Source organism: Cibotium barometz, chromosome 50 (genome assembly GCF_041138505.1).
Source record: "Cibotium barometz isolate CiBa-2024 chromosome 50, ASM4113850v1, whole genome shotgun sequence".
In the NCBI taxonomy this organism is placed as follows: domain Eukaryota; kingdom Viridiplantae; phylum Streptophyta; class Polypodiopsida; order Cyatheales; family Cibotiaceae; genus Cibotium; species Cibotium barometz.
In genome coordinates, this window is record NC_141095.1 from 7388650 (window position 1) to 7460738 (window position 72089).

The window sequence follows — 72089 nt, forward strand, 5'->3', positions numbered from 1 at the left end:
CTATTCCCGAGTATCCCTAGCTCGGTGAGTCCAACTGCCTCCCTCCTTGAAGAAGATGAAACACCGGTGTCCATAGTCTCCAAGTGGATAAAAGCTGGAGTCTTCAGAGTTATATTGCTGAGGAATCTCCACCTCTCTCAGTGTTGTGCTTAAGGACATTTCCTCCAATAGTGGCCTTTCTTGCCACAATGGTTACAAGTCCAATCTTCCTTCAAGGCATCACGATCCGACTTGGGCTTCTGCTTGAAAGACTTCACCTATGAAGACTTCACCTATGAAGACTTCCCTTTGCCCTTACTACGGACTTTTGACCATTTGGTGGCCACTCAAGGCCACCAAAACCTATGGCCTGTGGAGGGTTTGTAAAAAGTTCTTCCTAGTCCAATGTTGAACTACAGATAGAATACCTAATAGTTACCTAATAGTTGCTTAGTCGGATATATGTATCTTTGCTCAGTCGGAATTCTACTCAGTCGGATTGTTGATCAGTCGGAGTTTGTTATGATCTGGTTAGTCGGATATCATCTGTTAGTGTCTTGTGACATTCTAGTTACAACTGTCTAAACTGTCTGAAGTCGCCTATTTATAGGGGCTTTGTAGTCGTCTTTTACAAGGAGAAAGCAATGTATGATTCATCTTGATCAATCAAACATGGTATTTCAGTTCTGTTCTGTTATTCTCTATCTTGTTTAACAAATCTCTGTTCAATCCGTGTTCTCTATGCTCTGTTTGTGTTTAGCCTGATGTGGGAATTGAAGTTAGTGTTACCTAATGGGGGTGTCTTTGCTGTGTCAGAAGTAGTTAGTTGTGTTGTGTTTGAGAACCCTAAACATCCAAGACCATAGGCACAAGCTCCTCCCATGTGATGGTGCTGAGCCTCCCACTGGTGATCAAAGAAGAGAAGAAATATGAGAGGTCATATGAGACATCAAAGTGATGGCCTCTGAACTTCCCAGCCTGAAGAACCTCTTATTGAAGAGCTTGGAGCTTGGAGCTTGTTGATGTGCTCCCGCATTGTCAAAGACTTTGTAAGATCCATCACTCGCATCTGCATTTCTAAGGAAATTCGTTTCATGGTTGATACCTTGTTATTGTAAGATTCCTCTCCCAACCCCTTTTTGATGTCTAGTATCTTCCCCTGTAATCAATCCCTCTTCAGAAATATAAAGACCTTGTTTCTAACTGTTTTAGCTTAGAGAGAGAAAAATATTCTAGAGAGAGAATATTCAGATTTTGAATATTTTTGGATAGAAAAATATCTCTTATAATTCAGATGAGTTTCCCTGAAACAGAAATTTAAAAAGAATTTTCCAATGTGCAATTGGAATTAATTGGAAATAGGTATAAAGAACCTTAGCCTAAGGGTCTAGATTTTCAGAAATCTTTAGACTATGGTCCAATTAAGGTTTCTATGGGCCAATAGCATCAATCCATGTGTAGGGAGGAGATAAATCCAAATTGTAAAAAGAAAATACCCAAAAATGAGTAAATGCTCACATGAGGTGAAGAGTTGAAAATGTACAAGGTTTATTAGTAAAAAACTATGAGCAATATTAAAAATATGAGATATTTTGGGAATAATGATTTTATTATGACACATATGTAAGGAAGGGGAGTCCCTTAAATGCTCACATAAGATGAAGAGTTGAAAATGTACAAGGTTTATTAGTAAAAAACTATGAGCAATATTAAAATGATTCCATTATGACACATATGTAAGGAAGGAGAGTTCTTTAAAGGAGGTGCATATTTCACATAAGATGAAGAGTTGAAAATGTACAAGGGTTATTAATAAAAAACTATGAGCAATATTAAAAATATGAGATATTTTGGGAATAATGATTTTATTATGACACATATGTAAGGAAGGGGAGTCCCTTAAATGCTCACATAAGATGAAGAGTTGAAAATGTACAAGGCTTATTAGTAAAAAACTATGAGCAATATTAAAATGATTCCATTATGACACATATGTAAGGAAGGGGAATTCTTTAAAGGAGGTGCATATTTCACATGCTTGAATGAGTTTTAAACTCATTAAAAATTAAGATATTTCATCTCTCCTCTCTCCTCATTCAAGTCTAGTTCCAAAAAGTTAGCTTAATTGACCTAAAAATGGTCAAAAAGTGACCAAACTGACTTGGAAAATTCTAGAATCAGTTTGTTTGGTTAGGAGCTCAAATTTTCCTATAAATAGAAGCCTCCCCTTGTTGAAAAAAATATAGTGTCTTATGCTTTGTTACTCTACTCCACCTAAGCCAAAGCATATAGTGTCTTATGCTTTGTTACTCTACTCCACCTAAGCCAAAGCATATAGAGTCTTATGCCTTGTTACTCTACTCCACCTAAGCCAAAGCATATAGTGTCTTATGCTTTGTTACTCTACTCCACCTAAGCCAAAGCATATAGTGTCTTATGCTTTGTTACTCTACTCCACCTAAACCAAAGCATATAGTGTCTTATGCTTTGTTACTCTACTCCACCTAAGCCAAAGCATATAGAGTCTTATGCCTTGTTACTCTACTCCACCTAAGCTAAGAACTGTGAATTCTTTAATAATTCACTAGTTTTTGACACTTCTCTCTTTCTTCAATCCCCATTGGTGGCTCCATCAACATACTAAACCAATTGATTGGTTGGGGGCCTCTACCGTGAATAAAGAATCAAGCAAATCATAAGGTAAGTATATTGAATTTTGATCTTTTCTATAATTTCTCAATGATTCTCTCTTCTCAACCTCTCAAGCTTGAGAAGTTTAATTGGTATGGTTTTTTTAAATGCTATTGAAGTTAATTGGTGAATAGTAGTGAAGAGTTACATAATTTAATAAATGCTATAGAAGTTAATTTCCATTTATGTTTAAATTCTAATGGTTTTTATGTAATTTCTCTCTCTCACTCAAGAAATGGTCATACTCATGACCCATTCTCAATCCAAATGAAGCTTTTCATAAAGCCTTTCCCTAATCCAAAATTAAGCTATGCTTGAGGCCAAATTAATGGCTTTTTGCTATGCTTTTAGTTTATGCACATTGATGATTCAATCCATTATGGATTGATGACCCAATTAGAGACCATTCTAATTGTTTTCTTAATGATCCAATTAGAGACCATTATGGATTGATGATCCAATTCGAGACCATTCTAATTATTTCTTTAATATGGTTGGGCGGTTGGCTAACCCATGGGATTGGATGGGGTTAGGCTGGACTGATGGATCCGTAAATCGAGACTCAAACTTTTATTTTTACGATAGAAAAAAAATAAATCCCGGACAGTAACTGTTCTATGGATAGGAATCAACGGCTGTGCCTCTTGAATGGGGAAAAAAGCGTTGATCCCAATGATCCAAGTGCAAGTTTCTTCCTTGAACTGACTAAGTATCTTATAGATGTAATTGGATCATCTCGATCAGAAATGATCTTGGCTACGTTAGAGTAAAAAGTTATCCTGGTGGAATCGCCCGTGCTTTGCGGTAAAGGAAGTTTTTCCGGGTTCGGTTTTGGAACAACCGACGGATTAGTCGCTTATCCGGATATCCGTGGGCGAGGCCCCGAGTGTGGGACCCCTGTCCCGCGCGAGAAGCGCTACTTCCGCTGCCAGTACCCCGAATCCGTTGCTCGGTGTGGGAACAGGGATCTTACAGTTGGTATCAGAGCCTTTGGTTAATAAAGATCAAATGAGAAGACAAATATGTCAAAAATTTATCAAGAAACACAAAAAGGTTATAATTGTGTGATATAACTCATACAATTTGATATTCAAACTGAAATTCATAATTTGGTAATTGGTTCTTCAGATGGAAATACCGCAATTATATAGAAACCCTGACTTGCTTGAGGCCTAGACATGATAGTATTTACCTTATAATTCCAAGGGCCGTGACTACCCGTATATACCGAGAGTATACTGCAGCTCTTTACTGACAGTATATACGAGTAAATCTAAGACTTGAAATTATAAGCGTTAATGCTATCTAGATGATGATTTCGAATGTGATTGATATGATTTTTAATTCTGTTTGAGAATGAATGAATTGAATTGGATTCTGATTGAAAATGCTGATTGAAAAATGTTGATTTTTAAAAATTAGTTGAAATAAAATGAAACCACAATGAGGGGGAATGGGACGAGTCCCTGTGATGATATTCATAACTAGAAATGATGATAATGAATTCAGCAAATCACTATGAGATTAGTGGGTTGTGCTGTCAGATTGCTGCTATTAATACTTGACCGGTAGATCAAGTTAAAGGGATGTCAAATTGAGAACTTTTGCTTGACTGAAGTTTCCGTGGAGGAATGTTCCGAAGGAAATTTTTCGGTCTAATGGACCATTATCATGTTAAATGAATTGTTATTTAATGATGAGTTCTATATAAGGGATATTTATCCCAGTGTTTTGTTGGGTTGACCAGAATATAAGCAACCCCAGAATAAAAATTGGATCTTAAGAAAAAGAGTTATCCTCTACCTTGCGAGATGAGGACATCTCGCACTTTTTAAGTGGGGTAGAATGTAAAATTTCTCCCCAGTTATTGAAGTATTCAAAAATAAGAATCTCCCTTCTGATCTTATAACTATTCTCTCTCTAATATATAAATTTTGACAGAATCATGAGACGAGGAAACCGTAGCCGTCTATCCTTGAAGATAACGAACTTGACCCTGATGTTCGCAAGGCTCTTCATAGGACTCAGCCAGGACCCTTCAAAGGAGAAGGGGAGAACCTGGGTGAGACTGTGGAGAAATGGGTGGAAGCCATGGAAGAGTATTTTGACGTCACAGGTTATAATGAGCTGAGCAAAATGGCTCTTGGCCGGCTGAAAATAGTGGAAACAGCCAGGGTAGCATGGAGGAACCACTGTGACACCAACCGTCTGAATAGAAATACTCAATCTTGGAATGACCTAAAAACCTATTTGAGAAAGAGATTTTATCCCCCTGGATTTTTGGAAACCAAAATGAACGAATTTTTAGAACTAAAGCAGGAGAACAAAACCATTGAAGAATATCACCAGGCCTTTGCTCTTCTACTCAAATACTCACCACCTCTAGACGAAGAACAGCTCATGGGCCAAGTTCATTCGGGGAATGAACGAACCCTTAGACACATTGGTCAAAAATGCCAAACCAGTGTCCATGGCTGAAGCAGTAAAAATGGCAAAGGATTTTGCCAAGGCCTTTGTAGTAAAGGTCCCGCCAAAGCCTGCACCCTCTAACTTTAAAAGATTCCAAGCCCAGGAAGGTACTTCAAACTTTCCACCCCCAAAGAGGCAGCAAGGACCAATTCAGAATCAAGATGCAGGAAGATTCCAAAGTGAAGGAAGATCCTTCCCCCAGAATACTTTCTCAGGAGGACCATCTATTTTAAGGATGCAGAACAATGAGACCAGAAGTGAGAACCGGTGTTTTGGATGCCAAGGTTTTGGTCATCAGTTAAAAGACTGCCCAACTCCTGCCATGTCAAGGGGACAGGGAAGTCTAGGACCCCGAATTCAGAGACCAATTCCTTCATACCAGGGTCCGTCTCGCCCAAGCCAGGATAACCCCAGAAGAACTCCAAATCAACCATCTGGCTTGTAATGTCCCTCCCAAGCCATGTATGTTTGTGTCTCTTTTAATATAGATTTCAATAAGAAAAGAGAGTGTAATTAGAAAGAGTGAGACAATAAGACTAGAAACATTAGAAAAGTGTTAGAATAAAAATATTAGCTCCAAAAATCCTAAAAGAAATAAGAACATAAGAATAGTTCTATTAAGAGATAAGTATCCCCAAAAATAGAATTTCGATTTTAGGTGATAAGAGGTCATATTTAGAGGACTTTTACACATTTAGAGTCCATGCATACTAAAAATGTGGAAAAACAACGCGTTTCTAAAGATGGTGTGTTTGCGGCTATATACAGACGTTTTTGCCTATTCTGTCTGCGCTGGCTTGTAGACCAGATGCCTTCCCGTTCTTTTGACTGGTTATATGACCATATTCTGAGTTTTTATCAGAGAGTTATGGCCGAAACAGTTTGCTGTTTCTGTCAGGGTCTCTACATAGAGAAAATTGTGAGAAGACAGCAAGTAGCCTCAAGGTAATCCTAGAGTTTGAGATGCATATATCCCTTCATTCTTATCTAATATCTCAGAAAATAAGCTTAGATTTCTATGGTCTTTTGGAGGAAGAGACTGAAACTCCATAGCTTTTCTTTTAGAGAAAGAATACTATGTTGTAGACCTGTAGGAGAAGGCTATTTTGCCATAGATCTTAGAAAGAGAGAAGAATCATAGTATGAGTAAGAGGAGATAAAGCTTGGAGATTATTGGATGATTTCAATCAAAGGACAAGGTATTAGAAGACTCTATTCTCATATGTCAAGTTCTAAAGCTCTTGTTGACAAGCAAGGACAACGAGATAAACGACAAATTTCTATAAGCCGGACGGCGAAGACGTTAGTAAGGCCCGGAGTTGGCCCATGGTATCCCTCATACCATTGGGAGAATGAGGTTTGCCGATTGAGGCAAGTGATTGTGATGATGCTGCCTAGTTCTGAGGGCCCAGGCTAGTGCGGTGAATTAGCCCACCCTAGTGCGCAGACATCCCTCTGAGGGGCGGGAGGATCGAGCGATGGAGCCTGAGAGGGCGACAGGCCGGCTTGAGTCCTCGCCAGCGGCCGACGATGAGGTGTATGGTCCCGTAGGGTTTTGCCCAGCATGTGGAGGCTGGAAGGCCGAATTCTAGATCATCGGCGGTATAAAGGAAAAGAATAAGAGAGCCAGTTTGGCTTGTATGAAATTGATTCATGTTTAAACTTTGTTTTTATAAATCTTATCTTTGGCATTATTGTATTGTGGAAAAAGGCAAAGGCTGTTTTAATAAACCTTGTGAAAGGGACTTAATTAAGGAACATGTTTGTTTATGTCAAACAGTGTGGTAGGATTAATTAGAAAACAAATTGACGCGTGAGTAGGGTGGAAAGTGGGAGGATGGAATGCCCCGACGGCACCATCCTACGGACGGGTGGACCCGATTAGTCGGGTAGCTTTCCAACATATTAAGTGAAAGCCCTACGTTAGATAAATAGGTTCTCGAACAATTCTATTCTAGAAGACTAGGCCAACGGCTGTGCCTTGCATGGATGAGGAAAAAAGCGTTGTCTCTAGGAATCAACACTAGTAGTTGCCCAATTTATGATCGATTACCCTATGGGTGATTTGATGTTTACAAGACCATGCTCCCCCTGCGGGATAGAACTAGGTCTTACCTATGAATCGTATCCTTGAATCTCTGTATGGTCAAGGTGTCGATGAGTAGGAAATTTTCTCCAAGTTAAGACTTAGTGGACTATCTTAAGCGTTTCCCCTATTTGTGGAAGGGGGGAACCTTACAAGTGGTATCAGAGCCGATCTTAGTTCCTAGGATTTGTTTTTCAAAGGTTAACTATCAAGGGATTAAAACAAGTGATTGTTTATCATATGAGGACGAATCAATCATCTCTACTGGCCATAGAAGTGATTTGAATATCCTCACATGTTGAGACAATCATCTTATGAAATTGTGCTTGTATCTTGGGGGTGCACACGCAAGATATTTGTACAATAAATTTGAGAAATGAGATTGGGGAGAAAACCTTTTGTGAGGAAAACATAGGGTGATCAAATTAAGAAACTAGTGAGAGACTGAATAGAAGGATAGACCGAAACTTTGTTTAGAGAAATTTTTAGGATATCTCATTAACTTGCATATTATAAATTATTAAGATTATAACTCCATTAAGATTTGAATAGTTGACATGTGAATGCCATCCATTGGATGCTTTACACTAGTACGATCATCCAAGATCTAGAACCCATCTGAGACAACATGAATCTCGGATGTGTAATTCCCAAAGGATCACGCTCTTAGATGTGTTAATCCCTAGATACTAGGTGTGTAATTTTCAGAAAACTAATCATCTCAGATATGTCAATCCTGATAATCTTTGGATGTGTTAATCCCAAGATACCAGATGTGTAATTCTCAAAAAAAAATGAAGATCTCGGATGTATTAATCCTGACTGCCTTCAAATGTGGTGCTATGATAAGTATTTGATAGTTTTGAACTTTTAATAGATACAATGAAAGAAGCAAGCTCACCCTTGCTCGTGTCTAAAAATCGTAAGAAACGCTAAATTAGTTGGAAGCATTGTTGTCAATCTAACCATTGGAGCTAGAAAGTTAGAAGCATTGTTGTCAATCTAACCACTAGAGCTAGAATCAGTTATGAGATGCCATGAAAGTACACCTTCGTGAAAGGTTTTGTCCTCTAGGATTTCGAGAGGATAAAATGAACGAATTTTTAGAGCTAACCCAAGAAAGGAAGACCCTAAAAGAATACCACCTAAACTTCTCCGATTTGCCCGAGAGATGGATGAGGTAACTCTTCTCCATTGATTCATTTGGAAGCTTAATCTACCTTCGAATAACCTCATCAAGAATGTAAAACCATCCTCTATTTCAGAAGCCATAATTATAGCCAGAGACTGTGATAAAGTTTTATATATATATATATAGAAAGTGTCGAGAAGAACATGAGTCCTTCCATGTTAATAAAGAAGAGGTCCCCTAATTCAAGAGGAACGTCAAGCCCACCCTTGGCTACAAGGAATCATGAGCTAGAGCAAAAATTAGGTCAAGAAATAGGGATAGTAGGGTTAAAGTTAACCGAATTCAACAAGTATTTCTGTGAGTAAATAGAAGAGGATTGGTGTAAGATTTATGTGAAGTAATGTGCATGATGAATAGAGGTATTCTACAAGATGATACTAAGATTATGAAATTGCTATCATAGGTTAGATTGCGTAAAGGATTGATTCCCTTACATTTTTCCATGATAATTTGTTAAGTACCATATTACATGGGGGGTATAGAATAAGGAATTCGAAGGTTCATAGCATTTGAGAGGTATATGGATGCATGAATTTAGAATAATAAGGCCAATTAACTTTAGAATAATAAAGACCTTTTGGAGGCACAACAAAATGAGCCAAGCACATGAAATAAATGAATCTTTAAGAACAATGTTTAGATAAAAGAAGATTTTTACCTAGTGGTGGAGATACCAATTTGAAAGAGACAGGAAGATTTACTTAGATACTACCCCAGCTCGCGAGATGAGGACATCTCGAATCTTTTAAGTGGGGGAGATTGTAATGTCCCTCCCAAGCCATGTATGTTTGTGTCTCTTTTAATATAGATTTCAATAAGAAAAGAGAGTGTAATTAGAAAGAGTGAGACAATAAGACTAGAAACATTAGAAAAGTGTTAGAATAAAAATATTAGCTCCAAAAATCCTAAAAGAAATAAGAACATAAGAATAGTTCTATTAAGAGATAAGTATCCCCAAAAATAGAATTTCGATTTTAGGTGATAAGAGGTCATATTTAGAGTACTTTTACACATTTAGAGTCCATGCATACTAAAAATGTGAAAAAACAACGCGTTTCTAAAGATGGTGTGTTTGCGGCTATATACAGACGTTTTTGCCTATTCTGCCCGCGTTGGCTTGTAGACCAGATGCCTTCCCGTTCTTTTGACTGGTTATATGACCATATTCTGAGTTTTTATCAGAGAGTTATGGCCGAAACAGTTTGCTGTTTCTGTCAGGGTCTCTACATAGAGAAAATTGTGAGAAGACAGCAAGTAGCCTCAAGGTAATCCTAGAGTTTGAGATGCATATATCCCTTCATTCTTATCTAATATCTCAGAAAATAAGCTTAGATTTCTATGGTCTTTTGGAGGAAGAGACTGAAACTCCATAGCTTTTCTTTTAGAGAAAGAATACTATGTTGTAGACCTGTAGGAGAAGGCTATTTTGCCATAGATCTTAGAAAGAGAGAAGAATCATAGTATGAGTAAGAGGAGATAAAGCTTGGAGATTATTGGATGATTTCAATCAAAGGACAAGGTATTAGAAGACTCTATTCTCATATGTCAAGTTCTAAAGCTCTTGTTGACAAGCAAGGACAACGAGATAAACGACAAATTTCTATAAGCCGGACGGCGAAGACGTTAGTAAGGCCCGGAGTTGGCCCATGGTATCCCTCATACCATTGGGAGAATGAGGTTTGCCGATTGAGGCAAGTGATTGTGATGATGCTGCCTAGTTCTGAGGGCCCAGGCTAGTGCGGTGAATTAGCCCACCCTAGTGCGCAGACATCCCTCTAAGGGGCGGGAGGATCGAGCGATGGAGCCTGAGAGGGCGACAGGCCGGCTTGAGTCCTCGCCAGCGGCCGACGATGAGGTGTATGGTCCCGTAGGGTTTTGCCCAGCATGTGGAGGCTGGAAGGCCGAATTCTAGATCATCGGCGGTATAAAGGAAAAGAATAAGAGAGCCAGTTTGGCTTGTATGAAATTGATTCATGTTTAAACTTTGTTTTTATAAATCTTATCTTTGGCATTATTGTATTGTGGAAAAAGGCAAAGGCTGTTTTAATAAACCTTGTGAAAGGGCCTTAATTAAGGAACATGTTTGTTTATGTCAAACAGTGTGGTAGGATTAATTAGAAAACAAATTGACGCGTGAGTAGGGTGGAAAGTGGGAGGATGGAATGCCCCGACGGCACCATCCTACGGACGGGTGGACCCGATTAGTCGGGTAGCTTTCCAACATATTAAGTGAAAGCCCTACGTTAGATAAATAGGTTCTCGAACAATTCTATTCTAGAAGACTAGGCCAACGGCTGTGCCTTGCATGGATGAGGAAAAAAGCGTTGTCTCTAGGAATCAACACTAGTAGTTGCCCAATTTATGATCGATTACCCTATGGGTGATTTGATGTTTACAAGACCACGCTCCCCCTGCGGGATAGAACTAGGTCTTACCTATGAATCGTATCCTTGAATCTCTGTATGGTCAAGGTGTCGATGAGTAGGAAATTTTCTCCAAGTTAAGACTTAGTGGACTATCTTAAGCGTTTCCCCTATTTGTGGAAGGGGGGAACCTTACATGGCTCTACCCAGAGTAACCTCAGAACTCCTTTCCAGAATAGGGGCAACCAAAGAGAAAGAATTCCACCTCAGACTGCAGCAGCCAGAGCAGTCACGATTGCAGAAGAAGTAGAAGAGGAAAGAAGGGCAGATCCTTACTGTAATTGAAAAAAAAAAAACGTTGAATGTGATTGAAGAAGAAAAAGATGATGAAAGAGAGCATACTCCACCTGCGAGATGAGGACGTCTCGCGTTTTTTAAGTGGGGTAGAATGTAAGATTCCTCTCCCAACCCCTTTTTGATGTCTAGTATCTTCCCCTATAATCAATCCCTCTTCAGAAATATAAAGACCTTGTTTCTAACTGTTTTAGCTTAGAGAGAGAAAAATATTCTAGAGAGAGAATATTCAGATTTTGAATATTTTTGGATAGAAAAATATCTCTTATAATTCAGATGAGTTTCCCTGAAACAGAAATTTAAAAAGAATTTTCCAATGTGCAATTGGAATTAATTGGAAATAGGTATAAAGAACCTTAGCCTAAGGGTCTAGATTTTCAGAAATCTTTAGACTATGGTCCAATTAAGGTTTCTATGGGCCAATAGCATCAATCCATGTGTAGGGAGGAGATAAATCCAAATTGTAAAAAGAAAATACCCAAAAATGAGTAAATGCTCACATGAGGTGAAGAGTTGAAAATGTACAAGGTTTATTAGTAAAAAACTATGAGCAATATTAAAAATATGAGATATTTTGGGAATAATGATTTTATTATGACACATATGTAAGGAAGGGGAGTCCCTTAAATGCTCACATAAGATGAAGAGTTGAAAATGTACAAGGTTTATTAGTAAAAAACTATGAGCAATATTAAAATGATTCCATTATGACACATATGTAAGGAAGGAGAGTTCTTTAAAGGAGGTGCATATTTCACATAAGATGAAGAGTTGAAAATGTACAAGGGTTATTAATAAAAAACTATGAGCAATATTAAAAATATGAGATATTTTGGGAATAATGATTTTATTATGACACATATGTAAGGAAGGGGAGTCCCTTAAATGCTCACATAAGATGAAGAGTTGAAAATGTACAAGGCTTATTAGTAAAAAACTATGAGCAATATTAAAATGATTCCATTATGACACATATGTAAGGAAGGGGAATTCTTTAAAGGAGGTGCATATTTCACATGCTTGAATGAGTTTTAAACTCATTAAAAATTAAGATATTTCATCTCTCCTCTCTCCTCATTCAAGTCTAGTTCCAAAAAGTTAGCTTAATTGACCTAAAAATGGTCAAAAAGTGACCAAACTGACTTGGAAAATTCTAGAATCATTTTGTTTGGTTAGGAGCTCAAATTTTCCTATAAATAGAAGCCTCCCCTTGTTGAAAAAAATATAGTGTCTTATGCTTTGTTACTCTACTCCACCTAAGCCAAAGCATATAGTGTCTTATGCTTTGTTACTCTACTCCACCTAAGCCAAAGCATATAGAGTCTTATGCCTTGTTACTCTACTCCACCTAAGCCAAAGCATATAGAGTCTTATGCCTTGTTACTCTACTCCACCTAAGCCAAAGCATATAGAGTCTTATGCCTTGTTACTCTACTCCACCTAAGCTAAGAACTGTGAATTCTTTAATAATTCACTAGTTTTTGACACTTCTCTCTTTCTTCAATCCCCATTGGTGGCTCCATCAACATACTAAACCAATTGATTGGTTGGGGGCCTCTACCGTGAATAAAGAATCAAGCAAATCATAAGGTAAGTATATTGAATTTTGATCTTTTCTATAATTTCTCAATGATTCTCTCTTCTCAACCTCTCAAGCTTGAGAAGTTTAATTGGTATGGTTTTTTTAAATGCTATTGAAGTTAATTGGTGAATAGTAGTGAAGAGTTACATAATTTAATAAATGCTATAGAAGTTAATTTCCATTTATGTTTAAATTCTAATGGTTTTTATGTAATTTCTCTCTCTCACTCAAGAAATGGTCATACTCATGACCCATTCTCAATCCAAATGAAGCTTTTCATAAAGTCTTTCCCTAATCCAAAATTAAGCTATACTTGAGGCCAAATTAATGGCTTTTTGCTATGCTTTTAGTTTATGCACATTGATGATTCAATCCATTATGGATTGATGACCCAATTAGAGACCATTCTAATTGTTTTCTTAATGATCCAATTAGAGGCCATTATGGATTGATGATCCAATTAGAGACCATTCTAATTATTTCTTTAATAATGAGCTTTATCCCTTAGAAAAAAATTGAGATTTATCAGTCATAGTAGCGGAGCTATGGCAAAATTTTTATAGAAATTACGCATAAAATAAATTCATTCAAAGCATAAAAAGAGGACTTCATACCATATTCTAGGAACTATCATCCTAGATTAATTAAAAGAATTTTATTATGCATGGAGATGTGGATGTTGCATGTAGATGTAGATGTATGGATGTGAGTGTGAATGTGGAGGTGGATGTATGCATGGGATGTGGATGTATGCATGTAGAAATAGATGTGTAGATGAGGATGTAAATGGAGATGTGGATGGATGCATGTAGATGTAGATGTATAGATGTAGATGTGAATGGAGATATGGATGTATACATGTAGATGTAGATGTATAGATGTAGATGTGGATGTGGAGGTGGATGGATGCATGTAGATGTAGATGCATAGATGTAGATGGGAATGGAGATATGGATGTATGCATGTAGATGTAGTTGTGAATGGAGATGTATATGTATACATGTAGATGTAGATGTATAGATGTAGATGTGGATGTGGATGTGGATGTATGCATGTAGATGTAGATGTATAGATGTGGATGTGAATGTGGAGGTGGATGTATGCATGTAGATGTAGATGTATGAGGAGAATGTGAATGTGGATGTGGATGTGGATGTATGCATAGAGATGTGGAAGTATGCATGTAGATGAGAATGTACGCATATAGATGTGGATGTATGGATGTGAATGTGCATGTAGATGTGGATGTATGGATGTGGATGCATGAATGTGCATGTAGATATGGATGTGAAATTAGATGTATGGATGTAGATGTGGATGTGTGGATGTGAATGTGGATGTGGATGTGGATGTGGACATATGTATGGATGTGAATATACGATATGTGATGTGAAGGAACATGAAGTGTTGAGATGGAAAATGATGTGATGGGATAAGTATACATATAAATGGAATATGGAATAAGTAATGTGGATTGATGAGGGATAATGTGGAAAAATGAAAGTAAAAATAGAAACTGTATTGTAAACTGTATTGTAAACTGTTTGTAAATGCTGTTTGTAAATGACTGTTTTATGTCAAGATTGCTGGGGGAGCATTGTGACTATCTTGTGATTAAGGTCATGAGACCTAACTAATAATGTTGCAACTGCTGACGGAGAGTCAATGAAGGACGTCTCGCGTAGCAAGGTCGGCCGAGGTCTTGACCAGCCTCGGTGCGATTAAAATGGTGAGCTTCCAGTACGGTGGATGAGGGGCCAAGGAAGCGGCCTATGCGTGAAGTGCTAGGTTACCTGCGAAGGATCCTAGAGGGTGCTGACCATACGGTGCTCGGGCTCTGGGTCACCTAGGATACCCACGCGTGCGTCGAGGAAGATATTGGAAGAGAGTTGGAGTTGTTTTCTGAAATCGAGCATGGATCTGGTTGATTGACCTTGCTGGTCTTCAATGGATGAGTCCATGGCTCCTTATATGGATCCGTTGGTTGATCTTGCTGATCTTCAACGAGAGTCCATCTTGATAAGTGATTATATTGCCGAGTATTAAGGGCTAGGAACTAAGAAATGGCCCCTGTGTGGACAGGTGGTGAGCGTCCTAGTTGCCAATGATGCCATGGATACTCTGATGAAGGAATGATGGGAAAATTAAGAATCAACTGGATATTGGAAGACGGTGATCAGTGATACTATGGTTTTATTAAAGGATTGTTTTAAACTGGTTGAATCTGTGAAAAGGCAATTTCATATTGGGTGTGTGAGTGGTGTGACTAGTTTTATTTTGCATGAACATCCAGCTAGGGGGCCTTGGAACTCTTTTCTGTTGGAATTAGGGTTGCAGGAATGCACACACAACTTCAAGAAGATGAGGAAGCTTGAGCACAACACAGTAGTGTATTATGAGTGCCAAAAATGAAAGATGACAAGCCCTAGAAGATAATGGGCGTATATACAATGCAAAGGGGAAAAAACCTCCTAGTGAGGGAAAAAGTGCCCCGGCGGTCCTAAGTGTGTTCACACACATCACTACTATAATATGGTAACAAATCCCCCCTGGAGTGATGCGGTGAACAAGAGCTAGCACTCATGTATAGGGAAGTGTCTAGCTATGTGGACGAATCCACAAAAGGGAGTAAGCCCAAAGCTTTGCGAAAAGCTTCGAACTTCTCACGAGGCAGAGCCTTTGTGAAAAGGTCTGCAAGGTTATCCTGTGTTGGCACATAAGCCAAACTGATCTCTCCTGCAGAGAGTCTCTCCCTGACATAATGGTAGTGCACCTCAATGTGCTTCGTACGAGCATGGAACACTGGGTTCCGCGCAACTGCCAATGCGCTCTGACTGTCAGTGAAGATGGTGGTGGCAGATGGCTGCCCAACACCCAAATCAGCCATAAGGCGTCTGAGCCACACACACTCAACCGTAGCTGTGAAAGCTGCCCTGTACTCAGCTTCACAACTAGAAGTGGCCACAGTAGGCTGCTTCTTGCTCAACCATGATATGCATGAGCTTCCAAGCATGAAGCAAAAACCACTCGTGGACACGCGTGTGTCATAACAACCAGCCCAGTCAGAATCTGAAAAAGCATGTAAATCTGGCGGCAATGATCCCCCCTTGGGATAAAACAACCCAAGATGCCGAGTACCACTCAAATAGCGAAAGATACGCTTCACTGCCTGCCAATGCTTAATGCCTGGGCTATGCATAAATCTGCTCACCTGTGAGACTGCAAACTGAATGTCTGGCCTCGTAATGCATACATAAATGAGGCAACCAACAGCTGTCTGATAGAGTGTGACATCAAAGTGATCTCCAGCATCATGAAGACTCAACTTCAAACCTGTCTCCATTGGAGTAGCAATAGGCTTGCAGTCTTCAAGGCCAAATCTCCGCAGCAATGTTTCAATATACTTTGTCTGACACAAAGCAATACCTCCATCACACTGCTTAAATTGTATCCCCAAATAATGATGCAAATGCCCCAAATCTGACATCTCAAAAGAGGCATTCAAATCAGCCTTAAAATCAGCAATATGACTCTCATTTGGTCCTGTGAGCAGCATGTCATCGACATAGAGAGCAATGATTAGATGTACACCATCCACACGTTTAGCATACAAAGTGCTTTCTGTTGGACTATTCTGAAACCCATGTGCAGTCAAATATGCATGTATTTTTTCATACCAAGCTCGTGGAGCTTGCTTTAAACCATATAAAGCCTTTTTTAACCTGCACACTTTGTTTTCCTGCCCTCTTTGAACAAAACCACGAGGCTGCGATACATACACCTCCTCATGCAAATCTCCATTTAAGAACGCAGTCTTTATGTCCAGCTGATGTACATTCCAACCATTATGAGCTGCTAATGCACAGATGCTACGAACAGTGGTCATACGACATGTGGGAGCAAAAGTCTCATCAAAATCAATGCCCTTCTCTTGAGCATAACCTTTTGCAACAAGTCTAGCCTTATGGCGATCCACTGTGCCATCAGGCTTACGCTTCAATTTGTATACCCACTTAGTGCCAATGGCCTTCTTGCCAGGGGGCAAGTCACATAAAGACCATGTACCATTCTTCATAATAGCATCATATTCTGCTTGCATAGCAGCCATCCAATTTTCTGAACTTTGTGCCTCATCAAATGAAACAGGCTCACTTTCATCGCACATACTAGGAACAGCCAATGCATAACAATCTGACGCATAAGAGGCACCATGAGAGCCAGAACGAGTGCGACTAGACAAAGGGGCATCCAACTTGCTGTCACGCAAAGTCTGCACCAGCCATCTAGGCATATTCCTAGAGCCCTCAATCTCTTGTCTCTCATCCTCAAGTGCATCATGCACATCTGCATCAGATATAGGCTGATCTGTGCCATCATTTAAAACCTGCATAGGCTGAAAAACTGCCTCATGAGGTATTGCACTTGACTGTGCACCACTGAAAAGAGGCAACAATGTATCATAGACATCACGTGAGCTGATATCTGTCTCCTTAGTACATGAAACCAAGGGCTGAACTGCATCTTCCACAAATACAACATCACGGCTAACCAAAATGCGCTTTGTCTGTGGATGATACAAACGATAGCCTTTGCTCTCAGCACTATATCCAACAAAAATACATTTGACAGCTTTGTCATCCAATTTTCTGCGATGTTGCACAGGCACTAATGCATATGCCAGGCAACCAAAAACACGTAAATGGCCAACAGATGGCTTGCGGCCATGCCAAGCCTCATATGGAGTGACAACCTGTAATGCTTTGGTGGGACACCTGTTTAGTACATAAGTGGCACACATGACAGCCTCAAGCCAAAAACCATGTGGTAGACTTTGACTCTTAACCATACATCTTGCCATTTCCATGAGAGACCTGTTTTTTCTCTCAGCCACACCATTTTGCTGTGGTGTATACGGCACTGTACATTGGTGTTTTATCCCACGCTCAGCCAGAAATGCATTAAATTCTGAAGACATATACTCCCCCCCTCGATCTGAACGGAGGGTGCCCATCTTACTTTGTGACACATTTTCAGCCATAACCAAAAACTGTTTGAAGCACAAAAACACTTCGGACTTTGCCTTCAAAGGATATACCCATGCATGCCTGGTAAAATCATCAATGAAAGTCACGAAGTAAAGGTAGTTTCCAAATGATGGAGTTTGCATGGGACCACAAACATCACTGTGAACAAGCTGCAATCTGCGTTCAGCTCTCACTGATCCATCTTTGGGAAAGGAAGCACGCTGCATTTTACCCAATATGCAGCCCTCACAAACATGCTTGACAGGTGCCTCAAGTTTAGGCAAAGAAGACACCATTTCAGATTTCTGCAGGCGCAGCAAACTTGCAAAATTCAGATGACCAAAACGTGCATGCCACAGTTTTGCATTTGAAATAGCCTGCGTATCCATAATAGCACATGCTGAATCCTCTACACATTTGCCATCCATATTGAGCTTATACAGCCCTCGACATAGTGAACCAGATGCTACAATGATGTCACCACAAGAGAGATCATGAACAGTACATCTGTCATCCACAAATTTTACAACCAAACCTGTTTTGGCAAATGCGGAGACTGACAGCAGATTCTTTTTGATCCCTGGCACATACAATGCATCAAAAAGTGTAAAGGTGTTGCCATTTGCAACATTCAGCACAATCTGTCCAACTCCTTTAACGGGATAAGAGGAGTTATTGGCACAAGTGACAGTATTCCCTGTGGGAGCAGACTCAAGGAAAGTGAATAAACTGCGCTGCGAGGTGATATGCTTAGTGGCACCACTGTCAAAGTACCATACATCTGAATCTACTGCAGACATACATGTGTCATGCAAAGATGGGTCATAACTGCACTGCGCATTGAATGCCCATTCTGTATCTAGCACAACATTAGCAGATTCATTGTTAGAAGGAGAGGCATCTGCAACAGCCATACCAGCCTCTTTCTTCTTAGCCTCTTTCGCAGCCAGCTTAGGACACGCTTTGATGACATGATCATTTCCCTTACAGTACTTGCAAAATGTCTTCTGTTTGTCACCCTTCTTCTCATCTTTGTCTTCCTTCTTTGGTTGCGCAGAATTTGCAGATTTCTGCTTACTAGAAGAAAAGCCAGCTTTACCTTTCCCGCTTCTCTGACTAGCAACAAAAGCTTGATCTGCAACACGCATAATATTCCTGTTTTGCCTTGACTGGTCTTCTTGCAGCAAAACAGAAACTAACTCCTCAAATGATAAGGCATTGGGATTGCCTTTCATCATCAAGCGAAGAGTGGAAGCAAAACCCTGATAAGAATCTGGTAGACCATTCAAAACAGTTTGCACAAGTGAACTGTCTGACAGGATTTCATCTGCAGAAATGAGCTGCTCTTTGAAATCCTTGATCTTTGTCAAAAAGCTATCCATAGAATCACCTTCATTCATATGCTCACTCTCCAACTGTTTTCGGAGATAAGCAACACGAGCCTCATTTCTTGCCTGATACAATGTGGCAAGTACATCCCAAGCATCCTTAGAAGTCCTGCAAGAGCGAATATGTGGGATAATGGTACGTTTGACAGACAGCGCAATCAAGGCATGAGCCTGCGCATCTCTACCATCCCAACGAATCTGCTCTGCTGAAAGTGGTGGTTCTCGAACAGCTGCTACAGCACTTGTGCCTGCACCATCATCAACAGTACCTGTTTCTGATGTGTTTGCAGCATTCCCAGCCACAATAGGACGTGCATCAATACCCTGCACAATGTTCCATAACCCCTTTGCTACCAATACATGTCGCATCATATATGCCCACAATGGATAGTTGGTGCCATCCAACTTATCCTCAGCAGCCAACATGCGGAATACATCATTGTTGTCAGCCATGGCCAATGACTGTACTATTAGATGTAAATGCTGTCTGTAAGAGGTAAACCTGTATAAAAATGACCTGTGCTATGTAGCACAGCCCAAAACAGACGAATGGGCACCTGTCCTGCAGATTTTAATCTTGACAGAAAATCTGCACAGTAGGACGATTTTGCTTGCGCAGTACTTGGAATGCAAAAACGTAGGGCGAAACGACCTCAGATCAAAATTCTGAAATGACCGAGCCCTACGGGCTCACCCACGGCATATACTAACCTGCAGACGCTCGTGAAATCTCGTCGCAATCGGAGGAGATGAAGCGGCAGGTGCCGGTGATGCTGCCCGGGAGGAGGAAGCCTGCTCTGATACCAATTGTTGGAATTAGGGTTGCAGGAATGCACACACAACTTCAAGAAGATGAGGAAGCTTGAGCACAACACAGTAGTGTATTATGAGTGCCAAAAATGAAAGATGACAAGCCCTAGAAGATAATGGGCGTATATACAATGCAAAGGGGAAAAAACCTCCTAGTGAGGGAAAAAGTGCCCCGGCGGTCCTAAGTGTGTTCACACACATCACTACTATAATATGGTAACATTTTCCTTGGTACCCGGGACAAAACCTAACCAAATTTTTAATTGGATCCCATCACTACAGTGGTTGGGCGGTTGGCTAACCCATGGGATTGGATGGGGTTAGGCTGGACTGATGGATCCGTAAATCGAGACTCAAACTTTTGTTTTTACGATAGAAAAAAAATAAATCCCGGACAGTAACTATTCTATGGATAGGAATCAACGGCTGTGCCTCTTGAATGGGGAAAAAAGTGTTGATCCCAATGATCCAAGTGCAAGTTTCTTCCTTGAACTGACTAAGTATCTTATAGATGTAATTGGATCATCTCGATCAGAAATGATCTTGGCTACGTTAGAGTAAAAAGTTATCCTAGTGGAATCGCCCGTGCTTTCCGGTAAAGGAAGTTTTTCCGGGTTCGATTTTGGAACAACCGACGGATTAGTCGCTTATCCGGATATCCGTGGGCAAGGCCCCGAGTGTGGGACCCCTGTCCCGCGCGAGAAGCACTACTTCCGCTGCCAGCACCCCGAATCCGTTGCTCGGTGGGAACAGGGATCTTACAGTTATACAGAGAAGCCAAGTTCTGCCAAATCCCTTTGGTCAGCGTCATGTTTTTGATATAATTAATTACCAGGGGTGTGCAATTAAGGAAGATGAAAGAATGCACACGGGCATTGACACGATCCCATAATTGTGCCTGAGCCTCCCATTCTTTCCTTGTGGAGGGTAGTGTTGAAAGAACGGTAGAGGGGGAGGAGACACACACACAGGATCAAACCCTAATGTATATTGCAAACCCTAACCATAGAGGGAAGCCATCTCCACACTCACACAAAGCATAATGCCATAATCCATAATACACACAACACACTATGAGTTGTGTCCACACACATCTAACCCTAGCTAATGTCCACACACTATGACCAGCTGGACACGCGGCCATTTATGTCTCACACATGTTCCTACCTAACATGCCAGCACATAGTATAGCTGGCTCACACTGACATCGAGCTTGAATCTCAATAGCCCCTCTCAAGCTCATGATGTATTGCCGATGAAGATGTAGATGAGCTTGGGATATCAAGACTCTCAACACTCCCCCTCAAGCTCATCCCATGTACTCCCAACATAGTATGGAAGTACTCAAACTTCTCCCTCTGCTAAGTGGCTTTGTAAAGATGTCTTCCACCTGCTCATCATCAGTCTTTACACTGTAGATCAACTGTACCATCCAGCACCTTTTCTCTGACAAAGTGATAATGGACCTCTATGTGTTTGGTCCTCGCATGAAATACTAGATTCTTGGCCAACTGTATACTGCTCATGTCGTCACAATGAGTGACAACTTTGCCATCAATAGGCTCACCCAAATCTGCCAAGAGACTCTTTAACCATACTGCCTCACAAGTAGCAATGGCTGCACCTCTATATTCAGCCTCTGTACTACTGGATAAAGCAAATTTAGGTTGCTTCTTGCTACTCCAACTCACCACACGGCACTTCCAAGTTTAAAAGCATATCCACTAGTAGACCTCCTGTCATATGCGCTACCTGCCCAATCAGCATCTGTGTAGCCATGTATATCCAAGCTTTTACCACTCTCATAAAGTAGACCATAATGTGCAGTGGTCTTAACATATCTCATAATGCGTCTCACTGCATCCAAATGTGGTTTTCTGGGGCTCTGCATAAATTGGCTTACTAGCCCCATAGCATAACTCAAATCCGGGCGTGTGATAGTCATGTAAATGAGACTACCAACCATCTTTCTGTACATAGATGTATCATCAAGCTCATCACCATAATCAGCCCGCAACTTCACATTTTGCTCCAAAGGTGTACTCATAGGCTTACACCCTGTCATGCCATACTTTGCCAACATATCCAATGCATATTGGCACTGTACTAACCATGTACCTGCATGATCTTTGACCACTTCAATTCCAAGAAAGTATCTCAACTCACCAAGGTCTTTCATGTCAAATTGCCCACTCAAAGCTTTCTTGACATGCATCACATCTGCACTATGATCACCTGTGATAATCAAGTCATCCACATAGATGACGAGTAAAACAATCCCATGCTCTGTCTTCTTCACATAAAGTGAAGAATCTGCTGTAGAAATCTGAAAACCAAGTGAGATAAGATATCTGCTCATCTTATCACTCCAAGCACGAGGTGCTTGCTTCAAACCATATAATGCCTTTTTCAATTTGCATACATGAGTGGGATATCTTGGGTGTACATACCCTTCTGGCTGTGCCATATACACTTCCTCTTGTAGATCTCCATTTAGAAATGCATTCTTGACATCCATTTGATGCATTTCCCAGCCATTAGAGCTGCAACCATAGCAACGACTGCTGTGTCACTGTGCCCATCTTAGCCACTGGACTAAAGGTTTCATCATAGTCCAAACCTTGGGTCTGTGCATAACCCTTTGCTACCAATCTTGCTTTATGTCTCTCAATAGAACCATCAGATTTGCACTTCACTTTGTAAACGCATTTATAACCAATAACATTCTTGTCCTTTGGTAATGCAACCAAATCCCATGTATCATTATGGACCAATGCGTCCATCTCAACATCCATTGCTTTCTCCCATACATGCTCTCCAATAGCCTCTGTATAGCATGTAGGTTTCACATGCTTCACCATATATGTCATATATGCATAGTGCATAGCAAAATCTCGATATGTCAACCTGTCAACGGGATATTCTCTGGGATCTCCGCAATGCATGCGGGTCACTCTATACACCTGTAACTCTAGCATGTGGTGGCACATATCTATCTTGCCTAGCACCAGATGAAAACAGGTATGCCAAGCTCCTCATCCAAACTCTCTGAACTAGATGACTCATAACCTGTGATTCCAATTCCTTCGACCTTCTTCTTTCCTTTATCCATAGCACTACTCCTAGTGCTCACACTCTCATGCCTCAAACATCCTGACCATGGACGTACAGTACTACTCTCAGCCTCTGCTGGCCCAGACATAGAAGTAGAACTAGAACTTGCTTGTGGCAAGTTCACAGGCACATCAGCCTCAAGTGACTCAATGACACCCTCATCTTTTGCTTTGTACCAACTAGCAAGCTCATCGAACACCACATCTCGTGAGATGACCACTTGTCTAGTTTGTGGATTATAACATTTGTATGCCTTTCGATCCTGTGCATATCCAACAAATACACATTTCTCTACCTTAGGATCCAACTTCCTTCTTCTTTCATCAGGCACATGTACATAAGCTATGCATCCAAAAACTTTGAGGTGTCCAATGTCTGGCCTATAACCTATAAGCCGCATCTCTGGCGTGCTTCCATGAATGGCTGCTGTAGGTGTTTTGTTCAAAATATACACTACAGTAGCACATGCTTCTGCCCAATAGTAATCTGGCATGCTCTTTTCATTGAGCATCGCCCTAGCCACTTCACATATGACTCTATTCTTTCTTTTAGCCACACCATTCTGCTGAGGTGTATACCTGCAAGTCAATTGTCTTCTTATTCCATGTTTCCTCAAGAAATGCTCAAAAGCTTTTGAGGTGTATTCACCACCTCCATCTGTTCTCAAACATTTAATCCAAAAGCCATATTGCTTTTCTGCAAAAGCTTTGAAATCCATGAACTTTTCCAATACTTCACTCTTCTCTCTGAGAAAGTATATCCATGTCATCCTGCTGAAATCATCTATGAATGTCACATAGTATAAACTACCTTTGATAGATGGGTTTTGTGCAGGACCCCATACATCACTGTGTACTATCTCAAGTGGCCTGCTACTCATATTTCCTTCTCTAGGAAACCTCAACCTTGCCTGCTTTCCAAACTGACAGGCTTCACAAACATGCATATTCCCATCATATTTAAATCTAGGCAATCCACTGACAATGCCGCTTGTCTGCATGTTCTTCAATCTTTGTATATTGACATGTCCAATCCTCTTATGCCACATATCAATGTCCTGTACCACATTCCTGCTTTTGGAGAACATGGCTGATTTTAACTCAGGAATTCCAGCATCTAGCTTAAACAATCTGCCTTCTTTCTTGCCTTTAGCAATGACTCTACATCCATGTTTGAAGTCCTCAACGAAGCAACCATGCTCGTTGAAACGAACCTGTAATCCCTGTTCCACCATTTGACCAACTGAGGCCAAGCTTTTTGTGATAGAAGGCACGTACAATACATCTGACATAGATTTTGTTTAACCATTGTGCATAACCAATGGTACACTTCCAACATGTGTAATGACATGCTGGGTATCATCACCTGTCTCCACATAGCCTTTCACATCCATAGGCTTCATATGCTCAAACCATTCACCATGACATGTCATATGGTTTGATGCTCCAGAGTCCATATACCATGTGTCATCATTCTCAACATTTGTCATCATAGAACCCACACGTTTCATGGCAAACAAATGATTTGCAGTGCCATCATTACTGCTTGATGCATAATTTCCACCACCATGTTGTGCATAATTTCTACCATAATGACCACCATGTTGTGCTCTACCCCCTCTCAAATCATTTTGTTTGCGGAAACAATCTCTCGCCATATGTCCAAATTTGCCACAATAATGGCATTCCACATCTTGCATAGAATTTTGTTGGCCTTGCCAACATCCTCTACCACCACGGGGGTTACCTCTGCCTCTCTGAGGTGTATATCCACGACCACCTCGAGCACCATATGAAGGCTGAAAATTCTGCTGTGTGGTGACCTGTCCTGCCATCCATGACCATTACCACCACGACCACATGATGTGAATCTCCCCCTGCCTCTAAAGCCTCTCTGAGAATAGAAAGCCTGATTTCTGCCATTATCATCATGGCTAGTAGATGCATCCAGAAATGAATCACTGAGTTTGATTTCCTCAACAAGCAAGAGTGAAACCAACTCATCAAAGTCTGGTAAACCTATACTCCGAACTGAGATGGATGTATCAAAAGATTTATATTCCTTGCCAAGACCACGCAAGGTAATATCCACCAAATCATCATCAGGCATGGGGGCATTTATTGTGGCCAATGCATCTGCAAACTTCTTGATTTCTTGCACATAATCATGTATGCTCCTTTTATTCCTTTTCACATTATGTATCTACTATCGCAACTGAGACTTGTGAGCACTCGTATCTGTATCAAACATCTTTACCAAAGTATCCCATGCATCTTTGGGATTCTCAGCATCCTGTATGTGTATGAGCATAGCATCAGAAATACATATAGACAGATAATGCAGCACTTTGAATGCTCTTTCTGACCATTGCTTGTGAGCTGTAATCTGCTAACTGTGTAGGTTGTCAGGGTAGCTTAGGCTCTGGCTCAACACCTGTAATGAGATTCTAAAATCCTTTTCCTTTCAAGAAACTTTTTATCCTGTACTTCCATGCCTGGAAGTTCTTCCTATCCAGCTTTTCACCAACAATCTGTACTGGATTATCCAACATGTTTGCTCAATGTGCACCTTCCGCACTCGTCCAAATCTGTAACGAAGCCTTCCTCAGCTCAACCACACTCCAATGAGTGTTCTAGATACTCCAAAGTAACCACAAATCTTCAAATTTGATGTAGAAAATCAACCTGTATGCATCCAAGATGAACTGACTCACTCAGTCCGAGATACCCTGTTTTGATGCGCTTCCATGGCTCGAAATCACAATGTAGTGGTGCAATCAAGTATGGACAACTTGTATTGACACCTAAACAACCTCAATGTAGAGTATCAACACCATCTGACATGTGTACATATCAATTTTTGAAAACCCCTTTCTCTGTTTTGGTAACGTAACCATCTTCACTAATAAAGAAATGTCCATGTAATTATGAGTTTTTATGGTATAAATATCAATGATTTTATTATTTGAGTCATTTCTACTTAGAATCTTCAAATTCTGAGCCCAAATTAGGAATTTGCGTGCGATTTTACCCTAATATAGGATTCTACAGCATCCAAAACGAACACCGGATCAAGCCTATATACTAATTTCAATCATTTTAGTTAAAAAACGGTGACCTTTAAACCTTAATAAATGCACAACCGCACATCCGATTGACGAACGGTCTGAACCCCTGTGACCAGGAGAACCTCCCGGACAAAAAAAATTTTCGCTTCTGGCACGTAAATCGAGTCGGTCGCCCCAAATGTGGGTATCCCGCTCCAAAATTTGGTCCGTACACACTTACTAGGGCGCCCGTACAATGGCCGCCCAAGAACCAAAGGACGGCGGCCGCCCACTGTATGGTCCACGCGTACCCTTAGGTGGACACCCAGACCAGATAAGGTACATGCGTACCACTCCTTTCCCAGACAACCGACACCGTACCTTTCCCCTAGACCCATGCAGGCCACTGATCCATAGCCTTTGAAGGTACACCGTCCTTTCGTCCTTGCTTTGCGCAACGCCCGTACCCTCACCCCTCAGCTATATAAACCCCCAGGGTGCTTCTCAGTCGGCACGCATTTCTGTGTAGCGTATGCCTTGTTGTGCCGCCGTCCGTACCGCCGTCCGTACCTGTGTAGCGTACTTGCTGCAAGTACAGCCGCCCTTGCAGCCACCCCTCTCACACCCCCTCATTTGGCTCTTTTCAGATAAGCCAATTTTCCTCCATCCTCCTCTTGCTAAGGGCCAGTGTCCTTAACTCTTCTCCCCCCCGTGTGAATAGACTTACAGAGAGGCTTGCAGCAACCCCTCCCAGCCCTCTCCATGTTTTTGCCTTTGCCCTTAAGGACATCTCACAATCCCCCCCCCATTTGCGTAGACTTTAGTAAGGGTTTTTTTACTCAAGCGAGGGTTCGTGCGCCATATTCTTTTGCTCATACGGTGAGCAAACGAGCTCGAAATTCAGATCCGACTGAAGCATTTCGATCGCAGCAGCGAGCTCTACAAGGCGACGCCTAAGATGGCCTCATCTCGGAGACGACAAAATATTGCCTCAAGAGGAGCACGTAACAACGAGATGGGGGAAGATGCGCCCAATGCGGCTCCAGTCCTCCCTTTTTAAGCCCCTCGAGGAAACGGTGGCCAGGTTAGCTTGGTTAATTTTCAAAAGAAGAGATTTTTTCTTAAATTAGTATTAATGAATGGTGTCTTTTTCTTTTAAAATGAGGACATAAAAATTATATGAAGTTACGAATTATGTGATGTTGTATTCGATAAATTGCGTTGAAATTGTTATCTTCATGAATTGTGAATGCTATATTTAGTAAATTGCATTGAAATTGTTATCTTTAGAATTCAAGATTTTTTTTTGGCTTCAACGCTAACTCCGTTCCGTGCTTGTGTAGCCGGGCGGCGTCGTTAGCAAAGCCCGGGAATGGCCCAAGGTATCCCTCATACCTTTGGGAGAATAAGGATCGTCGATTGAGGCGAGAGATTATGAGGCTGCCTAGTTCTGGGGCCCAGGCTAGTGCGGTAAATAAGCCCACCCTAGTGTGCAGACATCCCTCTGAGGGGCGGGAGGATCGAGCGATGGAGCCTGAGAGGGCGACAGGTCGGCTTGAGTCCTCGCCAGCGGCCGACGATGAGGTGTATGGTCCCGTAGGGTTTTGCCCAGCATGTAGAGGCTGGAAGGCCGAATTCTAGATCATCGGTAGAATAAGAATACTCATCGAATTTCGAGTTCCGTGACACCATGGTGCAGATATTAGAGAAGATATCCCTCCCTCATTTCTCTCGTATTCAAAGAGGATGGGGTAGAGATTTTTGGAGTCATGGGCCGAGATACTTCTTCATCCGAGCAGATCAGATTGGGAACCTCACCACCGACCTTAAGCGGATTTGTTGGATTGAGAAGCTGAAGATGATCCGCTTATTTTGGTTCGTCGGTACCCCCAGGGCCGACACCTCGGTGACTATAGATGGGGTTCGCATACCTCAGGATCGTTGGGTGTATGATAAAGTGATGCAGGTCTTACCTGCTGATAGAGTAGCGGTGTTGGGATCTACCCCAATACAGAGTTTACCACCCTTACCACCATCAATTTTTAGAGTCTTAGAAACTACAGTGGAACCCCCATATTTCACCTATGTGGACCGCTCTACCCTTATGTCATAGTCAAGCCTAGGAATTCCCCTTGATGTCAAATAAGACTAATTATATTAGTCTCAGATCTTTGTAATAAAACTTGTCCTTGTAAATATTTGGAAATAAAATAATTTCAATGTTTTACTTTCCAAATTAAGCGTTGTGCAAATATGAATCTTGTAATCTTAAAATTGTTTTTACAATGGTGGCCAGGACGACCACCCTCCACTTCCCAATGCGCTTTACACCGATACCCAGGAGAAGAAGCTCCTACTCAAGCAAATGCAACCTCCCTCCTTTAAAGGAGAAGGTTCAAAGGTTGAGAAGGATGCTGAAGTCTGGATTGAGGCGATGGATGATTATTTCTCTGCTGCCGGTACTGGAGTAGCAAATCAGTCTATGCTCGCACGGTTTCCCCTCATTGGAGATGCTAAACTCTGGTGGAAACAGTGGTGCCGTGACAAGGAAGTCACCGAACATTCTCAAACGTGGGAAGACATCAAGCAGGCAGTGAAGGAAAGATATCTTCCTCCATCCCATGAATCCATAAAGATGAATGAGTTTTTTAGTCTTAGACAGTGCAGCTTAACTCTTGAGGATTACTATTCCAAATTTATTACCCTTCGAAAGTATGCCCCAGCTATGACTACTTCCCAGCAAGTGGCTCGTTTCTGCCAAGGGCTAAATGAACCCCTAGATTCCCGCCTTGAAGCAATGAGGCCAAGCACATTACAGGATTCTCTCATACGAGCAAAGCCCCTTGTGAAAGAAATGAAGGCTAACAAACCGAAGAATCAAAAGAGATCTTACCCTGAGGCTTACCCTGAGGCTTACCCTGAGGCAAACCTTAGAGATCAACCCTACAAGAAACCTCAACAGAATTTTTCCTACTACAACAGAGGGCGACAAGGCAACTCTTTTGCCCCTCGCTCGTATGCTGCTTCTTCCAGAGAAGGCCCTCTGTGTTTTGAGTGCAATGAGCCGGGACACTTTAGAGCCAACTGTCCCAAGATGGCAACATCATTTCCCCAAAGACTTGGCCATTCACACTTGGGTGCCCATACATGGCCAGCCGATCCTAACCCTTATCCTACTGATATTCAAGGTGCGCCTCTCATCGGCGATCACCCAATCCCTTCATCCTTAACATATGGTGCCGACAAGCCTGGCCCATGACTCAGAATATTTAAATTAATGACGTAAAACATAGTACGTCTCAATGTCCGTCATAGGTTAAAACGTGCCCCCCTTCTTGATGTAGATTCCGTCCTCGGAAGCTATGGTATGGTAAGCTCGAGAGGGGTGTTGTGGTAGACCGTCTGCAAAACAGGGAAGTAGAGTGAAAGTATGCTGGAATTCAAAAGATATAAAGTGTATAAATTCAAGCATGTTAGACCACAATGGAAGCTGCTATGAGAACTTAGTTTAAGGGTCACATGAATGAGCTAGTGTAGCAAATTAACAGGAGTTTAAAATTATTGAAAGTAAATCAAGAGTTAGCAAGGTGTCAAAGGTTAATCAAGGTTTATAACTGGCCTAAGTCAAGGAAAATAACCAAGCTTAATAAATAAACAGATGACCACACTGTGTCTACTCTAAGAACAAGTTAATACCACGAGCCTAGTTTTGATCTTCGCTCCTGAACTATAATTTGTCTTGCATCCTTTCGACAAAGGGGTAAAAGCTATGTCCTAGAAGTCAACACACACATGGTCAAGTGTCAAACATTAAGATGGTTTGACCTAGACCTAAGACAATCGTATTCCATGGTTAACTAAAGACGTCATGCATTCTCAGGAATATATCCAATAAGGTTAAGCTTATTAATGATTTACACTAGCACGTCAAGCAACTTCAAAAACTAAGTAGTACATTGACAATTTTCATGTGGTCATGCATTATAGTTCATGCAATTAATTGAACAGTAAAAAATTAAGGAGAGTGGGCATGGAAGAATTACACCTAAAATTGGAGATCTCCTTGATTTGATGAGACAGCTTGCAATTTGATGTAGATATATTTTGATGAACGTTGCGGCAGTCTCAGGACTTGAAAGCGAACCCACCTCAAACTTTTTAACCTGTACAATCAACTAACAAGCACTATACCACCTCGAGAGGCACATCAGTGTGAAAAATTAAAGACTCGTTTAAGGAATCCAAACTAGAAAAAACTTGAAAACTCTAACCTACCTACCAGTCACCACACTACTACTGAGGATACGGTAAGAGGATGTTGTAGAGTCCTGGCTCTAGCCCTAAGGCTAAGCCTCTATCCGCATCATCCAAATAAATAAAGTCAACCTCAGTAGTGCCATGAGTTTCATCCGTCCATTCATCATTGTCAGATATTTCCGTTTCATTTTCCCATCCACATAAACTCATCAAGAATGTAACCATGCGAGGATAGTCATCTTGTGGAAAAGGAAGGCATTGGGCTATCGGGGATATTTCCTCTACGGAGTAGGGGTTAGTCATGGTCAATAGGAGAATTAGCCATTCTAATTCCTCAACATTTTCCTCTCTGGCTAGTACATCTATATGATCCCATTCAGTTTAGCACATGTGAAATATCTGAGAAAGGTATAGATGATACCTCTCACCAAAGGTGGGAGTGGATGAAGTGTATGATGATCGTGCATCTGCCATATCTGCAAACACAGATATAGCATCAGTAGGTTTATGAAGGTCAATCTAATTCTTGATTGTATACGGATATTTCTCCTCTTTTTGTGCTCTTGCTCTTTTTACTATTTTTTGTTTTTCTTTTCTTTGTTTTTTTTAATAAAATGTATGAAGCTATATATATACATCCCCTTGAATTTGGCAATTACATGGTCAGGGGAGAAGGTTAAGGAGGAAGCATTAGAATGTCGAGCGTGAGTACATGCTCCCCCTTTCCTTGGGTAGATCATATTATTTGCAATGATGTTGCAGTCTCTTGGAACCAATTTGTCCAGGGGGTCATAGGTTGTGATGTGGGCAGATAGCTTTTTATGACCCTTGTGGCCACATCCAATTGTAGAGATGGTAGTGTACGCTCCCATTGACGAATGGATGAAATGGTTTCCGACGATACTATTACAAGGGGAGACATAGACTCATCGGTTTTTTGTTGGGTGTTGACAAGAGTAGGTGTAGAGCATGTAGAAACTTCTATATGAGTGTGTGCCTGGCATGAGGAGCTAGAAGGTTCATGTGGCTCCCCCCTTCCTGAGCTAGGTGGTAATGATCGATATCGTTTGGGAATCCAAACTAGCTCTGGAAGAAGTGGTGAGGAGCACTCTGTTACCTTTCCCTTACCACGGTCTTGAATTGTCATTGGGGTGGCAACAATTGGTTTGCAAGGTTTTACAGGTGATGTAGAGGGATTCAGCTTATGTTTGGGGACCCAAATCAGGTCATTCCCCTCGTAGTACCCTTGGACTACTAATAATTTTTTAGGGATCCATCGCGATGTTACATTGCCCTTTCTCGGGTGGGTAGCTGCTTTCCTTTTACGAGGCTTCTTGGTGGCTAAACGAGATTGAGCAGGGGAAGTAGCTATTAACAAAGCTTTTGGGACCCATTTGTATGTGTTTTTTGGCATAGTAAGCGGAGCTTTAGAGACCACCCTGCATGTTTCCACTCTTGGCGTTGAAGCGTTAGAGGGGTGGCAAACAATCAAAGATGGTTTTGCTCTACTGAATTTTGTGATTTTTCATTATCTAACATTTTGTCCAGGGTTGATGGCTTAGGAGCGGGATTTTGAGCGGTCAGACCTAGTGTTGGTTCTTGCGTTGTGATTTTTCATTATCTAACATTTTGTCCAGGGTTGATGGCTTAGGAGCGGGATTTTGAGCGGTCAGACCTAGTGTTGGTTCTTGCGTTGTGACTCGTCTAGTTGCCCAATCGATATTGCACTTGGTGGCCATCATCCATTTGCGCCCTAAGTTTATAGTGCCTTCCATAGTACCAGCAGCAGCAGGCATAACCAAAAAGCTTTGAATTACGGTCCCCTTATCATAGGCAACCGGAGTGTGCAGAATTCCTGAGATAGGGGTTTTCTTCTTCTTGATACCTTGAACTTGGATAGCACTCTTGGATAAAGGTGGTTTTCCAAGTTGACACCACACGCCATATGATAGCAAATTGTGTTGCGCTCTTGTATCCAATAATGCATTATACAGCACCTCTCCGTAAGGACTCTGTAACTCAATTGGGTATCTTAGAGGTGGGTCAGATTCCAGTGAATCCTCGTCTGCCTCCTCGAAAAATGCTTGTCATCCCTAAGTTGGCTTCTCGTTGGGCGCCTAGCACGCTGTTGATGTTCTTTGGCTTCAACTCTCGCTTGTATTTTCTTAAGCTCAGCTTGTTCTTTAGCTGCCTTCTTTTGATGGATTGCATATAACTCCTCTTGGCTTAGGGGGTCATAGTATCTTTTGAATTTACTCCCATTAAGGAATCCAATGGTTTCAACTCCGTCGAGAGTCTCCACTCTGATGGTACCTTGCGGGGTAATTTCACATACTCTATACGGTCCCTTACCAGCATATTTGAGCTTCTTCTTCTTGTTTCGCACTCCATACATTAGGACTTTGTCCCCAACCTTGATGTCCTTGTCCTTGAGGTGGCGATCAAACCATTTTTTCCTTCTATCCTTCTCCACAAGGGCATTGTACACAGCCAATTGTCTTTCTTCGTTTAGCCGCTCAAGGATATACAGACGCTCTGCTAAGGGATTACCATCCCAACCCTCTTGAGTTGCAACACGAAGACTAGGAATGACAAATTCCCACGGCATGACTGCTTCTTGGCCATATACCATTTTGAATGGTGTGCAATTAATAGCCACTTTGTACGCAGTACGATAGGCCCATAAAGCTGTCGTGAGCTTTAGATCCCAATCCGTGCGATGAGCTTCAACTGTCTTTGTCAAAACAGAGATTAAGGTCTTATTGGTACTCTCGGCTTGGCCATTCGCTTGCGGATAATAAGGAGTAGATTTATGATGGGATATCATGAAATTTGTTGTGAGCTCCTTAATCACTTCATTTATAAAATGCGTACCATTGTCGCTCACAAGTTCAAAAGGACAACCGAATCGTGTGATTATATTTTCAAAGAGGAACTTGGTTGTTGTCCTTGCATCTGCCTTACGTGTCGCTTTCGCTTCAGCCCATTTGGTCATATGGTCAGTGGCCACAATAATATAGCGAGATTGTGTGTTTCGGGCCGCTGGGCTAATCGGACCCACAAAGTCTAAACCCCACTTTTTAAATGGTTGGTTTACTTTGATTGGATATAGGGGCATCTGATCTTTCCGTTGGGGTTTCTTGTATCGTTGGCATTCATCGCAACCCTTCACAAAGAGTGATGCATCTTGGAACATAGTGGGCTACCAATACCCTGATTGTAAAATCTTTCGCGCAGTTAAGTCTCCTGAGAAGTGACCCACCGGCTACGCCCATATGTGCCTCTTGCAAAATGTATAGATACTCATCCTCTCGGGCACAACGCCTAAGAACGTCATCCTTTCCTCTTTTATAAAGAGTCCCTGCTACTATCAGGCAATAGGGTTCGCATTCTTTGATTAGCTTTCAAGCTAGATCTTTACGAAGCTCTTTGGGTGGAAAGCCATTAACCAAAAAGTTAACAATCTTCTCACTCCATTCAGGCATTGTCTCCACCATGAACAGGGAAGTGTCTGGTAAGTCATCATCAACCCTCGTAGGAGCCTCACCATTAGGTATGCGAGACAAATGATCAGCCATAACATGTTTTTTGCCAGGTCTCACAACAACAGTGAAATCAAACTCAAGAAGAATCAATAGCCATCGCGTGATTCTTCCTGTGGAGCATGGTTTGTTTACCAAATACAACAATGCTTGATGATCCACATAGAAAACAAACGTGGTGGCAAGGAGGTAATAACGAAATTTCCTTACTGCATATATCATTGCCAACCCTTCTCGCTCCGTAGTGGTGTAGTTCATCTCAGCATCGTTCAACTGGCGACTGGCAAAGCTAATGGTGTAGTCTAGCTTGTGTTCTCCAGGTTAAGTTAACACACACCCAATAGCAAAGTTTGATGCATCAATATGCACATGGAAGAGTAAATCCCAGTTAGGCATTCTCAAGATTGGAGCACTTGCCAAGGCCTTCTTTAATAGCTCATAGGCACGGTCACATTCTTCAGAATATGGCAAGGGGTAATGATCCCTTCTGGTGGCTGCATTAACCTTTTTGAGATCAACTCACACTCTGAGTTTCCCATTCTTCTTTGGTACGATGACTATCGAAGAAACCCGTTCTGAGTGCTCAATAGGGTATATGAATCCACATTTTACAAGCTTTTCAATTTCCTCTTGTACAATCTTTGCGTACTTAGGATTCATTGGGTAGGGATGTTGCTAGACTGGTTTAGCAATGCTAATCATTGGAATCGTGTGTTGCACCACAGAGGGTGGAACACTCTTCATATCATGATATATCCAGGAAAATATGTCCTTGAATTCCTTAAGAAGCTTCGTAAGTGCAGCTTCTTCCGCCTTGGTGAGGTCTTGAGCAATAAAAACTGGTTTAGACTCCTCACCCGGATCTGCTAAGTCTATCTCCTTAACTACCGCCAGGCCATCGTAGACACCGCTACTCCCATTGGTAGGCGTTCGTTGGGCTTTTGTGTAGACCAATTTACGTTCCCCTGTGGTGAATGATTTGAAATGCTCGGGTGCGGGGTGTAAGTCTACTGGTTCTTGTTGTGCCAGGCTTTTTTCTTTCAATTCTGCTTCCTTTTGCTACTGAGCCAACTCTTGGTTTTGTTGTCTTCTTGCAGTACGACTTAGTTTCGGCTTCTCTTCGATCTCTAATTGGGCGACGTCATGAGGTTGCGAAATACACCACATGACACTTTGGAGATATTGTCCCCAATTATCTGCTATCTTCCGATGAGCGTCAATGGCTCCTACATAACTAAGCCATTCTGTAGTGGATCTTTCCTTGTTTATTGCAGTGCGTACATTAGCTCGATAGCATTGGCTCTTATGTCTCGTTTTCTTCTTACCAAGTTTTTGATTTTTGTTTCTATCAGATTCGGACTCACTTGGTCAATCTTCACTTTCGGATGAACTGCAAGAGGTCACTGTCCTAGGCCTTGAGCACATTGCTTCCCCATTTAGGTGAATATTTGATTCATCCCTCCCATCAGGCTCAGAGTCAGTTTCTTCTTGAGATTCATACTCAGAGTTACATTGGTCAGAGTCTTCGCTACTGTCAGTGTCAGTGGAGTTTGCCACTTTCTCGCCATCAGGAGAGTCAAGTGCATAACACCTATCATGTTTATTGGCACTAACGGTGGCATATCTTGCCCCTCAGGTGTTACCCAACTTGTGCCTCTATTTCCCCATGTGTCTATGGTTGCCGCTAGGTGTACCCAATCCACGTTATCCAACTCAGTCATACCCAATCCCATCATCAGTCTCTTTTTTGCATGTATAGCAATACCTTAATGGGGCGGAGTGAATAGTGGTATCCGATCGATTATCAATGATAACCTTGCTTCCTAAAGGATGCGCACGACCATTCTCAAGATGAACTCGAATGACAGAGTCCTGGAATTGTAGGTAGACATGGTTTTTTGACCAGTCATGCACCATTTGTGCTTCCCTCATGAAAGGACGTCCTAAGATCATTTGATATGACATAGGATGCTTGGAGAAATCCATTACAATGAAGGTATGTCGTACCTTGTATCCCAGAACCTTGATCTTAAGATCCCTTAACATTCCAATAGGTTTAGCAATAGTTCCATTTGCCATCTTGACCACTATGTTTGTGACCTCGAGGTGAGGTCTCCCCATAGATTCCCAACAGTTTTTAGTCACAATGCTCACTCCAGCACCACCATCAAGGATTCCCTTTAGAGTTAATCCCTTGGTAGTAATGGGGAGGGTTGCATTAGATTCGTCACCTTCAAAGTACTGTCCCAACTTGTTAACAGGTATTTCCATGATCGAGTTTTCATCTAGGTTGGGTTGTAGATCCCAATGTTCCTCCTCATCTTGAAGCGTGTCGGCTCTATCCATATTTGCAAATTGTGGTAGCCCCGCCTTTAGTTCTCCATTGAGAAATGCCTGAAGAGCTAAGAATAGCTCAGGATCTCCATATAATTTGGATATGATCGTGGTTCTGATTTCAGACGACATGAAATCCATTAGCTTGGACACATTCAATGGTATTGTTCGAGATATCGCCCCTTGACTAGGGACTGGTGAAGATGGAATCACTTCCTCTTCGATGGAGTCAGGCATTCCCTCACTAAACATTCTTTCAAGCAAAAAGGGTGTTTACCCACTTCCTAATGTCCTATCCTCACTTTCTTCCCGAATGATACTAGGTATAGCTAACGGTTTATGGTTCCTGTGAGGCTGAACTTGCGTAGGAAACACTGTGTCTAGAATTTTGATTTTTCTCAGGTTTGGTTCCAGTTCTCTTTGTGTTTCTTCTACCAAACCCCTTAAGTGTTGCACTTGTTCAATCTCCTCAACTGGGTTTGGGTAAGTTCCAATCTTTTTCTTGAGGGTCTTCACCCCACGGGGCTTGTCTTGGGGAATCTCAGTCAGTTCGGGTGGTCGAGAGGGCATTAACTGACTTGGTTGTGGGGCCGAGGAAGTTTCCTTCTATTTTCCCTTATTTATGTACTCGCTTGATTCTCCTTCATTGAGCTCCCGAGTGGGTTCCTCCCTTAAGGTAGTGGCTTTGGTCCCCATGGCTTCTATTGAATCAGAATCATCTTCAGGATCATTCATATACATGGGGTCGTCTCCTGTCCCTATGTTAGTCTTTGAACTAGGCTTGGAGCTCGTGGCATTAAGTGATCTCTTCCATCGTGTTTTCTTTTTCTTTGCCTGAGCGATTGATACAGTATCCCTCTCTTCAAGAATGTAGTTTTGATTTTGAAGCATTGACCGTGTAACTACATTCGCGGGTACAACGGGTGTGGATCCTCGTGCTTGGTTGGTGACCTCAACCAAATTCAATGGCGTAATCTTGGGTGCATTAGGATTATGTGGACATTGAGCGATCAAATGATCTATGCCACAACGATTACATGTAAGTACCGGCATTCCCGATGTGCTCCCTTGATTTGGTTGCATTTGAGTAGCGATCTTCTGTAGCCTATTAGGGCACTCCGCTACACGATGCGGTCCACCACAATTGTAGCATTGAAGAGGTGGTCTCCTCGCCAAGGTATTAAGGTTTTGCCCTCTTGTGGCGAGAGTAGCCGCTTGATATACAGGCTTGACTTGCCCAAAATGATCCTCCATGTAGTACTGGGGAATCATTTCAAACGTATCAATCCCATATGGAGCAGTGGGGTCTATCTCCTCTTCATAATCCCCACACGCACTATGTGACTCACAACCTATCTGGTTTATTGGGGTAATCCTTGGATGTGGAGGTTGTGGTCCTAGCACTGGCAGTGGTAATGGCACAGACTGGACTACATTTGGATTCCTTGGAACTATGTGCTGTGATGGTTGCTCGACAGGTTGTGCAGGCATTAGCGCGGTTACTTGAGGTGTGTCTGACCAGGCTAGTGGTGCCTGATTTGCCAACATTCGCTTAAGTACTAGGCAATCCTTAGATTGATGGCCGTACTTACCACATGCATTGCAATTCCCATTGAATTTGACTCTGAATGTGGGACATTCACTCGTGCTATGTGGTCCTAAGCACACCGAACACCATTGTTGCTCTCTTCTTGGGTACATATGGCTATTCTGAGGAGCTCGATTACCCCTAAAGTATTCTTGGAGAGCCTTAGTAAAGTCGGTCATACAGACATTTCAGATATCTTGGGCTCCTTGGCAATAGGTTTCACCGTCATTGGCTCGTGCCCAGATACTTGCAAACTAACGGATTTTGTTTCCGAAGACACCTTTTTACCTGCAATCATCAAGTTGTCTTCTAAGTGTATTGCATTGGCAGTGTGACTGCTTCCCACGTTGTAAGACCTCTAATGACTAGGCCATTGTAAATGTCCTCGTGGCGCAATCCTCGAATGAATCTATCGAGGAGTTGGTTGTTATTGAAGCATTCATCAAGAGTGCAGCGAGAATTTGGATGCTTCAATCGACTTATAAAGTCTCTCACTGATTCCCCTTCCTCGCGTTCAGCTTTTTGGAGTTGAGATGCTACCCAAAGCACACCCTTACGTATGTATTCTTTCAAGAACAATCTCTTAAGAGTGGGGTAGTGAGTGCGCTCTTCAACCCTTAAGGTTCGATACCAATCTCCGGCCTTCCCACTCAAGGTTAAGCCTAAGGCTTTACACTTATGCAGCTCATTGTGCTCTTCCAAGGAATCACACACGTGTTCAAAGACTTCAATGTGCTTCCTAACATCCTCGTTACCACTGAAGTTTTGAGTGAGCTTAGCCACTTGTACTGCCTTGCTTCTAGGTTCTCTCTCAGGCATACCCCGCATGTTTTCCGCAATGGATCGTCCGATCGTCTGAGCAAATGCTGCGAGATCACCTAGGTGAGCAGGCATAGCTGGTGGAGGCACTTCTGGGATAGCGTGGCTGATAGGAGTTGGTGTTGGTCTGAGTATGTTGGCAAATGACATAGGATATGATATGTGACTAGGCCTAGCTCCTCTTGGATAAGGGTTGTGATAAGGCAGTTGTCGTGGAGCATACGCCATTGGCATTCTGAGAGGCGTAGGAGCTACATGAACATGAGTAGCGATAGGTACATATGGTTGATAGGCACTTGCACGCACTGTTGTATGTACTGTTCCACTAGGTAGCGGCGTTGTACTAACTACAGCGGTAACAGGTGCACTTTCCGTTAAGCTCATCATTGGGTAGGCATTACGGATTCCCTAATGGAAAGTTGAGCCAAGGTTGGAAAGCTAAAGTTACTGCTCGTGGGCTCAACCTGCATTGAGACTCCAGGCGAAACAACATACGAAGGGTCTATGGGACTCACCGAGGGAGTCTCCATAATTGTGATAGGGTTGGTTGTTTGGCCTTGCCCGTATCCAAAAACCTCATAGGGCCAGTGGAAACTAGGTTCACTCTCCTATTTTGCCTCTCAATTTGGATAATTCTATGAATAATGTCACATATCATTTGATGTTGCTCTTCTAGATTAGTGGCGCTAGATGTAGATCGTAGGACTTCTAACCAACCCACATGGTATGTGTAACTCGTGTATAGGTCCGTTAGAGTCTCTGTGTGTAGATCATATTCCCAATTTTCATTGAGAAATATCCCATATCCAGACTTGGTGTGCCAAACGGTTCTCTTGAAGTGGACGCAATTTCACTTCTTATGGGTTGGCTTCTAGGGACCTCTACTTTAGGAAGAGCATCGGAATGTGGTAGCTCAGTAGGGCCCTCATTAAACGAAGTGGGTAGAATATCCACATGGACACTCTTTGGGAGGGTAGGGTCCACATAAGATGTGAATGGTGAATCTACTACCCCTCCTTCTTCATTTACTTCGCTTGTTGCATGCTCAGAGCGTGTAGCTCTACTAAAGGTCTCTATTAGACGACTAAACATGCTAGATCCGGGTTGTGGGGCCCAACCTGGCATGTTTTGGCTTGTCTCCTCAGGGTTCTTGGTAAGGTGCCCTTCCATGGCTTCTGAGTCAGAGGACGAGTCACTATCCACTATTCGTGGATCTTGGGTTGCACTCCCTAGGCCAAGATGCCAACGTGGAGGGATGGTGTGAGCCTGCGTAAACTGAAACGCTTTCTAGTGGTTTAGGCTCTAGCACCCGACCAGAACGTAGATGCATGTGACGTGGGTAACCTACATGCGTTGGTAACTACCCTTGAAACTCACACAAGTGGTTTCTTAGGTGTTTCGCACCCCGTTTTTACTTGTTTTTAGATTGTTTTTAACTCGTTTTTGATCCCCTTACTTACGGTCGAACTTGGACTAGGGCGTGTGATAGCTTGAAACGAGCGTATCGTTTAAAGGGTCCTAGCATGCTTTACAGCACCGTGTTTGCCTATCCAGAGCTCCTGTGGTCCTCAAAACAGTCCGTTTTCCTATGGGGGAAGGGGCAAAAGCCTATTTGCTTGTGGAGGAAAGCGTGAGGGCTTCATCCCACATGCTCACTTTACTCCTTGGGGAGTGGGCTACATATAGGGCACAACTTCCCATAAGCTCTCACTTGAAAGAAAGCTATGGAGGCTCACTCTCCTGTATATATATATCAAAAGACCGAGATCGAGGCCGGGGTCGTGGGTCCATTGGGGTTTTTTCTTTTCAAAATTTTTTTCTCCAATTAAAAATCTTTCCTCTCCACACGTTTGGTTTTTTTCTTTAAAAATAAAATTTAATTTTTTATTTTTTATTTTTTATTTTTTGAAATTTTTATTTTTTATTTTTTATTTTTGAGAAAAGTTTTCTAGGGTTTCTTTCTAGGTTTCAATCTTGGCCGCGGCACGGTTCGCACACAGCACAGGTCCCAGGGATTCAGAAATCCCCCTCGCACATAGAAAACTAGATAACAGAACGCACGCCCACACGCGGAGCGGAAAAATAACAGAGATGCAGAAGACAAATTGCAAAAACAGATTGCCAAACACAGAAACACCTCAACAACAAACACACAGTCACTTTCCAACAGTGTACATTAAACTTCACGCAGCAGCTCGAGCTGCAAACTGGAGCTTGGTGCACAACTCCCCAGCAGCGGCGCCAAAAATGTGTGCTTTTGCTGCACAGGTCGTAGCTGGGGACTCGGACACCGTATGCGAGCCACGAATGACTGCAAGCATACAACCAAGGAAGGAAGCTCAAACAGAATGCAAAGGGTGTGTCACTCACCGCTCAACCGCCGCCTTGAAGGATTCCCGCATCGCAGTGAAGAAGGAGCCGTCGTCGCCGCTCTACCGCCTCTCCGCCGTCGTGCCGCTACACAGTGCTCGATCGCTCTCTCACTCTCTCTCTCTCTCTCTCTCTCACACGCAGGAGAAAGAAACCAAGGAGATAAGGCAAAAGCACTCTTGTATTCACAACACATGAGAATGAGGATTTTAGGGTTACATTTGACTCTTATAGGTGACTTGGCCGTTCACACTTGGGCGCCCATACATGGCCGGCCGATCCTAACCCTTATCCTACTGATATTCAAGGTGCGCCTCTCATCGGCGATCACCCAATCCCTTCATCCTTAACATATGGTGCCGACAAGCCCGGCCCATGACTCAGAATATTTAAATTAATGACGTAAAACATAGTACGTCATAGGTTAACAGTATCATAAGCCTTAATCGTCCAATCATTGGATTTGCGATTTTGACTAACCACCACATTCTAATAATGTCTCACTATCTACCACTCTTTTGATCTACAAGATTGAGCATTTTAAGTGGTAGTGATCGTGGGTACAAAAAGTGTCATATTTTATAACACTTTAAAGACCTTGAAATTTTTAAAGAAAATAAAAAAATAGCTTAACATTTTCTCAAAAAATCAAGTTAAGCTCTATATTATGCGAAGATATAAGGTCCAAAGTGGGAATTGCATATGAGCTTATGTGTAAAACATATTAGCATTTTTTAGAATCGGTCCAAATTTGGGACGACAGGGTGTATACATTGACTTTATACCTAAGGAAATCAGGACTTTAGACTATCTAATTCTTAATCAAATTATGCAACTATATTCCTAACTTTGCATGTGATGTTCCAACAAAAGAACTTGAAAGGAAATTCCTTCATTATGTAAGAGAGATTAGCCAAATGCCTGTTTTTTAACTGTTTACAGGGTGTTTGAGTGGACAAAACTGGGCACCCTGATCTTGCAACCACCCGATGAGATGTGGATATGGGTAGATGCGAGTGGATGGATTTGATGAGGATAAATTGAGGAAAGATGTGACGAGATGAAAATGATGTGATTGGATGAGAATAGGAATACTTATGAAATGGTTGTGGAATTAAATAATGTGGGTTGATGTGGAGCAATGTGGAAAGACGAGAGTTTGTTATAGAAACTATATTTTTGAACTGTTTTTAAATGACTGTTTTATGTCAAGAATACTGGAGAAGCATTTTGATCGTCTTGTGAATGAGGTCGTGGAGACCTAATCTGATAAAGTTGCAAGAGCTAACGGAGAGTTTATGGGGGACGTCTCGCGTAGCAAGGTTGGCCGAGGTCTTGACCAGCCTCGGTTCGATTAAAATGGTGAGCTTTCGGTACGGTGGATATGAGGGACCAAGGAAGCGACCTATGAGTGAAGCGGTAGGTGACCTGCGGATCCTAGCGGGTGCTGACCATCATGCTCGGGCTCTTGGTCATCACCGAAGATACCCACATGTGCGTCGGAGAAGATATTAGAACAAGGAGTAAGAGTTGTTTTCTGAATTCAGGCATGGATCTTGTTGATTGACCTTGCTGGTCCTCAAACAACGGATGAGTCCATGGCTCTTTTATATGGATCCGTTGGTTGATCTTGCTGATCTTCAATGGAGATTCTATTGATATGTGAATATATTATCGGTTATTATGAGCTAAGGATTCAATCGAAGATTTTGAGGATTATGATCAGTGGCACAATGGTTTCATTAAATGATTGTTTTTAAAGTTAGTTGATTCTATGAAAAGGGCAATTTCATATTGGGTGTGTAAGTGGTGTGACTAGTTTTAAGTTTGCATGAATATCTAGCCAGGGGGCCTGGGAACTCTTTTCCCTGGTACCCAAGACAAAACCTAACCAAATTCCTAATTGGATCCCATCACTACAGTGGTTTGGGTAGTTGGCTAACCCATGGGACTCGATGGGGTTAGGCTGGACTAATGGATACGTAAAATGAGACTCAATTCTACTATAGTACGATAGATGAAGTAAATCCCGGATAGTAATTGTTCTATGGAAAAAGAATCAAGGGCTGTGCCTCTCGATGGGAAAAAAAGCGTTGGTTTCTATGATCCAAGTGAAGTTTCTTCCTTGATCTGACCAAGTGACTCAGAAGTTTGATCGGATCAGTTTGGTCAGTAATCTACGTTAGAATACAAATATCCTGGAGGAATCGCCCGTGGTTTTCGGTAGGGGGAAGTTTTTTTGGGTTTGGTTTTTGAAGAACCAAGGGATTAGTCTCTTGTCCAGATATCCATGGGCGAGGCCCCGAGTAAGGGATCCTGCCCCGCGCAAGAAGTGCTACTTCCATTGTGCTAGCAGCCCCGAATCCATTGCACGGAGGGGACAAGGATCTTTCACTTATAGTAGTGGATCCAATGTTAATCCATGGTTAAGCAAGTCAATGATAGTATATGCAAGGAATGTAAATCAACCTTTTTCCATGATCTATCAATAGGTCACTCTTATGTGGACAATGTCTCTAGTGGCTTGATGAGAAGCTTGAGGAGCTTGGCATCCTATCAGTATGGTTACTCTTAGTGCATGGTGAACAAGGGCTATTTTGAGGACACCCAATAGTGATCCATGCAGTGTACACAAGTCTACTTGGGTTAGATACCCCATCACTATGCTTACATGGCTAAAGTAAAATGTGGCATGGAAATTAGTGCATTTACTTAAGGAAAAGAAGGCAATTCGATATAAGTGGGTGTACAAGGTCAAGCATAACTTAGATGAATCTAGCAAGATTACAAGGATTATGTGTAGACATATGGCATTGACTATAAGGCAGCATTTAGCTTGGTTATGAGAATGGAAACAGTAAGAGAAAGTGTGGCTAGTTTATGAGAGAGTGGGATCATGGTATCTTTTTCACTACTACCACTCATATGGGACCTTGTTAGTAGCACTAGATTGGTTAAGATTTCCCCCCTTCTTGATCTAAAATCTCCCTTAATTATATTTTTTTCATACCTAATAGTTCTAAGTCTCTCTTTCAAGGAAAAAAATAATAGCATGAGATCTTTCATTATTATGGCTATAGAAAAGAGTTGATCTTTACATCATAAAGGATGTGTTCTTCCATGGTGATTTGTAAGAAAAAGTTTACATGATGCAGCCACTAGGATTTGAGAGCAATGCACATCTTGATTTTGTGTGCATGTTATGGAAAGCCTTGTATGTCTTGAAGACGTCTCTCAAAGCATGTCAAAAACATTTAGGGAGTATCTTGTTACCATTAGATTTCAACTATCCAATGCACTTATTTTATTATATGTGAAAATGATAGAAAATTGGATCATGGTGTTAGTAATTTATGTGGATGACTTGATTAACATTGGTGATATCATGTCAAGATGCTTTTAAAGAAAAAAATTGAGATGAAAGATTTGGGTGAGCTCTAGTATTCTATGTGTATGGAGAAAGAGAGAAAGATAGATAGATAGAGAGAGAGAGAGAGAGAGAGAGAGAGAGAGAGAGAGAATTAAGAAGAGTTGATTGTAGCTTCTTGCACATGTGCCTCTTTATGCTTTGTGTGAGAGTGTAAAGAATAAGATAGGTAAGTTCTTAGAGAGAAGTGAAACAAACTTCTTAGTTACAACAAGGAGGCTTGGGAGTTAGAACTAGCAATCATGACTAGTGGAGATTAGAGGTCAAATAGATATTGGGTTGGAAGCAAGGTGATAATCCCATGATGGTGGTTTCTTGTTTCACTACTTTCTTGAATGGTAGAGGTCCTTGGAAGAGTAGAAATATATCACAACATTATCAACAAGGAGTTTGCTATGGACACACCTCTCTCACTCTCTACACTCTCTCACTGTAAGGTCCCTCCCAAGCCACGTATGTATGTGTCTCTTTTAATATAGATTTCAAGAAGGAAAGAGAGTGTAGTTAGAGAAGAGTAAGACAATAAGGCTAGAAACATTAGGAAAGTGTTAGAATAAAAATATTAGCTCCAAAAATCCTAAAAGAAATAAGAAGATAAGAATAGTTCTATTAAGAGATAAGTATTTCCAAAAATAGAATTTCGAGTTTAGGTGATCAGAGATCATATTTAGAGTACTTTTACACATTTAGAGTCCATGCATACTAAAAATCTAGAAAAATAACGCGTTTTTAAAGATGGCTCGTTTGTGGCTATATACAGACGTTTTTGCCTATTCTGCCCACGCAAGCTTGGAAACCAGATGCCTTCCCGTTCTTTTGACGGGTTATACGACTATATTCTGAGTTTTTATCAGAGAGTTATGGTCAGAACAGTTTGCTGTTTCTGTCAGGGTCTCTACACAGAGAAAACTGTGAGAAGGCAGCAAGTAGCCTCAAGGTAATCCTAGAGTTTGAGATGTATATATCCCTTCATTCTTATCTAATATCTTAGAAAAGAAGCTTAGATTGCTATGGTCTTTCGAAGGAAGAGACCAAAACTCCATAGCTTTTCTTGTAGAGAAAGAATAGTAGACCGTAGTCCTGTAAAAGAAGGCTATTTTGCCATAGACCTTAGAAAGAGAGAAGAGTCATAGTATGAGTAAGAGAAGATAAAGCTTGGAGATTATTGGATGATTTCAATCAAAAGGCAAGGTATTAGAAGACTCTATTCTCATATGTCAAGTTCTAAAGCTCTTGTTAATACGAGCAAAGACAACGATAAACGATAAATTTCTATGAGGTATATACATATTTTGTTTTTCAATTATATATCATTCTTAGGGGTTGAGGTATGGCTCCGGCTTCTCTATTAATTGTTAATAGTGATCTATTTGATTGATTTACTATTTAAAGTTTGTATTCTTTTAAGCAATAGCATATGCCTTAATAAAGAATGTCTTATCGCAATCTCAAGTTGAAATGCTAAAATCTTTGTGAAAAAGATTGTTTTCTTAAAGAAGGTGACATGGATCCTAGTCATATGGTTTAGTGAGTAAATGGATTGTTATCTTGGTTAAATTAAGGTACAGGTACAACTTCTCCCTACCTTGACGCTGCCCCGTTCTTGTGCTTGTGTAGCCGGACGGCGGAGACGTTAGTAAGGCCTGGAGTTGGCCCATGGTATCTCTCATACCATTGGGAGAATGAGGTTTGCCGATTGAGGCAAGTGATTGTGATGATGCTGCCTAGTTCTAAGGGCCCAGGCTAGTGTGGTGAATTAGCCCACCCTAGTGCGCAGACATCTCTCTGAGGGGCGGGAGGATCGAGCGATGGAGCCTGAGAGGGCGACAGGCCCCGGCTTGAGTCCTCGCCAGCGGCGGCCGACGATGAGGTGTATGGTCCCGTAGGGTTTTGCCCAGCATGTGGAGGCTGGAAGGTCGAATTCTAGATCATCGACGGTATAAAGGAAAAGAATAAAAGAGAGCCAATTCGGCTTGTATGAAATTGATTCATGATTAAACTTTGTTTTTATAAATCTTGTCTTTGGTATGATTGTATTGTAGAAAAAGGCTGTTTTAATAAATCTTGTGAAAAGGGCCTTAATTAAGGAACATGTTTATTTATGTCAAACAGTGTGGTAGGATTAATTAGAAAACAAATTGACGCGTGAGTAGGGTGGAAAGTAGGAGGATGGAATGCCCCGACGGCACCATCCTACGGACGGGTGGACCCGATTAGTCAGGTAGCTTTTCAACAGATTAAGTGAAAGCCCTACGCTAGATAAATAGGTTCTCGGGCAACTCTATTCTAGAAGACTAGGCCGGCGGCTGTGCCTTGCATGGATGAGGAAAAAAGCGTTACCTGTAGAAATCAAGTCTTGTAGTTGCCCAATTTATGTGATCAATTACCCTATGGGTGATTTGATTTTAGAAGACCACGCTCCCCCTGCGGGATAGAACTAGGTCTTACCTATGAATCGTATCCTTGAATCTCTGTATGGTCAAGGTATCGATGAGTAGGAAATTTTCTCTAAGATAAGACTTAGCGGACTATCTTAAGTGTTTCCCCTATTTGTGGAAGGGGGGAACCTTACAAGTGGTATCAGAGCCGATCTTAGTTCCTAGGATTTGTTTTTCAAAGGTTAACTGTCAAGGGATTAAAACAAGTGATTGTTTATCATACGAGGACGAATCAATCATCTCTACTGGCCATAGAAGTGATTTGAATATCCTCACATGTTGAGACAATCATCTTATGAAATTGTGCTTATATCTTGGGGGTGTACACGCAAGATATTTATACAATAAATTTGAGAAATGAGATTGGGGAGAACACCTTTTGTGAGGAAAACATAGGGTGATCAAATTAAGAAACTAGTGAGAGACTGAATGACTAGAAGGATAGACCGAAACTTTGTTTAGAGAAATTTTCAGGATATCTCATTAAGTTGTGTATTATAAATTATTAAGATTATAACTCCATTAAGATTTGAATAGTTGACATGTGAATGCCATCCATTGGATGCTTTACACTAGGACGATCATCCAAGATCTAGAACCCATCTAAGACAACATGAATCTCGGATGTGTAATTCCCAAAGGATCATGCTCTTAGATGTGTTAATCCCTAGATACTAGGTGTGTAATTTTCAGAAAATTAATCATCTCAGATATGTCAATCTTGATAATCTTTGGATGTGTCAATCCCAAGGCACCAGATGTGTAATTCTCAAGAAAATGAAGATCTCAGCAGATGTATTAATCCTGACTGCCTTCAAATGTGGTGCTATGATAAGTATTTGATAGTTTTAAACTTTTAATGGATATAATGAAAGAAACAAGTTCACCCTTGCTCACGTCTAAAAATCATAAGAAATGCCAAATTAGTTGGAAGCATTGTTGTCAATCTAACCATTGGAGCTAAAAAGTTAGAGCATTGTTGTCAATCTAACCACCATTGGAGCTAGAATCAGTTATGAGATGACATGAAAGTACACCGTCGTGAAAGGTTTTGTCCTCTAGGATTCCGAGAGGATAAAATGAACGAATTTTTGGAGCTAACCCAAGAAGGGAAGACCCTAAAAGAATACCACCAAACTTTTGTTAAACTTCTCCAATTTGCTCAAAAGCTGAATGAGGTAATTCTTCTCCATCGATTCATTTGGAAGCTTAATCTATCTTTGAATAACCTCATCAAGAATGTGAAACCATCCTCTATTTCAGAAGCCATAATTATAGCCAGAGACTGTGATAAAGTTTTTTTTTATATAGAAAGTGTCGAGAAGGACATGAGTCCTTCCATGTTAATCAAGAAGAGGTCTCCTAATTCAAGAGGAACGTCAAGCCCACCCTTGGCTACAAGGAATCATGAGCTAGAGCAAACATTAGGTCAAGAAATAGAGATAACAGGGTTAAAGATAATCAAATTCAACAAGTCTTTCTATGAGTAAATAGAAGAGGATTGGTGCAAGATTCATGTGAAGTAATGTGCATGATGAATAGAGGTATTCTACAAGACGATACTAAGATTATGAAATTGCTATCATAGGTTAGATTGTGTAAAGGATTGATTCCCTTACGTTTTTCCATGACAATTTGTTAAGTACCATATTACATGGGGATATAGAATAAGGAATTCAAAGGTTCATAGCATATGAGAGATATATGGATGCATGAACTTAAGATAATAAGGCCAATTAACTTTAGAATAATAGACCTTTTGGAGGCACAACAAAACGAGCCAAACATAGGAAATAAGGGACTCGGAACAATGTTTAGATAAGAGAAGATTTCTACCTAGTGGGAACACCACTTTGAAAGAGACAGGAAGATTTACTTAGATATCACCCTAGCTCGCGAGATGAGGACATCTCGAATCTTTTAAGTGGGGGAGATTGTAAGGGCCCTCCCAAGCCACGTATGTATGTGTCTCTTTTAATATAGATTTCAAGAAGAAAAGAGAGTGCACTTAGAGAAGAGTAAGACAATAAGGCTAGAAACATTAGGAAAGTGTTAGAATAAAAATACTGGCTCCAAAAATCCTAAAAGAAATAAGAAGATAAGAATAGTTCTATTAAGAGATAAGTATTCCCAAAAATAGAATTTTGAGTTTAGGTGATAAGAGGTCATATTTAGAGTACTTTTACACATTTAGAGTCCATGCATACTAAAAATCTAAAAAAATAACGCGTTTCTAAAGATGGCGTGTTTGTGGCTATATACAGATGTTTTTGCCTATTCTGCCCGCTCAAACTTGTAGACCAGATGCCTTCCCGTTCTTTTGACTGGTTACATGACTATATTTTGAGTTTTTATCAGAGAGTTATGGTCAAAACAGTTTGCTGTTTCTGTCAGGGTCTCTACATAGAGAAAACTGTGAGAAGGCAACAAGTAGCCTCAAGGTAATCCTAGAGTTTGAGATGTATATATCTCTTCATTCTTATCTAATATCTTAGAAAAGAAGCTTAGATTGCTATGGTCTTTCGAAGGAAGATACCAAAACTCTATAGCTTTTCTTGTAGAGAAAGAATAGTAGACCGTAGTCCTGTAAGAGAAGGCTATTTTGCCATAGACCTTAGTCCTGTAAGAGAAAGAATAGTAGACCGTAGTCCTGTAAGAGAAGGCTATTTTGCCATAGACCTTAGAAAGAGAGAAGAGTCACAGTATGAGTAAGAGAAGATAAAGCTTAGAGATTATTGGATGATTTCAATCAAAAGGCAAGGTATTAGAAGACTCTATTCTCATATGTCAAGTTCTAAAGCTCTTGTTAATACGAGCAAAGACAACGATAAACGACAAATTTCTATGAGGTATATACATATTTTGTTTTTCAATTATATATCATTCTAAGGGGTTGAGGTATGGCCCCGGCTTCTCTATTAATTGTTAATAGTGATATATTTGATTGATTTACTATTTAAAGTTTGTATTCTTTTAAGCAATAGCATATGCCTTAATAAAGAATGTCTTATCGCAATCTCAAGTTGAAATGCTAAAATCTTTGTGAAAAAGATTGTTTTCTTAAAGAAGGTGACATGGATCCTAGTCATATGGTTTAGTGAGTAAAGGGATTGTTATCTTGGTTAAATTAAGGTACAGGTACAACTTCTCCCTGCCTTGACGCTGCCCTGTTCTTGTGCTTGGACGGCGGAGACGTTAGTAAGGCCTGGAGTTGGCCCATGGTATCCCTCATACCATTGGGGAGAATGAGGTTTGCCGATTGAGGCAAGTGATTGTGATGATGCTGCCTAGTTCTGAGGGCCCAGGCTAGTGCGCTGAATTAGCCCACCCTAGTGCGCATACATCCCTCTGAGGGGCGAGAGGATCGAGCGATGGAGCCTAAGAGGGCGACAGGCCGGCTTGAGTCCTCGCCACCAGCGGCGGCCGACGATGAGGTGTATGGTCCCGTAGGGTTTTGCCCAGCATGTGGAGGCTGGAAGGTCGAATTCTAGATCATCGGCGGTATAAAGGAAAAGAATAAAAGAGAGCCAATTCGGCTTGTATGAAATTGATTCATGATTAAACTTTGTTTTTATAAATCTTGTCTTTGGTATGATTGTATTGTAGAAAAAGGCTGTTTTAATAAATCTTGTGAAAAGGGCCTTAATTAAGGAACATGTTTATTTATGTCAAACAGTGTGGTAGGATTAATTAGAAAACAAATTGACGCGTGAGTAGGGTGGAAAGTAGGAGGATGGAATGCCCCGACGGCACCATCCTACGGACGGCTGGACCCGATTAGTCAGGTAGCTTTCCAACAGATTAAGTGAAAGCCCTACGCTAGATAAATAGGTTCTCGGGCAACTCTATTCTAGAAGACTAGTAGGCCAGCGGCGGCTGTGCCTTGCATGGATGAGGAAAAAAGCATTGCCTCTAGAAATCAAGTCTTGTAGTTGCCCAATTTATGTGATCAATTGCCCTATGGGTGATTTGATTTTAGAAGACCACGCTCCCCCTGCAGGATAGAACTAGGTCTTACCTATGAATCGTATCCTTGAATCTCTGTATGGTCAAGGTGTCGATGAGTAGGAAATTTTCTCTAAGATAAGACTTAGTGGACTATCTTAAGTGTTTCCCCTATTTGTGGAAGGGGGGAACCTTACACTCACTAAGCATAGAAATGCACATGTACTAGGTGCAAGCAAGCATCTCCTTGTAATTCTCTCTCTTATACACACTTAGAAATACACATGTACTAGGTGCAATAAAGCAAGCATATCCTTTTAACTCTCTCTCTCATACACACGGAGTAATAGTAAGAACTCTCTTAGCACAAAAGGGGATTATGTCTTTATATTATTAGAAAGTGTCTTATATACAACTGGCCCTTATTCACATTTGGGTGCCTAAAACTTAAAACTTGCTAACTAATCGTTGGGCTTTTCTTATATCTTTTATAAATTCTATAGTGCATTTTCATGACACTTATTGCTACACTCTTGTGTAGTAGAAATGTTTTCCCAAAATATGTCCTAACACCCCTCTCTACCTAATGTAAGTTCCATCCTCAAAACTTTACTATTACTACCCAAAGGCATGAAAAGATGCAGGGGGGAAGAGAGCTTGAGCTCTTGCAAGCACACACACACACTCACAAAACCCTAATAGAGAACACACAAGGTGAGAGGCTGAAAATCTTCTTCTTCTTCACTCAACACTCAACACACCATATACAAGATAAGAGTACACATATATGAAAAGGTACTCAACCAAATACATACAAGGGTTCTCTATAGTGTGAACCCAACAAAGTGAGCTGGCGCTATAACTATGCCAGTCTCTAGAGTGGCTATCACATAGCCTATCATCCCACTGGCCGCATATCACCCATGATCTCACTAACCATGCCAGTGGTGTAAGTGTGGGGCCTATCCCCCCTAGGCGGGTCATTTTAAATTTCATGTATAAAGCTATGCATAAAAGTTGATTATTTTATTATAAAAGTGTGACTTTTATTATATTTGAATTTCATGCATAGAGGTATGCATAAAAGTTGATTATTTTATTATAAAAGTGTGACTTTTATCATATTTGAATTCATGCATAAAGGTATGCATAAAAGTTGATTATTTTATTATAAAAGTGTGACTTTTATCATATTTTAATTTCATGCATAGAGGTATGCATAAAAGTTGATTATTTTATTATAAAAGTGTGACTTTTATCATATTTGAATTTCATGCATAGAGGTATGCATAAAAGTTGATTATTTTATTATAAAAGTGTGACTTTTATCACATTTGAATTTCATGCATAGAGGTATGCATAAAAGTTGATTATTTTATTATAAAAGTGTTACTTTTATCATATTGGATTTCATGTATAGAGGTATGCATAAAAGATATTCTTTTTATACTAAAAGTGTGATTTTCATCATAAATGGATTTTATGCATAACTTAGATGCATAAGAGAAATTCTTTTATTCTAAAAGTGTAATTCCTACCAAATTGAATTTATGCATAAGAAGATGCATACAAGATTGATTTTTAAATTCAAAGTGTCATTCTCATCTAAATTGAATTTATGCATAGGAAAATGCATAAAAGAATGGAATTTCAATTCAAAAGTGTTATTCTCATCCAAATTGAATTTATGCATAGGAAGATGCATAAAAGATGGATTTTTAATTCAAAAGTGTCAATTCTCATCTAAATTGAGTTTATGCATAAGAAGATGCATAAGAGATGGAATTTTAATTCAAAAGTGTCATTTTCATTTAAAATGAATTTATGCATAGGAAGATGCATAAAAGATTGATTTTTATTTCGAAAATGTTAGTCTCCTTAAATGGAATTTATGCATAAATAAATGTGTAGAGAAATCTTATATCAAATATAAGAATTCTCTTGTATTCTATAAAAAGATATGAAATGTGATAAGATGTGATAAGAGGTGTATGAGATGTGATAAGATGTGATAAGATGCGTATGGGAAGTGATAGGATGTGATAAGAGGTGTATGAGATGTGAAAAGATGTGAAAAGATGTGAAAAGATGTGTATGAGATGTGATAAGATATGATAAGAGGTGTATGAGATGTGATAGAACGTGTTAAGATGAGTTAGGATGTGTTAAGATGTGTATGGGATGAGGTAGAGAGTGTATCTGATGGGATAAGATATATATGGGATGTGTTAGGGCGAGAATGGATGTAATATGGATGTATGAATGTAGATATGGATGTATGAATGTGAATGTGGATGTGTGGATGTGGAAATGGAAGTGTGGATGTATGAATGTGGATGTGGATGTATGCATGTAGATGTGTATGTATGAATGTGAATGTGGATGTGGATGTGGATGTATGGATGTAGATACGGATGTGTATGTATGTATGTGGATGTGGATGTATGAATGAGGATGTGAAAATGGATATATGTATGTAGATGTGGATGTATGGATGTGAATGTGAATGAAGATGTGGATGTGGATGTATGGATGTAGATACGGATGTGGATGTATGTATGTGAATGTGGATGTATGAATGAGGATGTGAAAATGGATGTATGCATGTGAATGTGGATGTATGAATGTGAATGTGGATGTGTGGAAGTGGAAATGGAAGTATGGATGTATGAATGCGGATGTATGCATGTAGGTGCGTATGTATGGATGTATGAATGTGGATGCGGATGTATGCATGTAGATGCGTATGTATGAATGTGAAATTGGATGTATGATGTGGTCGTACGAACATGGATATGTATGTAAAATAATGAATGTGAAGGTGTATGTGAAATAATGTGTAGTCTATATGAGTGGATGGATGAGAATGAGTACACATTGAATGGAATGTGGAATAAGTAATGTGGTCCGAGAGTGGATAATGTGGAAAGACGAGAGTTCATTATAGAAACTGTATTTTGTGACTGTTTGTAAATGACTATTTTATGTCAAGAATGCTGGGGAAGCATTTTGACCGTCTTGAGGATTAAGGTCATGAAGACTGAACTGATAAAGTTGTAACTGCTAACGGAGAGTCAATGGAGGACGGCTCGCGTAGCAAGGTCGATCGAGGTCTTGACCAGCCTCGGTTCGATTTAAATGGTGAGCTTCCGGTACGGTGGATGAGGGACCAAGGAAGCGGCCTATGAGTGAAGCGCTAAGTCACCTACGAAGGATCCTAGAGGGTGTTGACCATACGGTGCTCGGGCTCTGGGTCACCGAAGATACCACACGTGCGTCGTGGAAGATATTGGAACAAGGAGTAAGAGTTGTTTTCTAAAACCGGGCATGGATCTGGTTAATTGACCTTGCTAGTCCTTAACGGATGAGTCCATGGCTCTTTTATATGGATCTATGGGTTGATCTTGCTGATCTTCCACGGAGATTCCATTCTGTTATATGAATATATTGCCGGTTACTATGAGCTAGGAACTATGTAAAAGGCCCCTGAGTGAACAGGTGGTGAGCGTTTTGGTTGCCAATGATGCCATAAGTACACCGATGAATGAATGATTGGAAATAAGGATTCAACTAGAGAATTCGAGAATTGTCATCAGTGACATAATGGTTTCATTAAAGGATTGTTTTTAAGGTAGTTGATGCTTAGAAAAAGGTAATTTCATTAAAGAATTGTTTTTAAGTTAGTTGATGCTTAGAAAAAGGTAATTTCATATTGGGTGTGTAAGTGGTGTGACTAGTTTTATGTTTGCATGAAACTTCCAGCTAGGGGGCCTTGGAACTCTTTTCCTTGGTACCCGGGACAAAACCTAACCAAATTCCTAATTGGATCCCATCTCTACAGTGGTTGGGAGGTTGGCTAACCCATGGGACTGGATGGGGTAAGGCTGGACTGATGGATCCGTAAATCGAGACTCAATTTTTGTTATTACGATAGATAAAGTAAATCCCGGATAGTAATTGTTCTATGGATAGGAATCAACGGCTGTGCCTCTTGATGGGAAAAAAAGCGTTGATCCCAATGATCCAAGTGCAAGTTTCATTCCTTGATCTGGCTGAGTATCTTTATAGGTGTAGTCGGATCAGTTTGATCAGTAATGGTCTTGACTACGTTAGAGTAAAAAGTTATCCTGGTGGAATCGCCCGTGCTTTCCGGATAAGGGAAGTTTTTTCGGGTTCGGTTTTGGAAAAACCGACGGATTAGTCTCTTGTCCGGATATCCGTGGGCGAGGCCCCGAGTGTGGGACCCTGGCCTGTGCAAGATGTGCTACTTCCGCTGCTAGCACTCCGAATCCGTCGCGCGGTGGGGACAGGGATCTTACATTTTGCAAACCAACCTGCACTTGTCTTTAGAGTCTTCAACATAACAACTATCAGGGTTAAACCGAACCATCAAACCCTACTCAATCATCTAGCCAACTGAAACCAGATTCTTTGTTATGTTCGGTACATGAAGTACATCTGCAAGGTACTTCACTTTGCCATCCTGCATAGACAATGGCACATCTCCAACATGGGAGGATGAGCAGTGTCATCCCCCCTGTTTCCACAAAACCTGGTCTTTCCGGGTTTTTCATCTCCTTGAACCACTCTCCAATGTGGGTTCGAAGCACCTGAATCAACATACCATACATCATCTTTTTGTGCTGCTTCAACATTTTCAGACATGGCATTCATGACATGCTGCATAACAAACAACCTTTCATTATCCTCATTGTTTCTGCTCGAGGATGCATAGTTGTTTTGCTACAATTTCCCATTTTGCATGTCGGCCTGCTTCTTATAACACTCTGCCTGCACATGTCCAGGCTTACCACAATAAAAGTATCCACGTGCATCATTATACTGCCTTTGCCAATTTTCACGGCCTCTTTGACTCCCCTGCCTTTGAATTGGCCTCTTCCACCTGTGTTGTTGTTGTTGTTGTTGTTGTGAATTCTGGGACTGTTGTTGTTGCTGCTACTTGCCATAATTCTGATTACCTGTTCGGCCACCTCCTTGATCGCGTCCATAGCCTCCTCTACCTCGTTCTCTTCCTGAACTTGTGTAGAAGGCCTGATTACCTGTTCGGCCACCTCCTTGATCGCGTCCATAGCCTCCTCTACCTCGTCCTCTTCCTGAACTTGTGTAGACTGTTGGTCTTCACCCAAGCTCTTCTCTTCTATAATCAACATAGACACCAAATCTGTAAAATTGGGAATATTTTCCCGAGTCTGAATAGACATTTGAACGCCTTGTATTGTGGCCCGTGACCACGTAGACAGACTTCCACCTTATCATCATCATCTACTGAAACACCAATAGATGCAAGGGATTCCACAATACCCTTTATCTTCAATGCATAGTCATTCACAGACATGCTCTTTTTCTCCACAATATGTTCGTTCTTCAACTGTATCTTGCGTGCCTTGGTATTTGTTTCATAGATTTTTACCAAGGTGTCCCACGCCTCCTTGGGGGACTTAACATCGTGAATGTGCCCAATCATGGTATCCTGTATACTAATGGAGAGCCAATACATAACTTTCCTGGCTCCTTGGTTCCAGTATTTAAACTCTTTCACATCTGCAGAGCAGTCCGGTATCTTTGGTGCCTCTTCATGCTCACCTTCTATGTAGTCCCAATAGCCCTTTCCCATCAGGAAATTTGTCAACCTGAATCTCCAAGCATGGAAGTTATTCTTATCAAGCTTCTCAGCCACAATCTGTAGGCAGTCAGATTTATGTCCGGTATCTCTGGTGCCTCTTCATGCTCACCTTCTATGTAGTCCCAATAGCCCTTTCCCATCAGGAAATTCGTCAACCTGAACCTCCAAGAATGGAAGTTATTCTTATCAAGCTTCTCAGCCACAATCTGGGTTATGCCACGATTTTGACATCTTGCCAGACACACAATTTTACCAGAAACAACACTTTAGTTTGTCCTGCACAAACTGCTGTATTTTCTGCAGCGGTACTGTAGTACACTCAAATGTCACAACCAGTAACCTCAATGTGCATACATACACCCAATGGCAACTATTGACCTCTTTGCAGCACACACAGTGTCTGCACAGCCAATCTATCTTCCTGCAGTTCTTAAAACAGAGTTCTGCAGAGAATCAATGACTTACCCGTAGTTCTCAAAATCGCCTGCTTTCTGAAAAACAAAGGTCCACACGTGCCCGAAACGCGTTTTTGGCCCAGAAAATCAGGTCCCATAGGACAATATAGTTGCCCTATAACTTTACTCCCACGAAGAAAGCTCCTCAATCAGAGATCGTTTGCCAGTGCCTCCCGTAGAGCTCCCGACAAGGGTGTAGTCACCAACACAAATAGGGAAGAGTAGTCGAAGCTCTTACCCTCGTACCGCTTCCTGTGGTTCTCTTGGTTGCAGCTCAGCCCTTAGCATGAACCAGGCTCTGATACCATGAAAAGATGCAAGGGGGAAGAGAGCTTGAGCTCTTGCAAGCACACACACACTCACAAAACCCTAATAGAGAACACACAAGGTGAGAGGTTGAAAATCTTCTTCTTCACTCATCAACACACCATATACAAGATAAAAGTACACATATATGAAAAGGTACTCAACCAAATACATACAAGGGTTCTCTATACAAGATAAGAGTACACATATATGAAAAGGTACTCAACCAAATACATACAAGGGTTCTCTATAGTGTGAACCCAACAAAGTGAGCTAGCGCTATAACTCTGCCAGTCTCTAGAGTGGCTATCACACAGCCTGTCATCCCACTGGCCGCATATCACCCATGATCTCACCAACCATGCCAGTGGTGTAAGTGTGGGACCTATCCCCCAGGCAAGTCATCAGTGTCCACCACCTCACTAGATGAGCTCGATATCTCAACAAGGCACATTAGGAACTTTTTGATGTCATTTTGGGGCCCTGTAAGGAAGTTTGACCGGAATATTCCCTCCACAAAGGGGCACCGGATAAAATTTTTGCAAACGAACTCCAAATTTGTCGGACCTCACATATTTAGATTCTACTCTTCAAAAGCTATCCATTGATATATAACACGATAGGATTCCGAGAAGGGACAAGACAGATACCTAGAAGATTCCTTTTTGCCTGGGAAAGATTCACGTAACGCGAATCTTTCCCAGGCAAAAAGGAATCTTCTAGGTATCTGTCTTGTCCCTTCTCCGAACCCTATCGTGTTATATATCAATGGATAGCTTTTGAAGAGTAGAATCTAAATATGTGAGGTTCGACAAATTTGGAGTTCATTTGCAAAAAATTTATTCGGTGCCCCTTTTTGGAGGGAATATTCCGGTCAAACTTCCTTACAGGGCCCCAAAATGACCTCAAAAAGTTCCTAATGTGGTTACTAAACTTAACTCTGTAATGGTTTCGTCTGGAATGCATCTAGGCGGTTGCAAGATGAGGGTACTCACTTTCGTTCACTCTCTCTAAAATTGGGACATCCACACATCTCGAGCGGAGTATCTCGATCGTGATATCGCCATGAATTAAAACACCACACGTGCCTCCCAAGCCTAAAGCGACATATCTCAAACAAGATACCAACTAATGCCACGCTAGTAGGTCTGGGTTTCCAGTCATCATCCATGTCACCAATACAGGTCACCGCCACCACACTATCTCGATCGAGATATTCATGCCACTCGGATCCACATCAATGCCACGCTGTATCCCCCTAGGCATATTTGACTAGCCCATCTCCATCGTCCACGTATCTCGAACGAGATATTGAAATAAAATCTCGACCATTCATTGTTCGAGGTATAGGGATACAATCTCCACCGTCCACATATCTCGAACGAGATATTGAGATCAAATCTTGACCATTGAAATACCTCGTTCAACGTAAAGAGATGCAATCTCCACCATCCACATATCTCGTTTGAGGTACAGAGATGCAATCTCCATCATCCAAATATCTCGTTTGAGGTACAGAGATGCAATCTCCACCGTCCATTCATGCACATTGGAAGATGTGATCCCAGTCGTTTAAATATCTCGATCGAGGTATTTAATGAATCTCGACCGTCGACATACCTCGGTCGTGGTAATGACTTAAAATCAAACGAGATACTAATATCAAATCTCAGCCGTCGATCCTTCACCAACCCTAAAATTAAGTGTGTATCTTGGCCGTTTGTTTCACTAACCCTAAAGTGTATCTTGGCCGTTTGTTTCACTAACCCTAAAATCTAGAGCGTACATCTTGCAAACCCTAAAGTGCATGATGCCACCGAACCTTGTTCGAGGGTATAAAACCAGAAAACTTTTTTTTTTGCCTCATTGTCAGAAGTTGTTTTCACTCTCCTTGCTCTCTTGATTTGGATTAGCATTAGTGGGCCCATTAGCATTGTTTTATAGCTTCACTAGTGCTACTTAGCACTAAGCATTGGACCCTTCACATTGGACCTTTGTGTTAGGCTTAGGTTTTAGCATGGAGTCACACGAGGAGGGCCGCTCGTCTATTGTGGACCTCATCGCAGAGTAGACCGCGAGTTAGCGGCTATCCGTAGGAGTGCTAGAGACACACCGTAGAGACACACCGTCTACATTTCATATTGTGGCAGACTTAGAGGTGATGCTTTCGTTCCTTCGTAGCCTTCACGATATTGTTTATGTAGATGATTGGATAGCCCACCATCGCACTGTTCCTATGTCACATGGCCTGACATATCGTCAGGTCTGTGATTGGTCGCATCCTCGTATGGCGGCACATATCTATAGTCGATATGTTGCCGCATATGGGAGGATTCCGAACAACCGCCAGATTCCCATATACTTCGCAAAGCAATTATATGTGGAGTTTGTCTTAAGGGAGGAGGTGGATTACACTAGCCATCGGCCAGGTGTGGTGGTGCTGGCCAAGGCCGTCTCCAAGACCAGGGTAGGCGGCCTCCACGAGCCCTTCGTGTAGCTCCTACTACAGATCCTTCATTTGTGCCTATGTCGACAGTCGAGGCTCTTGGCACCCAGGTTGGCATCGATGTACGAAGTACCACCCCACGGAGAGCATCCAGCATGTGGTGCGCTTGTTCTAATAATCGATACCGACGACAAATGTCAAGGTATTTACATATTTATTACTTCTTAAGTTTTTTTAGTCATTTATTTACATGTTTCTATGTACTTTTCTATATTTTTACATGAGCGGCATGGTTGATTGTGTTACATAGGGTCCCACACCTACCACTGAGAGACTCACTCAGGAGTTGGTAGAGGCAAGAGTGGAGATTGACCGCCTTAGAGTTGCATTACTACAAAGGTAGCTACTGCAGAGGCACGGCATGTGAGAGAGTCTGACATCCAGTAGGTAGATTTCTCTTGCATGTAATTGAGTTATAATTAAGGTGCTAAGTTATAAATTTCTCTTGCATGTAATTGAGTTATAATTAAGGTCCTAAGTTATAAATTTCTTTAACTAAATCCTATGAGAGAGACTAATCAATTATTTTTATGCTTTACTTTTTTGCGTAGGCTCAGATTGAGGTAGAGAGTTCTAGAGCTAAGGCGCAGCATCACCAGATTATGGAGCGGATTGCACAGCATAGGGCAGAGCAGTTTGATGCTACATATTCGAGAGTTCCGTAGATCCTCAGACATGACAGTGCCTTACTTGCCTTTATATTCACGGCCTGTTAACAGAGGTTTTTTGATGACCTCTCCCTCAGGATGCACCACCATTTCTACGTGATGCCTGCTGTGCTCTATGTATCGAGGACATTGACAATACTGGTGGATATGCCCTGGGATGTGGACATTTTTTTCATTTGTCTTGCATGACCCCCAGGAGCTAGTACGCTTCTCAGCATGTCCCTCTTGTCGTGCACACGTCGACCTAGCGATATACAGAGTTTTGGGCATTGATGATCTTCACCCATGCGTCGTTCGAGTAGATGCTGGACTATTGATTTTACCTCAGCTCTACTGACTTGGGACTCGATGCCTTCGATGATAGAGATCAGGAGCCTGAGGTTCCTCCAGAGATTGAGTGGAGTGCACATGAGTTTGATGCATACCAGAGAGTCCTTCACGAGAGCCAGATCACAGCATACGAGCGTGTGGGTGGTGCTGGTCCTAGTGGCACCTCGGGTGATGGTGCTAGCAGCAGTGCTGCTTCTCATGAGCAGCGTGTCCTTACAGAGCACGTGTCCTTATAGAGCAGAGGAGCTTACACGAGCAGAGTGGGACACGTACCATTTTGGGTTTACAACAGACAGAGACATCCTACAGTAGCACGACGTAGAGAGAGGGAGAGGGGACTCGTGAGCTCCCGAGTACACCGACACCAGCTCATGATCCTGCCTTTGAGGCAGACCTCCCTGCAGACATTTGACGACCCCCGCCAGCCGGCACAACCTCCTTGACATGCATAGCAGCCTCGAATGCGCACGTCGACACAGTTAGAGATGACGATTTTGATTGGGTTGCCGTTGATAGTGACTAAACTTAGACTAGCTGGGTTAGCTCACTTACATTGTACTTAGATTTATGGGTAGTGACTAACCGCACACGTCGACCAGCAGTTGAAGATGACGATTTTGATTGGGTTACCGTTGATAGTGACTAAACTCAGACTAGTTGGGTTAGCTCACTTATATTGTACTTAGATTTATGGGCAGTGACTAACCTCAGACTAGATGGGGTAGCTCATTTTCATTCTGATGTACTTATTTAATGTTTATATCATTATGAGTTTTTTCATTATTGAGTATCATTACATTTTAGTTAATCCGGGTCTTCCCCACACCATCGTACCCAAACATGCTCGATGGGAACCAAACTTTGCAAGCATGTATGGGAGGGGCCCACCCCCACATGTTTGCAGAGTTTGGTCACAATCGACGCATGTTTGGATTGGTAATTAGCGGCCAGTGTGGATTTTTCAAGTCTCTTGGTGCTTAAGAGGCCATGGAAAATCCGGGCCTTCCCCATACTATCCTACCCAAACATGCTCCGATGGGGACCAAACTTTGCAAGCATGTGGGGGGGACCCACCCCCACATGCTTGCAAAGTTTGGTCACAATCGGAGCATGTTTGGATTGTTAATTAGCGGCCAATGTGGAATTTTCAAGTTTATTGGTGCTTAAGAGGCCATGGAAATTTCGGGCCTTCCCCATACCATCGTACCCAAACATGCTCTGATGGGAACCAAACTTTGCAAGCATGTGGGAGGGGCCCACCCCCATATGTTTGTAGAGTTTGGTCACAATCGGAGCATGTTTAGATTGGTAATTAGCGGCCAGTGTGGATTTTTCAAGTCTCTTGGTGCTTAAGACTAGTTCTGTAATTGGACACTTAAGTGTCTTGAGAGACTAAAGTGTCCTGAAAAATAGCATTTTTCTTGAATTTTTGTGGGCAATCTATTAAGAGTTTTGAAATGCTTAACATCCACAGATGTTCCTCAAGACCCAAAAAATCCTTGAGATTTTTTAAATTTCACTTTTCTTAGCTTTTGCAAGGCAATATTTTAATTTTCTTAGACACATGCTGATAAAACACATGATTTTTGCTGTTTTCAAAATTATAGTAGTAATTTGGATATAACTTTTAGAAGGGACATAGTTTGATCATGAAACTTAGCTTGATGGAAAGCCCATGATGTAAACTAAATCCTGGAATCATCAAACGACAATTATTGGATAAATTTTTGACTCGCTAATATTGAAATGACATTTTTTATACAGGTGGAGCATGAATTTTTCTCCTTCCATATGCAAGCTAATAATGTAAAAGTTGAGGTGCACCCATGTTATATAGGGTAAATACTACTTTATTTTGAATTTTCCAAAACTTTAGAGTCACTTTTTGGGCCTCTTCTCATACATGGCCTTTTGCGCAACCTGTTTTTAATACATAAAATGTCTAATTATGAGCCTAATTTTGATTTTCATCAAAGGGGAAAGCTGTGTAAGTGCATTATTTGTTGTAACTATAGGTGTAGACTACTTGTGCAAGCATAGTTATGATTAGTTTTTGATAAAAGATGATCAAATTTTGCATTTTTATTTTTTACAATTTTTTTAGAACTAGGCGATAAGAACCTACTTAAGTGGAGGCTAAGTTAGTGTCATACACATCCAATTATGGCTTATTTATCTCATCTCAAGCATGAAAACCAATAATCAACATTCTCATTGATAGGGCTACATTATTTTTTAGTGGCGTGATTGAGTTTTGATAATACGCGTTACTTTTGCTGATTTTATGTCACTTTTTTAGAAAAAATTCTAGGAAAGGAAAATGATTTTTTTGGTGAACTTCTACCTCCTTGGACTGATGTATGCTATCAAAATATCTTGGGAGAAATGCTATTGATATCATTGGATTTTTTTTTTGAGAGAATGAGGCTTGCATATTTGGAAAAATCCTAAAAAATGTTCATTTTCAAGACATATGCTACTTTGTTGCTTATGTACTTCCAAATAAAAAGGCATTTTATATGTTTAGCATTTTTTACATAAGCATAGGGTTATGTTCTACATGCCCAATGAAGCATTTTGGTTTTTAAAGCCTACATTAGGAGTTTGATTTTTTTAACAACCCCCCAAAAAGGACACTTTAAGTGTCCTGTTTTGGTACCAAACTAGTGTTAAGAGGCCATGGAAAATCCGGGTCTTTCCCGTACTGTTGTACCCAAACATGCTCTGATGGGGACCACACTTTGCAAGCATGTGGGGGGGCCCCACCCCCAAATGCTTGCAAAGTTTGGTCATAATCGGAGCATGGTTGGATTGGTAATTAGTGGCCAATGTGGATTTTTCAAGTCTCTTGGTGCTTAAGGGGCCATAGAAAATCCGGGCCTTCCCCGTACCATCGTACCCAAACATGCTCCGATGGGAACCAAACTTTGCAAGCATGTAGGAGGGGCCCACCCCCACATGTTTGCAGTGTTTGGTCACAATCGGAGCATGTTAGGATTGGTAATTAGCGGCCAGTGTGGATTTTTCAAGTCTCTTGGTGCTTAAGAGGCCATGGAAAATCCGGGCCTTCCCCATACCATCATACCCAAATATGCTCCGATGGGAACCAAACTTTCCAAGCATGTGGGACGGGCCCACCACCACATGCTTGCAAAGTTTGGTGACAATCGGATCATGTTTGGATTGGTAATTAGCGGCCAATGTGGATTTTTCAAGTCTCTTGGTGCTTGAGGCCATGGAAAATCCGGGACTTCCCCATACCATCGTACCCAAAAATGCTTCGATGGGAACCAAATTTTGCAAGCATGTGGGAGAGGCCCACCCCCACATGTTTGCAGAGTTTGGTCACAATCGGGACATGTTTGGATTAATAATTAGCGGCCAGTGTGAATTTTTCAAGTCTCTTGGTGCTTAAGAGGCCATGGAAAATCCCAGCCTTCCCCATACCATCATACTCAAACATGCTCCGATGGGGAACAAACTTTGCAAGCATGTGGGGGGAACCCACCCCCACATACTTGCAAAATTTGGTCACAATCGGAGCATGTTTTGATTGGTAATTAGCGGTCCCAGTGTGGATTTTTCAAGTTTCTTGGTGCTTAAGAGGCCATGGAAAATCCCGGCCTTCCCCATACCATCGTACACAAACATGCTCCGATGGGAACCAAACTTTGCAAGCATGTGGGAGGGGCCCACCCCCCCCACATGTTTGCAGAGTTTGGTCACAATCGAAGCATGTTTGGATTGGTAACTAGCCCCCAGTGTGGATTTTTCAAGTCTCTTGGTGCTTAAGTGGCCATGGAAAATCCGAGCCTTCTCCATACCATCGTACCCAAACATACTCTGATGGGGACCAAACTTTGCAAGCATGTGGGGGGACCCACCCCCACATGCTTGCAAAGTTTGGTCACAATCCAAGCATGTTTGGATTGGTAATTAGCGGCCAATGTGGATTTTTCAAGTCTCTTGGTGCTTAAGAGGCCATGGAAAATCCAGGCCTTCCCTATACCATCATACCCAAACATGCTCCGATGGGAACCAAACTTTGCAAGCATGTGGGAGGGGCCCACCCCCACATGTTTGCAGAGTTTGGTCACAATCGGTGCATGTTTGGATTGGTAATTAGCGGCCAGTGTGGATTTTTCAAGTCTCTTGGTGCTTAAGAGGCCATGGAAAATCCGGGCCTTACCCATACCATCGTACACAAACATGCTCCGATGGGGACCAGTGAGCTAACCCAGTTAGTCTGAGTTTAGTCACTATCAAGATAGAGATCTAGTCAGCAGCACCCTCTCTAGCTCTCAACTGCTCTAGAATGCTCTCATGAGCTAACCCAGCTAGTCTGAGTTTAGTCACTATCAAGATAGAGATCTAGTTAGTAGCACCCTCTCTAGCTCTCAACTGCTCTAGAATGCTCTCATGGTCATCCTTTTTCAAAGCCGAAAACGAGGGTGAGAACTGTGTTTTCGGCTTTGTACTCGATCAAGAGTGAGCCTGGTAGTAACCACTAGATGAGAGAACTGAAATGCCTCTAACTCCCACTTCCACTGCTGGAACTCAAGATTCCCCCGATGAAGTCGAATCTGCTGGTAGAACTGGCCTGCCACAATCATGCTATGGGCGTCAAAAGAAAACCCATGATCATCCACTATATCTTGGTCAAGGATGCAGTTTGGCCTAGTGCAACTCATCAAATAGTAGTCTACTCCCTCGCTATTTTCCTCACTGGCAATAACAGCAAATACATCACCCTTTTGTAGCGAATCTATCAGGTCATCATAACTGACCATGAACGCAGGACCTGTGTGCTCATCAGGCAACACTGGATGTGAAGGATGCTCGGGGGAGAGGAATGTCTGTATCCATGCATCTGCCCATCCTCTCGAGGCACAATGTGACCAATCGCCATCCATACATGCTCCACAAAAGCATGCAAACCGTCATGTGTAAATCGTGGGGGCCGCCATGCATGTGCTCCTGATGGAATGTAAGCCCAAGGTGCTAGGTACTATGTCACAATCATGGGAGGCTCTATGGTCAATCATGCCACCATCCACATGCAAAAAAAATCTCATGACAATCCGAGCATCACGTTTGGGATACGATAATGCTGCACTCCCACACAAATGTTGGGAGCACCACTTGACTACGTGGCCCACATCTCTGAACCGCTGAGCATCCTGCAGAGCAGCACAGCTGATGATGCCTCAGGGCATGTTTCACACACACGCATGAACCATCATGCTCTCCCTTCCTGTGACCAGTCTCAAAGAATGACCAAATCACTGGGATACTAGACTGCACATGCCACCTATAAATCCATAAAAGATAGTCTTAGTTATTGTTTTCTTTAAGATGTTCTAGTGAATTTAGTTTAATTGCAAATATAAGAGAACCATAAGTACTACCTGTAGAGCCAATAGAATTGTCTTGACGACTTGAACTGTGTGCCACAACCATCCGACCAAACCCATCGCTAGCCACGTATGATCCCACAATCTCCTAAAAAATCGTCATGGAGACGAAAAGAGTGTTGCACAAAATGTGCATCATGTGAATGATTCATCACTGATATAGAAATGATACTCTCGAATAATGACACGGGTCTCGGGGGTCCTCGCTATCTCATCTACATGAGCCTCTGCATGTTGATAGCTAATGTGGACCATAATAGCAACCTGGTGAGGTAAGCAATGCAGATGTTTAGGACACAAAAAATCAAATAAGTAATATAGCTCAAACACGAAACAAATATTATGAAATATAACCATTACTTGCTCTCTGAGAAGTAATACTCAGATTGTATCTCATGAAAAGGTGTGAAGGTGTAGTTCTCTGCAAAATCAATCACAGAGACGACCACACCAATAGGAAACTCTGCTAGGTGTCAGAAAAAATTTTGTAAGGTGTTTTGGGCTTGTGTACATATGGGATGCATGGCATGAAAAAAAGCTTTGCCCTGAAATGCCCTGGCAGATGTACAGAGTGGATGGTTTTGCAGTAGGCTAGTACATGCATGTTTTTTTTGGGAGCAGGTGCTTGAGGTTTTAAGTTTCTTTTTATTGTAGCTGTGCGTGTGGCCTTGAGGAAGGTTGGTCTCCAATGTGTGGAAAGCTTGCAGAAGGCTTTTGATGTTGGTAGCCTTTGGGCTTTGATGCATGTATGTTGGAACAGGATGATTTCATGCTCTTTTAAGAGCTCTTGGTAATGCCTCCATATTGGGATAATGATTGGACGAAGCAAGTATGGAGTCATGGTTTTAAGAGCTCTTGGTAATGCCTCCATATTGGGATAATGATTGGACGAAGCAAGTATGGAGTCATGGTTTTAATGGATGCACTCTTACCATCATATATAATGCCTCCGCATGGAAATATATGGGAACCCCAAAATGTGATGATGGGGAAGAGTCGTCGTGGGCTGATTTTGGATGTTATTCTTGGGCGCCAATTGTGTGTAGATGTTGGCCATTTTTAGTAAACACGTGAAGGTGGATCGCAGCGCATGGGCAATAGCCATGTTTGGTAATTTACAGTGTAGCTAATGAAGTGTGTGGCGGCTCTGAAAAAAGAATGATCGTGGCCATCACAGCGGATGTATGAGGTCGCCACAGTAAAGAGAGTGTGCTGATGTTGATGAAGCCGCCCCCAGTTGGAGTTGTTGCTGTTCTGGCACGTCGACAGTAGAGAAGGGGAGAAAGGCATTCGCGGTGTCAACCAACAGGGAGTTGGCGTCACCTGCAGAGAAGCAGAGAGAGTCGGAAAGATGATTGAGGTGCTACTGGCCGCAGCATCGGAGCCTAAAGGCACTGGCAGGGATTTAATATTCACGTGATCACAAGATTTTTTGTGATAATAACACATGTGAACAAGTTATTCACATGTTCTCATGTTACCGTTCACAAAATAACAGGTCACTTGCCATTTGGGAACCCCTTAAAAGCTTGGCTACACATGGGAATAAGCTATTCACATGTTCTCATGTTACCATCTTCACATAATAGCAGGTCAGTGGCCACCTAAGAAGATTTTTTATGCCCGACAAAGATAAATTTTTCAGGTCCTTGTGAAAGGTTTGTGACTATAACATGTGATCACAAGATTTTTTGTGTTATTAACATATGTTATTAACATGTTCACATGTTCTCGTTTACGTCAGTGAAATCCCTGGGCACTGGAGGTAGCCGATAGAGGAGCAGCTATCAACGCCAAGAGAGGAACTTTTAGTCGAGGCTGAGAGCCGGAGAGTCTGAAAGACAAGAAGAAGGCGGTGGTGGCTGGTGGCGACTGAGAGAGACAGTATAGCTGCCCGGCGAGGAGGTTTGTTGTGTTTGGCCACCAATTCTCTGAGGCTGGTGATGCCAGAGAGAGTTATTTATGTGTGTGTACATTGTTGAGGTTGCTGCTAGTAGCGCAGCAGTGGTGTGTTGCTTTGTCAAGCCGCTAGAAAAGGCGTGTTTCTTTTGTTTTTTTTTCTGTGCTGTGAGTGATTGGGCGGCTCTGCAGAAGATGGTGGTCGTGGCTATTGTAGCTAAAATACATGATCGCTGTAGTAGTGTGGGCTTTTCTCAGAGTGATAATGATGGCAGTGGATTTGCGGCGCGGCACCGGGGGGGCTGCGGGGGCGTCACGGCACGGCCCCCGGGGGGCTCTATCACGTTTCCGACTCCTACGACTTTGAGAACCCATTCTCAAGGAAGCTAAGAGAGAAAAAATATTATAAAGGCTCAATGATGGGATAGTACTAGAGATAAGTGTGGGGTAGTACTAGAGATGTGTGATTATATAGGAAAAATAGGTTATCCACTTCAAATCTCATCGGATTTCTTATCTAAGAATGATTGGATAATTAAGATAAACATAAAGATAATTAAAGATAAATTATTATCCACTTAAAAATTAATATTATTAGTAATGTTTATTAACAAGTCTAAATATTTATCATTCCTAGATATATAAATATATCTTTTATTTTATAATTATATAACTGCTTTTTTTAAATAATGTATTTTTTTTAAATTTTATTCAAAGGTTTATTCTACAAAAAATATTTTCAAGGAATATTAAACTTAAAAAATTATTTTTTGAAATTGAATAATATGAACTTTAATAATAATATTATTGATCTAATTTCAAAATATAATCCTTTAAAATTAGTGATTTTAAGTTCTTTTATTTAATAAGTTATATATATTTTATTATTTAAAACTTTATATTCTATTTCTCTAAATTACTAAATTAACTTTTTCAAAAATATGTTTTTGAAAAGAAAGGGGAGGTGGGAAGGAGGTGCCACGTGTCACATGCGTGCATGATACGTGGCATTCTCTTGACATGTGGCACTATTATGGTTGATGTGGCAATTCCATGATGTGGCATGCCATGTCACCAAGTGCGAGGTGGCATGCAAAGGTGGCAAGAAGATGTGGCATTAATGACGACTAGGATGATGAGGTGGGGAGTCAACTAGGTTGACCATGTTGACATGGAGGGTGGAGGTGGCAAGGTGAGGTGGCAAGCTGCTTATGTGGATCCTCTCGAAGCTCATGTGGACATAAAGTGGCATGCATATATAAGATTTGTGCCTACCCAAGCCTCACACATGGAATGATATCTAAGCTTTGAAGTTTACCAAGCCTAGATTTCTAAACCTAACTAGGATTGGTTTTAGACTTGAAAAGGGAAAAGTGGACACAATATGGGAATTTTCACTTGGGAGGATTGAAAATGGACCTTCCCATACTCAAATTAAGCTAATTTTTTTTAATAAATTCATGGCAACAAGCGTATTGATCCCTAGAGTTTTTAGATTGAAAGATTCAATATTTAATTTTCTAGAATTAAATTACAATTGATTTAATGGGCCTCTAACAGTCATAACAAATTTTCCAAAGTAAATCTACAAAAATCCAACCGTTAGATTTGTAATTTTACCTTATACCCACATTATACTAATCTTTCCCAATCTAATCATCACTAGATCCATACAATTTGAGCATTTTAAATGGTAGATGTGGTGGGAGGATAAAATAGTATGTTTTTTAACAATTCTAATACCTTTTAAATAATATAGAGAATAGTAGAACACATCAAAAATTACTTGATAAATCAAGTTAAGCTCTATGTTATTTGTGTTTGTGATATGCAAAGTGGAAACATCATACGAGTAATAATGTAAAAGTTATAGGCAATTTACTCACATTCACTATACCTGTCCAAACCTTCGACAGGGCATGTATACAATTTTGGTTCCCAAAGAAAAGGGGATTTGCAATTATTGGACATTTGATCAGATTATAGTTTTAGGTGTCCAACTTTGCATATGATGTTTCATTAGAAGACCTTGAAGTGAAACTCCTTGGCTAATTAGGAGAGATTGGCTATTCTTCTTGAAAAAATGCATGTTTTCTGGCTAAAGCCAAGGGCACCCACTACATGAAACTAGATAACCTCATCTTGCAACCACCCATGATCTTGGGAGAGTCCTTCTGAAATAAGGATGTGGGAACCAAAAAGATGTATTTAATGAAATCTTCAAATGTGATATGCGTGTAACCTAGTATACATCAAAGACTATGATAATGCCTATATTCATGTCAAAGCATAAGACTTCTTTATCATAATTCTCCAAGACTGGCTTCTTTTAGTCCTAAAGTAACATGATTAGCTTTATAAATCTGTATGGTGCTACGATCATTGGATTCAATATCCTTTAGAAGACATTGTATTTGGCTCTCTAAGTTATTAAAGCATGCTGAATCAAATAGTGGAAAGTTATTTACAAACATGAGATTCCTTCATTATTCCATAGAAAACTTTGCTATATGAACCTTATTTTGATTGGGCATATAGATAATATCCACCCTTAGTGTTGATGATGCCCACTTATACATCTATCCATATTCTTGAATAGCTAAAAATGGTTTTTACCATTCTGGTTATATGCTAAGCTCCTCAATCTTAGGGTTTTCATCATCTCTCTCAATCTTTTAACAGCCTCCCCTTGTGTATACAAGATACTACTTTTTTCATCTTCATGATGCAAGAAAGAGAATGATAGACCAACACATATGCACATGGCATACCCAAATAACCTAGAGGCTCTCCCAAAGGGTTGCAATATTAAAGAGCTTAGAGATTCCCTAGAGTAAGCTAATATGGTAGGAGAGGTGAGTACAAGAGAAGAATGTGAGTATACAAGGGGATGTGGCCACCATGTAAGTAAAGATGTTTTATTTTACTAATATATATAGTGTTTTGATTATCTTTAGTATAAGTATATAATGCAACATGGTCAGAATATTAACATTTTTGCACTCAACATGTAGACTCTAAAATAATCACAAATGATTATGGTGTAATGGAAAGTTTTGAGCAAGGTAGTAAAACTAAGAGATGTAGACTCTAAAATAATCACAAATGATTATGGTGTAATGGAAAGTTTTGAGCAAGGTAGTAAAACTAAGAGAAGAGATAATAACCCTCTACTTCTATTAGAATACAGCTAAGTGGAAGACTTGTCTAGAGAGAAAAGTCTCACCTAGGAGATTCGTACAAGAATGGCCTAACGTGTTCTGTCTCCTCCATAATTCTCACAATTAAGAGTCCTACTCCTCCATTGTGAAGTTGATAGCCTAAATACATTATGAATATAATTCCTGCCTCCTAATAACCTAATTTTTTATTTTACCCCAATTCTCAAAGGTTTAAAACAACTTTTGGTCTTGTATAGGAACCACCCGCATGCTCGAGTCCACCCTCTTGCCACCCACTTTTTGGTATTTTATTCTTTATCTAATTTTACTAGATCCTTAGGCTTAACCCTACTAGCTTTTTGGTTGGCCCATCTACTCCCATAGCTTCATCCAATCCCATGGGTCTAGAAGTATGCCTGACCACTAGGTCTATGGAGTGATTATATCAGTTAAAGATTGTTTCCCAAGCTCCCTAGGTCACGACACTTAAATAGTATGCACACTTCAAAACTATAGGCACACCCACCTCTTTAAATAATTCCCAATTCAAGTATTACAATCTATATTATCTGATTTATTTGGTTTACTTAAATCCCTTACATCATATACCTAACAAAAGAAAACATCATACAATCTATATTAGCTTATTTACTTGGTTTACTTAAATCCCTTACATCATACATCTAATAATAGAAAACATGATAAACATAACCATTGTAGCATGGGAATCACCCTTTTAAGTTATTTGGGCATTATCTAATAAAAGAAAACATCATAAACATAATCATTGTCGCGTGGGAATCACCCTTTCAAGTTATTTGGGCATTATCTATCTAAGCTAAATATTGTCATAACTTAGAATTTACCCTGCTAGGTTGCTCAGACATT